At 43.7% G+C, this 71,727-nt stretch overlaps 4 protein-coding genes across 4 annotated transcripts; 2 read left to right on the top strand and 2 right to left on the bottom strand.

Moving 5' to 3' along the window:
• Positions 1 to 3,090: 3,090 nt before the first annotated feature.
• Positions 3,091 to 7,190, top strand: b3gnt7l (UDP-GlcNAc:betaGal beta-1,3-N-acetylglucosaminyltransferase 7, like). The gene has a single exon (XM_056274302.1). The coding sequence runs from the start codon at positions 3,328 to 3,330 to the stop codon at positions 4,573 to 4,575; it is 1,248 nt and encodes a 415-aa protein (XP_056130277.1). The 5' UTR covers positions 3,091 to 3,327; the 3' UTR covers positions 4,576 to 7,190.
• A 611-nt stretch (positions 7,191 to 7,801) lies between these two features.
• Positions 7,802 to 50,499, bottom strand: cep104 (centrosomal protein 104). The gene is made up of 22 exons (XM_056274303.1): positions 50,477 to 50,499; positions 49,338 to 49,464; positions 47,035 to 47,208; positions 46,586 to 46,724; positions 45,477 to 45,539; positions 42,856 to 42,932; positions 41,492 to 41,660; positions 39,554 to 39,709; positions 38,911 to 39,150; positions 34,998 to 35,213; positions 34,153 to 34,320; positions 33,056 to 33,229; positions 28,803 to 28,979; positions 24,134 to 24,334; positions 23,387 to 23,491; positions 22,873 to 22,957; positions 22,056 to 22,167; positions 20,755 to 20,863; positions 19,256 to 19,394; positions 18,237 to 18,304; positions 9,008 to 9,095; positions 7,802 to 8,479 (listed from the first exon to the last, which is right to left on the bottom strand). The coding sequence occupies exons 2-22, from the start codon at positions 49,448 to 49,450 to the stop codon at positions 8,334 to 8,336; spliced, it is 2,919 nt and encodes a 972-aa protein (XP_056130278.1). The 5' UTR covers positions 49,451 to 49,464; positions 50,477 to 50,499; the 3' UTR covers positions 7,802 to 8,333.
• A 5,780-nt stretch (positions 50,500 to 56,279) lies between these two features.
• Positions 56,280 to 65,222, top strand: lrrc47 (leucine rich repeat containing 47). Its single transcript, XM_056274375.1, has 7 exons — positions 56,280 to 56,910; positions 57,887 to 58,342; positions 58,449 to 58,565; positions 59,489 to 59,604; positions 60,405 to 60,507; positions 61,201 to 61,290; positions 64,691 to 65,222. Exons 1-7 carry the CDS (start codon positions 56,341 to 56,343, stop codon positions 64,910 to 64,912), a joined length of 1,674 nt encoding a protein of 557 aa, XP_056130350.1. The 5' UTR covers positions 56,280 to 56,340; the 3' UTR covers positions 64,913 to 65,222.
• Positions 65,223 to 66,792: 1,570 nt separating this feature from the next.
• Positions 66,793 to 69,123, bottom strand: smim1 (small integral membrane protein 1). The gene is made up of 3 exons (XM_056275213.1): positions 69,028 to 69,123; positions 68,586 to 68,752; positions 66,793 to 67,364 (listed from the first exon to the last, which is right to left on the bottom strand). The coding sequence occupies exons 2-3, from the start codon at positions 68,678 to 68,680 to the stop codon at positions 67,241 to 67,243; spliced, it is 219 nt and encodes a 72-aa protein (XP_056131188.1). The 5' UTR covers positions 68,681 to 68,752; positions 69,028 to 69,123; the 3' UTR covers positions 66,793 to 67,240.
• Positions 69,124 to 71,727: the final 2,604 nt, after the last annotated feature.

The raw sequence follows: 71,727 nt of genomic DNA on the forward strand, positions 1-71,727 counted from the left end.
GCTAAAATAACAAAACCAACGTCAATAAAAAAGTGTGTTCACCTATCAAACTTCCATCTTCAAATGATGACCCAGGGTGATGGCTAGGCCTACCACTGACTGACTTTGGCAAGGTGTGGAGTAAGCACACCGACTGCTGTAAGCACACATACTGCGGTGACACTGGTGCGCAATGACGCACGATGGATGCACTGGCACTGCTAGAGCACTACGCGAATGGAAGGATAAGGAGAGAACGTGTGTTCAGGGACCACTAAGATTTCCTGGCCCATGATGAGGACCGGCTAATAAGCCGATTTAGATTCCCTAGAGCCGTGCGCTTGGCTCCATGTACTCAACTGGGTCCAGCATTAGACAGACCAACCCGACGGAACCGCGCCATCCTGGTACACATGCCACTCTGGGGTTTCTGGCAACCGGCTGTCAGTAATTGGAACTAGCCGACAGATGTGTTTGACAAGTAGGCTATGAACAGGGGGCAAGGATCCGTGAGGACGTAATGCGGCGTTTGTAAAAGGACAGATTAAGGTTCAGTTTTGGACAAGACCTTTTAATGTAGAGGCCATTTCACACATCACAGCTATGATTCGTTTCAGCTCGTCTGCTATGACATTAAGTGCACTGATGGTGTCTCGTTGCGTAGGACAGCATCAGCCAGAATCCGGCCACTTCCAGACGCGCACAGGTGCTGCGGACAGCCGGACGCCCTGCGGCTACAGCCCCTTTGCCGGGACCCTCCTCGCCACCGACTGCCCCCGCCTCTGGAAGAACCAAAGGACACAACGCATCAACCCACTGTGCTTTTTCACGTCTCTAAATTGGTTACACAGCCATGTGATAAAAAATAAAACGGTGCTTTACCGGGGTCGTCTGTGGCTTCAACCATGTCCGTGTCTCCCTCCTTCTCCGACACTATGCCACACACACGTGCTTCCCGGAAAACTAAGACTATTTGGTGAGGCGTGAGACCAGGCGCAAACATGCTCCCACGGGGAGAATGCAAGTCTTTCTTTTGCCTCCTCCTTCCGGGCAACCAGGGGGAATATATACTGTTGGGGAGGCAATCAGGGAAATTGGGCGCAAGTAAGCAGGAACAGGCACGCCAATCGGGGACTGGGGAACAGCTGAGTAAAGCAGGGGCAGCAACAGAAATGGCAAACCAAATAAGGGAATGGGGCTCACGAGAGCAACGCAGGTGCAGGAACAGACATGGCAAGCCAATCAGGGAAGTGTGAGTGTGTGTGTGTGTGTTTACAGGTCGTTGAGATAACCAGCCACACAGAGCACCCACTGGGGGAATATGAGAGCAGGGTTCAGGTTCAGCTGGTGGCCACACTGCTCAGAGGCTGTGGATAGTTTACCTGTATCAAGCAAGTGTCAAGTCTCTGCAAGTTGTCGTGACACATGCTCAATAATCCAGGTAAGGAAATCAAAGAAGGTTGAATCAGTTCATCTGGACACAACGTTTACTGACAGATACGTTTCAGCACCCATCTAGGTGACCTCTTCAGTCACCCTGGCGGTTTTCACTCCAACCCCAATTAAACACACCTGATCCTACTGATTACCTACTTACCAAGACCTTGATTAATAGAATCAGATGTGTTGAATTAGGGTTGGCGTGAAAACCAGCAGGACCGTAGCTCTCCTGGGGCGGGGTTGATGACCACCTGCAGGTATCCCCTCTCTTATACACAACACAGCTGCATAATGACCGAAACCAACGACCAGTTTCATATGCAAATATGGGTGTGACCATTAACTAGAGTTACAATGGCCACGTATACTACTCAGAGGATTTGGGAATGTTTGCAATCATAGCATTGTAAGATGGCGACAGACGTACTCTTAGGCCCCAAGAGCAGTCTACACCCATCTACAGGCCAGTGGTCACTCTTTCAAGGATGAGAATGTGCACATCCTTGATAGGGACGAACGCTGGTTTGAACGGGGAGTCAGAGGGAACGACCATCCCTGAACCTGGGGGGGGGGATACCTGCAGTCAGCTGAAGAGGTCACTTAGATGAGTGATGAAACGTTTCTCTCAATAAACGTTGTATCCAGATGACCTGATTCAACCTTCTCTGACCTCTGCAAGTTGATTTTCATACCGTAATGAAATGAACGGAAACGCATGACGCCACCTGGAAGGGAGGGACCTGGCTCTCAGGAGATCTGCAACGCTCTGCTGTGCTTTGGAAAGTCGGTCGGGACTACTGTATACGCAATCTATTGAAGAAAATATTTGTAAAAACGTGCAAAAACACCAGTAAAGTCTTGCATGCATGGATAAAGGGTAAGATTGTGTGTGTGGGGGGGGGGGGTAGTGACCGACAAGAGTAGGCGTTTTGGAGTATGTACTACAGTAAATCAACACACGAGGGCGCTAGAACCGTGGTAACGTTCCGTCTGATCTAAAATGCTCTTGTTCTCCAGATTGCTCTAGGTGGGTGTTGGGGGGGGGGCTTATTATATAGCAGAGGTGGGAGACCCGGATCTAGCAAGTCAAAGTCCTAACCGTGTATTTGCCCTACACGTGCACTTAACCAGCTGATTTTTACTGACTGGTTTCTTTTACCTCCCTAAAGAAAGAGTGGCGTTGACTCCAATCAGCTGGCTTAGTACATGGGTGGAGCAAATACACTGTTAGGACCTGGACTTGCTGGTCCTGGTTCTCCTAACTCTTGTCATAAAGAGTATGATGAATAAGTATGGAAAGAAAGAAAAAATCGCGTTCTTAGCCACACGGTAAATAAGTGCTGGGAATTCGGTGTTACAGGGGGGGGGGACCCAAAACAGAACAAAACACCACAATCGAAACCCACTCCGGTTGTGTAGCCCACGGTTTTTCAGGGCTTTCCACAAATACTCTAATAATAGCCTTCGTCCCGGTCTCCTTTCAGCTCTGTTTGACACCGCCGCCACCTGCGATGTGTGCTGGAAACGAGAAACCTGCTGGTCACAGATAGGTGTAGAAGGGAGGGGGGCCGGGTATGTGTTGGGGGGGGGGGAGGGAGACCCAGCCACTCACAGGTCGGTGTACTATAAGAGGGGAGGGAAAAAAGATGTACAATGGCATAATGGGCTTAATTCAGGAGATATGTTGATTTTCTTGCTTTTCACCGACGGAGGTGCGTCCCCGCGTGCACAATGGAGACGGCGGTGAGGGCCAGGTGGCCCGGGGCCAGTTCACCATCCGCGCTTCCCCGCTGTCATCCCGAGGAGGACATCGGCGGCGTTTCGAATCGGACGGCGGACCCGTGAGACACCATGAGGACAGTGCTATTCGAGGATCGCTCCGCGACGTCGCCTTGCGCTCAGTGAGTAATGGATCACTTTTTCAGGAGAAAGAGGGCCGGTTTGCTGAAAACTCTCCTGAGCTTGTCCCTCGTTTTGGCGTCCTTTCTCATGATCCTCAAGCTGAGACCCGCGGACAAGGACGGCGTCAAGTTGAAAAAAGTGAGAGACACCGGCTGGTGCGCGCCGGACTGCGTTGCGCTCAAGGGGAAGGGGTCCACGAAGACGTCCCCGGTCCGCCTCCCGCCGGTCGCGCTCGGCGACGATGACTCGGACGGACGGCGGCCGACCGTCTCCAACTCCACGCTGACCTCCTGGGACGTCCGCGTCATGAACTGCAGCGAGGCCGCGTCCGTGAGAGACAAAGACTGGTTCAAACGCCTGGACCCGAGATTTCACCAGTTCGTGCTCCACAGACACTGCAGATACTTTCCCATGTTGCTCAACCACCCGGACAAATGCAGCGACGGGGACGTGCACTTGCTCATGGTGGTCAAATCCGTCATAGAGCAGCACGACCGGCGGGAGGCGGTGCGCAAGACGTGGGGCAAAGAGGTCACCGTTCACGGGAAGAAACTCAAAACTTTATTCCTCCTGGGGAGCCCGACGAGCGGCAAAGACGTCAAAAACCTCCAGAAACTCATCGAGTATGAGGACGCCATCCACGGGGACATCCTGCAGTGGGACTTCATGGACACGTTCTTCAACCTCACTTTGAAAGAGGTGAATTTCCTCAAGTGGTTTGACATTTATTGCCCCGGGGTCAAGTTCATCTTCAAGGGGGACGACGACGTCTTCGTGAACACCGACAATCTGCTGGATCTCATCGACTTCAAGGCCGAGGCGCGCAAGGAGCTCAGCTTGTTCCTCGGCGACACCATTTCCAAAGCCATCCCCATCAGAAACCGCCAGAGTAAATACTACATCCCCAAAGAGCTCTACGATAAGCCATATCCACCCTACGTCGGGGGAGGGGGGTTTCTGATGTCTGCTCACATGGCCAGGCGGCTCTTCGTCGTCTCGGAAGACTTGGAGTTGTACCCCATCGACGACGTGTTTCTGGGCATGTGCCTGCAGAGGTTGCATCTCGCCCCGGAGATGCACCCTGGCTTCAGGACCTTTGGGATCACCAGACGGCGGCTGAGCCCGATGAACAGCGAGCCGTGCTTTTACAAAAACCTCATCGTGGTGCATAAACTGAGCGCGCACGAGCTGCTCAAAATGTGGAGCGTGGTGCACAACGAGGACCTCGTTTGCGCCAAGAGGACCTCGGTTTGATTGTTGCATGTGACCAACGGGGCTGGGCGATAATTCAATATTACCGTGTATCGTCTTTCAACGGTGTCGTATCACGATGCACGACGACGACAAGAATCTATTATCTAAAAATGTCTCACAAAATTATTTCTTTAATATATTACGGATTATTATGCGAAAACTAGTTTTGGTTTGATGCTATACTTCCCATTGCCAGACACTTCAATGTGATTGACCTCAGCCGGGCTCTTAAAGTTGGTATTTTTGCATATGTAAGCACAAATGGTGACACATGTAAAATTCCCAGTGATTATCGTGATGATGATGTTTGTCATGTTGGATGAAGCTTGTAAGAGGAGGTCACCTGACAGAACATGTTAAGACTTACCAATTTTTTTTGGGATTCGGGTGATCGTTTATTTCATTATAAAAAAGAACTTATGAAACCGTTTGCCTATTTTTGATGGGTTGTGGTTCACTTTCGGTAGTGTAAGCGATTCTCTGATACTACAGCAGGTATTTGCTACTCGTGACAGAAGAGTTTTATCTTTTCCCAACATGGTGCCAAGGGGAGGAAATGTAAAATGATGACAAAAAAGGGACGATGTGTGCAAGGGAAAGTTTCTGGGAACAGAGGGACATCCTCTTGTCTGAATTTACAGAGGCGTTTCTTGTTATGGTGTAAATGATCAACAGATACCCTTCCAAAAAAAACAGCCTTCCACACACGCACCAGTATGTAAATCCTGGCAAAATAATGCAGTCTTAGTCTGCTGGATTCCAGTTTTGGGAGTGAGTTGTTCATTGTACATGTTGACTGTTTTGCATTGCAAAAATCTCACATTTTATTTTCCCCCCTTCAGCTGATAGCTGATATTGTCTCCCTCTTATCATGCCACAGTTACTCCAGATCACTGGAAAATGACCAGGCCATAAGTAGGCAAAACAACAATTTCTTTTTTTCAAGGCCTGAAAAATTCATTTGGGGGGACCTATGGCTTTTGAAGGGAAATGACAGTACTTTGATTTCCTTCTTATTGGTAAATTTAAAAAGCTGCGTGTGACGGTCCTGTGGAACTACAGGATGACAAACTCCAAACACCTGTGGAGTTCAACAGCAACTTAATACAATGAGAAACAACAAGGCCTGCTGTTGATTCTTATTTGAATAATAAATGTTTCATAGGGTATTAAAAATCACCAAAACCCATTACTTTTCTTGTTTGTTTTTGTTTTTGTAAGTTTCCATATCATTTCATTCCAAATTTTTGATTTTTATTTAATTTTCCATGTACATGAGTGATATGTATAGAAGCACGCTAAAGAGGGAAGCTTAACAACTGTACCACTGCAGACGTGTGTATGAAAGTTCATAAAACCGACCCGCTATCGTCAACTTCACATTCATGTCGTGATGGCCAAGTGCTTGAAAACCTCACACAGTCACGGGAAAATGATGGAAATCAGATCATTACACTTGTGTGTAGTCAAACAGAAATGGTTAACTTGTTCAGTGACTGTCACAGATTTTTAATAAATTTGTCTTTGTATGGTATAATAGTTTGACCGAGGTGCTAAATATTTTGTACAGGTGCAGCCCTGAGGTAATCTTCATACCTGATGGATGGTAAGATTTATAATTTCGTCGTGTAAAATCACAGGCAAAGCCACATCCAGTTTAATTTAAATTTATTTTACCAAATATAGATACTTTTGCAGAATAAAATAGCTTTTGAGCCCAAAAATAATGTACAGAAAATACTGATTAAAAAAACACTCAATAAGCATTGATAAAAATGCTTATTATTTTACTATTTCAACATTTCCATTTCCATATACTCTTTTAACACAAGCAAACTAATCACATTAATGGGAAAATAAAGCTAACCTGACCAAATTCAAGTGTCGTCTTTTTGATAAAATCCAAATTATTTCCTCATTGCAAAATACAACAGAACTGCAGTACTGTGTGCTACGAAATTGAGACAATTCTACAAAAACAGCCAAATGTTAACGTCACAGAGCACGATCACACCCGCATTGCATCTTAATAACACCTACAAGATCCACTGTGCATGAAGGTTTATGCAAGAATCTGACCGTTCTTGGAGACTCTGATCCACTTAGCGTAAGATAATTTGCACAATTCTTTGGATCAAAACCACTACTAAGCTGCAATGTATAGGATTATGCTTATTAAGGTGGTTGGATCATAACTGATAAAATGACCCACTTTATATTGTTCTTTAGACTATTGTATATTGCGGTAACACAACAGCAAATATTTTCAAAAACTGGGTGTGCTCAAGGAAATGTAAGTGCTTTGTTAAGTGTGTACTTCACTCTCCAATAAAGTCGGTTCCCATTTGATTATACTGTTTAGCAAAGGGTTCCCTTTCCCTGAAGATATTAGAAACTGCACTAGCTCCTGTTGTCCAACGTGCAGACTAAAGTATAAGATATTGGTGAGTCCCACTATGTGCTGAACAGTTTAGCAGTGAAGTATGATCCCTTTGGCAAAGTGCAAATGTACTGTTGCTTTCTGACTTGCAGAACACAACAGCATCACCATCAAAAAAAATTTAGATAAAAAAGGGATTAGTAAACGGGTACAAAAGCATCAAGCTGACAGTAAAGCTGCAGGCTGCCGTTTAGTTTACCCGCCTACTGTTTTTATACATTCAGGAAGTCCTGCCTGTTTTAACAGCCCCCAGGGTAGTTAAGTTTCTGACAGCTGCTGCTGCTACTTCTCTCGTCAATACTGCTTCGAATGATTATACACCGATCAGCCAAAACATTAAAACCAGCTGAGGCCACTGCCATCAGGAAGTACTGGTGCCATTAATGTGTGGAATTGATCTGCAGCAATGTTTAGGTGGGTGTTATGTGTCAGAGTAACATCCATATGAATACCAGCACCCAAGGTTTCCCAGCAGAACATTGCCCAAAGCATCACACTGCCTCCGCCGGCTTGCCTTCTTCCCATAGTGCATCCTGGTGTCATCTCTTCCCCGGGTAAACGACACACACATACCCGGCCGTCCACGTGATGTAAAAGAAAACGTGATTCATCAAACCAGGCCACCTTCTTCCATTGCTCCATGGTCCAGTTTTGATGCTCACATACCCATTGTAGGCACTTTCAGTGGTGGACAGGGGTCATCATGGACACTCTGACCGGTCTGTGGCGACGCAACCCCATACACAGCAAGCTGTGATGCACTGTGTGTTCTGAAACCTGTCTATCATAGCCAGCATGAACTTTTTCTGCGATTTGAGCTACAGTAGCTCTTCTGTTGGATCGGGTCAGACAGACTAGGCCCCCCCCCATGCACATCAATGAGCCTTGGGCGCCCATGACCCTGTTGCCGGTTCACCAATTGTCCTTCCCTGAGCCACTTTTGGTAGTTATGAGGTACCGGGAACACCCCATAAGACCTGCTGTTTTGGAGATGCTCTGATCCACTCGTATTGCCATCACATTGTCCATTTTTCCTGCTTCCAACACATCAACTTCAAGAACTGACTGTTCACTTGCTGCCTAATATATTCCACCCCTGGACAGGTGCCACTGTAACAAGCTAATCAATGCTATCACATACCTGCCAGTGGTTTTAATATTTTGGCTGAATGGTGTAGGTATCAACAACACCCTTTAGACATGTAAGATAATTTGAAAGCAGTGCCTACAGGTTGGCCATGGAATTAAGAGGTTGGGGTTTCTACAGGGAAGTCAACTGTATGTTGCTCTCAGGGCCAGGGTGCGGAGACAGGCGGTCTCACCGTTTGCCTGGTATGTGTCTGCTGGCCAGGGTTTGGCTGGCTCTTGGTGCCAGGGCTGGGATACGACTACCTCTGCCCATGGGTCTACCTCTTGCCCCAAATGACCAGGCCTGCTTCAATCTGGCTCCACCAACAGGCTTGCCTAAAATATATAGACAAAGACACACACACACACACACACACACACACAAATGACCTTCCCTTGCCATGGGTTGTGTACAGTGCAAGGACATTTGTACTGCTGTGAGGACACTGTGTTTGTGAACGATAATCAACTGAACAAAGCAGGCAGCATTGTTGGTGATATGTGTTAACAGATAGGATGTGACAAGTTTCATGATAAAAGTTGCATGTTCCTCAATACTAAAAGGTGTCGTTTGACGAGAAAACCATAATAAGGCCCCATGGCCTTATGGTTTGCTCATGAACAATCGTCATCTAACCACTCTAACACAACTCACAATAAGTGCACACACATACACACAAGGCCAAACTCCAAACGGAACTCTGTTACTATGCTACAATATGTGTAGCACTTGCATTGAGGTAGGAGACCGTAGCTGGAAAGCTGCAGACCCGGATTTTACAAACAAGCACGGGCACTTTCTGTGGCTTTCACATGGGGCTTTTTGAGAAGTGGGGGTAAGGAGAGGGCGAATGAATGCTTTACCTTGTATTGGCTGGGTTCTCTGGGACACCACAGTCCCCCTTGAGTTTTGTTTACAGCCCTCTCTGCCCATGAGGTGAGCCTTCCATGCCTGGGAGGGGGACAAAGTAGCTCAGTAAGTTGGTTCCTCTCATAGTATCTCTGCATTTGGATAACTAGGAGTAACTGTCAGCACAGCCAGGGCCCTAAAGCCTGCCCTCCACACTTCTAACACTGGGTCCTTTCATCTGACGTATGTGTGAACTTCTATGAGTTTTCTTCAGCTAAATGTGTGACGTGTGTGTGAGAAAGAGAGAGAGAGAGAGAGAGCGAGAGAGAGAGAGAGAGAGGGCCGTGTCCTTGTGAAATGTGTTCACCAACCCTTTTAATGAGGAATCCAAAGTTAAGATTTCATTTTAAGAGTAAAACACCATGTCTGTCTGGGGTCTGGGTCTTTATCGTAACAGGTAATACTTGTTTCTAATATTGCCATTATAAAAGTATGAAACCTTTAAATCAAACACGATGACCGAAACTAATCCTGTCAAAGAGTTCAAACCCTATTTGGGTTCTTGCTTCGTGGTGTTTGCCTTCCACATTTAGGCCAGCCGGGCCATCCCATAACTAAATTAGTGACAGTGGCTGTGAGACAGGCTAGGTAACGGTCGGCCCGAACAGAACAGGAAGTTGTGGTCGGCTGAAAGGCGTGCTGTGTGACTAATTATAGTCAAGCAACAAAACCTGAAGAAGAGGAAACCGAAAAGGGACATCACTGTCACAACTCTCAAAAGGGGCAAACAATCACATCAATCACGGATTCATTTTGACCTTTTCCACTCCCTAAAGTAGGAAGTACAATGTTAGGATAATGTAGGTTGCAGTAGCTCAGATGTCTAGATGTGCAAAGGCTGCAGATATCTCATATAGCCCCATTCACTTTGCATCTTATGCTCTCTGTCAAGGGAGGGTGAATAAGACCACAGCTTATAGTCACACATCATGGTCTTTCATGCTCTTTGGTCTATCAATTTGACCATACTTTATGGACACATTTAATTTCCATATCAAGGATGTAATGAAAGCTTAATAGACTTCACATAACCATTTCCTGCTCTAGATCAATTATTAATCCATCCATCCAGAGTTTCCCCGACCACAAGACAAGAAAATTGTTATGGCTGTAGGTGAGAAAGAAAACAAGTAATTTACTTCACTTTAATATGAAAACAGACAAATACTGCCAAGTGTTTACAATGGTATTGGTGTCAAAAGTTTCTGCTAAATTTAGACTTGAGCAAAACTGGAATCAAGTCATAGCTTACGTTATCCCTCCCATCCCTACCTCAAAATAATTTAGATTCACTGTCATTTGTTATCTACATTACTATATGTCTTGATGCATGCTCAATAATCCAGGAAAGAAACTCAAAGAAGGTTGAATCAGTTCATCTGGATACAACGTTTATTGACAGATACGTTTCATCACTCAACTAAGTGACCTCTTGGCGTCCGGGTAGCGTAGCAGTCTATTCTGTTGCCTATCAACACGGGGATCGTCAGTTCGAATGCCCGTGCTACCTCCAGCTTGGTCAGGTGTCTCTACAGACAAAATTGGGTGGGAGGCCGAATGTGGGTATGTGTCCTAGTCGCTGCACTAGTGCCTCCTCTGGTCAGTTAGGGTGCCTGTTCGGGGGGGTAGGGGGAACTGGGGGGAATAGCGCGATCCTCCCACGTGCTACATCCCCCTGGTGAAACTCCTCACTGTCAGGTGAAAAAAGTGGCTGGCGACTCCACGTGTATCGGAGCAGACGTGTTAGTCTGCAGCCCTCCCTGGAGCGGCAGAGGGGGTGGAGCAAGGACCAGGAGAGCTCAGAAGAGTAGGATAATTGGACTGATACAATTGGGGAGAAAAAATGGGGGGGGGGAATCCTCCCCAAAAAAAACTAAGTGACCTCGTCAGTCTTAATTGACTGCAGGTATCCCGATCCTTATAAACATTAACTAGACCATTAAACCATTAACTAGAGTTTCAATAGCCATGTGTACAATTCACAGAGGATTTCGGAATGTTTGCAATCACTGCATTGTAAGATGGCGACAGATGTGAGATGGCCTAAGAGGGGCCTAATAGTACATGTGTCGCCTTACTGTGTTTATGCAACTGTATTGTTTATAAGGTTGGGGATACCTGCAGTCAGTTGAGACTGAAGAAGTCACTTAGATGATTGATATAATGTTTCTCCCAATAAACGTTGTGTCCAGATAAACGGATTCAACTTTCTGGGATTTCTTTACTTGGATTATTGAATCAAGATCTGCAGTAGCATCACAGGTACCCAACAGAAAAGTTTATATAACAAACAGATGTTAAGGAAAGCAGAATCCATCCTATCTGACAGCACCCACCCCTTCAAAACTAATATATACAAACACTCCTTCATTCCTTCAGCCATTTCACTGCTAAACTCCAATAGTAAGCAGTAATACCAGCTCCACCTTGATAAGCATTGTTAACACTGTTTACTGTTGCACTGGGTTTTGTTGGCTTTCTTCTCCTCACTACATGTTGTATTTATTTGTATTTATTTGCCTTATGTGTTCTGTGGAGTGTTTGTGTGTTTGACTGTTGCCGCTGCTACACAACAATTCCCCCTCTGGGGACGAGTAAAAACCCACTTGAGTTGACTTGACTTGACTTACTGAACATGCGTAAAGACAGTTGACAAAGTGCTTTACAAAGAGATTTAAATTATTATAATTGAACAAAAACACAGGAATACAGGAATGACCAAATATAAACACAAGAATAATCAAATAAAAATTGACATAAAAGGATTTAAGCGAAAAAAGCATAGCATCCTTGTAAAATCATAGCACAAGCAGCATTGCACAAGCAACAAATAAAATACAAATAAAACCCAGAGAGTAGTCAGGCATGTCATGATGCCAATTAAGAGGCTAAAGAAAAGAGATGGGTTTTTAGATGGGTTTTAAAAATATCAATGGAGGGGGTGGATCTAGTGGCAAATTATTCCCCAATTTAGGGCCGACCACTGGAAATACTCGATCACCTTTGTTTTTTAACTGGGTGTGTAGAATGAAGAGCAGTGATTGTTCAGCATATCTAAGCGGTTTGAGGGTGGAATGGGGAATGAGCAGTTCAGAGATGTAACTTGGTGCCAGTCCATGCACTGCTTTAAAAACAAATAAAAGATCTTAAAATCAATTCTGAATTTCACTGGTAATCAGTGAAGGGAGGCCAGCACAGGGGGAATGTGGTCTCTCTTCTTGGTATCAGTGAAGAGTCTTGCTGCTGCATTTTGAACCAGCTGTAGCCAAGATAGGGCTAACTGACTGATTCCTATATAGAGGGAATTACAGTAGCCGAGGTGAGAAGAAATCTACTACTACTACTACTTTTGACTGCTCCCATCAGGGGTCGCCACAGTGGATCATCCGTTTCCATCTCTTCCTGTATCTCTTCCATTTCTTCTCGAGGCGAGAAGAAATAAAAGTGTGACCAAATCTTTAACGGACAGGAATGAGTTTAATTTTGCGATTGATCTAAGATGAAAGAAGCCAGTGCTGACAACTGATTGTTTATCTAATTTTAAACCAGAATCAAAGATAACACTGAGATTTCTTGCATGGAAATTTACATTCAATGACAGAGGACCGGGGGCATTGATTGTGGTTGCAGAGTTGTCTGCAGGGCTGAAGATTAAGACCTCCATTTTATCCTGGTTTAGCTGAAGGAAGCTTTTTTACACCCTCAACACAACTTAGAAGGGAGTTAACACTGCATGGATGACAAGATTTCAGCAGGAGGTACAGCTGAGGGTAATCGGCATAACAACGATAGACGATATGTTCTCTGAAAATAGACCCAAAATGAAGCATATATAGGGAAAATAAAATAGGGCCTAAAACTGAGCCTTGTGGTACTCCACAGGAGATGGATGCAGAGGAAGATGACACATTATCAGTTCTAACAGAGGCTGATCAGTCTTGGGGGTAGGAGGCAAACAATTGAAGGGCCTGACCCTGAATGCCAACAACATGCTTAAGGCGGTCCAAGAGGATGGACTGATCGACAGTGTTGAAGGCAGCTGAGAGATCTAAAAGAATTAAAATAATGTAATTTTCAGAATCTAAAGGCAATAGCAAATCATTTGTCACCCTCAGGACAGCAGACGCTGTGCTATAGTGCATCCTAAACCTGACTGAAATTTATCCAGTATGCTGAATTTGTCCAAGAAGGAGACGAGTTGAGAGAAAACGACTTTTTCAAGAATTTTGGATAAAAATTAGAGCTTTGAGATTGGTTGGTCTAGGAACAGATGGATCCAAGTTAGGTTTTTTGATCAGAGGGTGAATGACAGCAAGTTTAAAGCAAGACGGGACATGGCCATTTACCAGGGAGCTATAAAATACTAGGCCAAACAGTGTCCATCTCTTCCTCAGGTAGGCATGAGGGAATAATGTCTAAGGGATATGTACTAGGGTTCATATCTGAGATAATGTGTCAAAGAGGAGAGAGAAATTGGTTCAAAGTTAATGAGAACTGAGGGGCATGAGCTTAACTCTGACGAATTGTAGGAGGGCAGTGAAATCTGATATTGTATTGTGTTAATTTTGCTAATAAAGAATCTTAGGAAATATTCACAGGTATCCCATGTTGCTTCATGACAATTTGTGACTCTGGGGTTGAGCACTGTATTTATTGTATTAAATAAAACTTTGGGTCTATGGGCGTGTTTGAAGATGATATCAGAAAAATATTTGGTTCTTTCTGCTTTGACACACTGTAGGTATTTAGCCAGACAGTATCTCAGATGCTGGTAAGACACTTGGAGTTTATCTTTTTTCCCATTTACACTCTGCTCTCCTGCATTCCTGCCTAGCCACCCAAGTTATGGAGTTAAACCAGGGCTGAGCTTTGAGTTTAGCTTTTCTAACTTTGTAAGGGACAACTGAGACCAGTTCTTGTGTGCCAAGACCAGCAGGGGGAGCTTTAACGAGAGCAGAGGAGAAGGCATCTGAGAAGTGCCTGGCAGTGAGACGGGTAATAGACCTGGGATAGTTTCCTGGCAGACAGGGTTTAGGAATCTGGGAGGGAAGTAAGGAGGAAAACAAAATGGGCCAATGATCAGATAAACTGATGACATTTATCTGGACATTAGGGACCTGAATGCCAAAATTAAAATAAGGTCAAGAGTATGACCATGTACGTGTGGGATCCATAACTAACTGGGTAAGATTAAATGTAGAAAATCCCAAGAAAGTAGGTTTGATGGAGCGCAAATATGAATGTTAAAATCACCTAAAATTAAAAAGTTATCAGATTTTGTAACCATAAAAGACAAAAGTCCGAGAAACCTTGGTGAATTTAGGGGGTCTGTATATAAGTGCATAATGTACATCTTACACAACAGTAATTCAAAAGTTGCATATTCATCAGTCGACATAGGTAGGAAAAGATCATTAAAAAAAAATAACCAGGCCCCCATCACAGCCAGTAAGGCATGGTGAGTTACGAAATTTGTATTTTTGAGGACAACTCTGAAAAAGAGCTAATTTCACAAAGTCTTTGCCATGTTTCACTGAGAAATAAGAAATCTAATTGATGGGTTAAAATAAGATCATTTAAAATAAAGGACTTGCTGGAGAGTGATCTGACATTTAAAAGTGCCATTTTTGCGAGAGGTGCTGCTTGGGGAGTATCCAGAATGGTTCCCTTGTAATTGGATGAAATATGGGTGCGATTACACTCATTGGAAGCAGTAGTGTGGCCATACTGGTGGGAATATAATCTGGGTATTCCTAGTAGTTATTCGTACTGGTATACAGGCATATGTAGGGGGAGTGGGGTTTGTAGAAGATAGCCCAAACCCTTTGGAGAATTTACTGTGAGAAGTGGAACCAACGCTATGAGTTAAAGGGCTTGGGCTAAACAGACATCATTGAGAGGCGCACACATCTGTATTTTTCTGGCAATTTCGGCTATAAAACCAATTTCTGTGAGCATATGTGACCCTAAAAAATTGAGGTGGAGACCATCTCTCTCTTCTTTTCTTTTCTTTTCCCATTTTCTCCCCAACTGTACTTGGCCAATTACCCTATTTTCCGAGCAGTCCCGGTCACTGCTCCACCCCCTCTGCCGATCCGGGGAGGGCTGCCGACTTTCATATGCCTCCTCCAATACATGTGGCCAGACAAGTCGCTAGCCGCTTCATTTCACCTGACAGTGAGGAGATTTGCCAGGGAGATGTAGCACATGGGAGGATCAAGCTATTCCCCCCAGTTCCTCCTCCCCCTTGAACAGGCATCCCGACTGACCAGAGGAGGCGCTAGTGCAGTGACCAGGACACACACCCACATCCGGCTTCCCACCCACAGACACGGCCAACTGTGTCTGTAGGGATGCCCGACAAAGCTGGAGGTAACACGGGGATTCGAACCAGCGATCCCTGTGTTGGTAGGCAACGGAATAGACCGCTATGCTACCCAGATGCCCGAGACCATCTCTTTTAAAAAAATTCTTAGTGAGTCCAGAATAGATTAAAATTGTCCAAAATGTTCAGCTAATGGCTTTGACATGTTGTTGTTAACCAGGTGTTTAAACTCAGCAATCCAGAAAATCGTCCCATGCCTCAGTTGACTGTGGGGAGAGGACCAGAGATTAGAACACATCTATTTGACTGTTTAACAGCATTAAACAAATTACAGAAGTCCTGCTTCAATAGCTCCAACTACTCAGAAGGAAAATGAAACAACAGGTTATTGCCGATTTCTTCAATCGTAGGAGTCACCTACGATCAAGGTAGAATAGGAAGGCAGGTGCGAAGCCAATAGCATGTTTTCTGGAGCTCTTTCAGGTGAGCGTCTGGAGCGGGGGACATGATGTACTGGATTACCAGACTGGCTGCTTGGCAAGCTTCACAGCAATGTCCCTGGTGGATGTTCAGGAGAGAGCTCCAGAGGTGAGGAGATGGAGCTGCTAAGTTCATCCAGGACAGTAAACCTGCAGCTCTGAGGCTGGTGGATCGGAAGAGCGCCTGTTTTGATTTCTGTTCCAAACCAGGATCCAGTGGTCAGCAGCCAAGGGAGTTGAACAGTGTAATATCTCATGCTCTGCCACCGCCTGAACCAAGGAGCGGTTCACCAAGCCTGCTGCAAGATGGGGAGCACAGGCTGCAGAAGTTGAGGGAAGCCAGGGAACTGTTGCTTCCAGAGACACCGGATCAGAGAGTGCCCCGGCTGGAGCCAGGTCACCACACACCATTGTACGGGACTGGTTCGAGTGTTGCTAGAACATTATTTCCACGGATAGTGGAGGAGTTTAGGCCGGCAATTTGTTTAGCCTGTGAAACAGCAATGTCAGTAAAACTGTTATGAAATTCAGTTTTTTGCTTAAGCTCCGATGACAGCTTGTGCACATCCTCCTTTAAACAAGAGACGATCTTATTTGCCTTTTCATTCAAGAGGCATTTTCCACACATATATCCATCATGTCTTCATAGAGCTGGATCTCATCTTCAGTTACACCCACCCTAAACATTTTGCAGGGTAAACATAGCAGCCATAGCACCTATTAGGGGTAGCATGGCTCAGGAGGTAGAGCGGGTCATCTAGTAATTGGAAGGTCGCTGGTTCGATCCCCAGCTCCTACAGAGAGCGTGTCGAAGTGTCCTTGAGCAAGACACTGACCCCGTAACTGCTCCTGATGAGCAGGTTGGCACCTTGCATGGCAGCCTCAACCATCAGTGTATGATTGTGTGTGTGAATGGGTGAATGTGAGGCATACACTGTAAAGTGCTTTGAGTGGTCAGTAGACTAGATAAGCGCTGTATAAATGCAGTCCATTTACCATTTATTCCAAGTCTGTTCCGGGTATAGTAGGAGCAGGGTACATTCTGCATGAATGGTTCACTGATTTTACTGAACCGATCGCTTAATGCTGTAATCGATGCATTACGATATGTCTACTGGTGGCTGGGTGATCCAACAAAAACAAAAATATACAGAAGATGAGTAAAACAACTTAGAAAACTCACTGGCACTAGTTCCTTAAGTGATTCTTACGTTCTCCACACCGAATACAAAAAAAGGTTTAAAATTTCATCAACTAAAATGTGCGTCATAGCCTATGTCTACAGCTGGGCGCCTTTCCCTCTAAATTTTGCCGAACCTCAGTAGCGGTGGCTAGTCTTGAGTCTCCCCACCTCAAGCATGAACTACATAATCCAAATATTGCTCCTGCCTCATAGATGGGAGCCTGCAGTACTGCCCTGATATTGAGAAGATCTGCAGTGATGTTCAGAAACAGAAATCACATTAAACTGGTGAGAACGCTATCCTTTAATAGGCTACTATTTTGTAACAAGTATCTGTTTTAGCAAGTTGTGGTTTTGACGAATGAATTGAATGACCCATATGCTCAGGCCCGAGGGTTGATTGCTGTACATGGCTGAGGAAAAAAGAAGAGGATTACCTCACACTGAACTGGATTTTTTTTTTCAGTTTTGTGTTTGGTGGTAATAGCATCCCCCCCAATAAAAATAACAAAAAATATAAACAGTTTTCTTTATTGTAGTTCTATAAGTCCATAAATGCAACAAAACATGGCATTATTGTAATGGAAATGCAAAGTTAAAGTATCAACTGATCATAAATACCTGCTGCAGAGTAGCCACATGGGGTAAAACTTAATGAATGCTCATTTAGACCTATTAGTAATGTTGATTGGCTAATTTAGACTTGATAAGCTCTGTTACCTTCATAATACGGCTCAAATATGTTTTATGGCTCCAGATAGATTGTCTTTTCTTTTTTCTTTTTTGGCCAAAAATGGCTCTTTTGATAGTAAAGGTTGCCGATCCCTGCTTTAGCCTAAGATAAGCTTCTTTTTGAGTGCTTTCACTTCTGTTTTGTTCCAAGGACTGCAGCAAACAGCCCTGGCAATCTGTTTTACTTTACTATATTTTATAATCTTGACTTCTTCTTGCCCCCTCATTACATGTCAAACTCTTATAGTGGGAATAAACAAAATGTTAAACCAATAACAAAATACAAAGCCATTACCTGGGGAAACTCATCTCTCGGGCTTTTCATATTCAAAAGGAAAAGGCCTATTCAAAAAGAAAGGGCATTCTTTTTTTCCTGTTTTGAGACGCGATGCTTCCGAGATCAATACTCATTTGTGCTACTATGTTATGAATTCATTCTATCGTTTACTCGTGTAGAATCCTACCTCCTCTCCGGGCATGAAGTTGTTGTGGCACAAAGGACAGTGGCTGCAAGCTTTACCCGAGACAGGAGCTGAAACAGAGAAGAAACACGACACTTTGCCAGCACGGGTCCCTGAAATGCTCCCCAGTAACAAATGACAAAAGAAAATCCCTGGAAAAGCATAATTTTTAATCTTGACTCATACTATTTATCAATTTGTTTATCTGTTAACTCATCTAAATTCTTATTAAAAATTTTAGGATAAAGACAAAAAAGACATAAAAGTATCACAAAGTACTATTACCATATTACAAAACTGCTACCATTACATTTGCAGTACAATAGTACAGTACTATATGGAAATTTATTCATTATCCAAGCCGCTTATCATACTCAGGGTTGCGGGGATGCTGGAGCCTATCCCAGCAGTCATTGCGAGGCAGGCGGGGAGACACCCTGGACAGGCTGCCAGTCGATCACAGGGACGCTTTTACATTTACAGCACAATAGTACAGTACTATATGGAAATGCAATAGACAAATTGGTCTTAAGCATTCAAACTTGCAAATTATTGTAAGAGTTTAGCATCTCATTATGCCAACATTTATTGAAAGTGGCTCCCTTTTGGATTGCAGCAATGTCTTTTATGTCAACTGTTGCAGAAGAGAAGGGGCTATGTTGACAGACTAAGTAAAGTAAATTGCTTTACTTATACACGTATGTGTGCCATAAAGCAATCCCTATATTTCCCATGAGGTTTTGCGCCTGGTTGTAGACAAAATGCATAGCAAAAACAGGGTTTCTTGGGGAACTGATCCCAACAGCCATCACATTATGCGACCAAAATGAATTTATTGACGGCATGCTAAAGAAAAAGAAAAGTTACCTCGTGCCTTTTTAAATAGTTAATATTGAAAGCTGTCAGTTTTATTTAGCATCAACATAGCTGCTATTTACCTAATTATTGTTTTTCTCATAGGTATCAATAGGTTTAGTATCTTGCATCAGATAACTGGCAGCAGTAGTGAGCTAAAAACTCACGGTTGCACGCTGGTCCCTCAGTGTGGTGAGCCAGCTCATTGGTGGGCACGGCCTCTGAACAGCATGGACACGGGCTGAACCGAGCCCTGCTCTCACATTCTCCCAACAGGTGCTCTGTGAGGCTGGCTATCTCAACAACCTGTGCACACACACGCACTTACTTCACGGTTCACCATATTCAATAGAGCATATATGAGTGTGTAACCATAAATATAAATACATATAACCATTTATTCAGAAAGTCAGTACAATATAGTGTTTCATCTGTCCATCTCTCAACCCTTTTAGTGCGGATGACATCATTTATCTTTAGCTTCTGTGCAGTTTCCCAATTTTGTTCTTTAACTAAAAGGGCTACTACTCGTAGAGAATTCATCAACTACTTTCTGAAGATTCCATATGCAACATCTAATCAGAGATTTGAGACTCGATTAAATTAGAATGGTGCTTACAATGCCTGGGCCACTTTTGCTTAAAAAAAACTCCTACATGCTTTAAAAAAAACTCCTATGTGCACAGTAATATCCCTGATAAATAATTTGCTTTATTTTCTGGCAATGGCACATATTGGATGTTTAACTGACTGAGAAAAGCAACTGCGGGGCAGAAACAGAAAATGATGTTCAGTCTTTTCATGGTCAAGAGGACTGAAAATGTGTTAGCCATGTTTAAGTATAACTTGGTTATTTAAAACCTGGGACTGGGCATCCAGGTAACGTAGCGGTCTATTCCGTTGCCTACCAACACGGGGATCGCCGGTTTGAACCCGTGTTACCTTGGTCGGGCGTCCCTACAGACACAATTGGCCGTTTCTGTAGGTGGGAAGCTGGATGTGGTTATGTGTCCTAGTCACTGCACTAGCGCCTCCTCTGGTCGGTCGAAGCACCTGTTCGGGGGGGAGGGGGAACTGGGATGAACAGCGTGATCCTCCCATGCGCTACGTCCCCCTGGCGAAACTCCTCACTGTCAGGTGAAAAGAAGTGGCTGGCGACTCCACATGTATCGGAGGAGGCATGTGGTAGTCTGCAGCCCTCCCTGGGATTGGCAGAGGGGGTGGAGCAGCGACCATGACGGCTCGGAAGAGTGGGGTAATTGGCCAAGTACAATTGGGGAAATGAAAAGGGAATTTTTTTTTTTTAAAAACAAAAACAAAAAACTGGGACTTATAGTCATAGTCTTTGCCATTATGCATATTGTTTATTATAACATTTTACTCACTAGCTACATTTTGGAGATTCTGGACACAAGCTGGACATAGCTGTACAATGGTATTGGGGCAATGGGGCAACTGAACATGAGCATCAGACATGTTTCAGAAAGTCCAATTTAATCCAATTATCTAAACCATGTATATCAGCAATGGTCCATCACATTGCTGAGCTACAAAGCCTGTGGGTAAAATTATATCATAACCTATACGCACGGTGGCAAAAACAAAGAAAATGAGACCCAGGTTGTAAAAAGTCGGACTCGTCCTTTAGGACAGTGTCGTGAGGTACCTGTCTACATTCATCACAACGCCGTAGCATAGGACAATGCTTCCAGTAGTGAAGGTCTAATCCATCCTCTGTAAATGTCTCATCCTTTTTGCCACAGAATATGCACAGGCTGAAACGGGGGTGAGAAGAAACAGTGAATATGCAAATATATTCTACTGGTGCCTTACTGATACTTATTCTACTGATGCCTTACTGATACTTGAATATATTCTACTGGTGCCTTACTGATACTTATTCTACTGATGCCTTACTGATACTTGAATATATTCTACTGGTGTCTTACTGATACTTAACTAAAACTAAGTCTAAAAACTAGCTTAAAGAATAAACATTGTAGTTAACTGAAATTAAAAATGTATTTTGAGTAAACCAAAACCAAGCAGAGGCTGACATGTTGTTTTCTCTACAGATAATGAAACCTGTAATAAATAAATACATTTTGTTCTAGTTTTACCTCCCCCCATCATCGCCATAATGTAAATTAACTCAGACATATATTTTGTTGAAAGGAACAAACCAAAAACCAATCACTGATTACAGCAAAGCCCGTAGGATTATCAAAGACCCCAGCCACCCCGACTGTGGACTGTTCCAGCTGCTACCGTCAGGCAAGCGGTACCGCGGCCTCAAAGCCCGGCCCAGTAGGCTCCAGAACAGCTTTTTCCACCCAGCAACCAGGCTTTTGAACAAAGAACATTAAAGACACTAAGCCTGGTGCTGGACTGACTGGTACTGATCTATGGTCTTCAGCGGATCATCACTTTACACACACACACACACACACACACACACACACACACACACACACACAGCACCTTCCATACACTGCACACTATTTATTATTATTATGGGTTTGTTTGTTCTGTTTTGTTATTTTATTACTATTGTTGCTGCAGTGTTGAGGAGCCAAAACACAAGAATTGTACTCTCTTGTACTTGTACAATGAGACGTAACAAATAAAGAATCTTGAGAATATATGAACTATGTCCTTTTCAAAAACACTATGTAATAGTCTTACATTCAAAACTAAAATTTAGGCATGAATCTACGTTTTGAAATCTGCAACTACTGTAAAATAATTAAAACTGAGATGACACTGAAAATGAACTAACTTTCATTACAAAATGGCAAAAAAATATAAATCCTTAAACATGAAGATGCACACGGGACATACTATATGGAGACTATTTCCAAACCTATTCTTTCTCTGAACTCAGCTGGCTGACACAAATATCTCCCAAAGATCTCTAATCATTGCGAGGATGTTCAAGGGCTCCTTATGAAGGCACGAGTCACTTACTTGTCTAGATAGCCGACAACTGATGGGTGGTCCTCTGATGGGTGGTCCTCGACAACTGATGGTTGGTCCTCTGCTGTAGCAGGTGACTGGTTTTGGGGTTCATTTTTGACAACTAGAAATAAAAAGGGAAGTATGTCATTTGTCACCACTGTACACGTCAAAGGCATTGCATGGCAACCACAAAGCGTACTTTTGGAGTGCGACACAAGCGCTACTGCGCTGGACAGGTTTGACATGAAATGGGCCTGGAAAAAGTCAAAGTCCCCATGACAGTGCATTCATTTCAAAGGTAAAGTTTGAAATAGTAAACGTAAATGTAAAGTTTATGTTTACTATTTCCAAAACGTAAAAGTAAAGTAAATGTAAAGTAAAACATAAAGTTTGAAATTTGCATTTTAAAAATGCAACCTTAGTTGTACATGTCAATCCTGTGATTTTGTCATTTGTGTCCAGCATCATTTCCATATGCCGACCTGAAGATTAACATGTTAAAAAAGCTCCTTCTGAATGGCTTATTTACACTGAATTAATCAAAACTTCCCACGTTTCAGCCTCACACCTCCATTAGGGGTGAAAATTAACACACCAAATCTTGACAACAACACATAACAGAGGTGGTGTGCTGGATTTCAATCTTTAGCGAAGGGACAATGTAAAAAAATATTGGAGGATTTTCAGATTTTAAGGATTCTGTGAAAATGAACCATGCGACAAAATTCTTGGACCGGTACTTGGAGGACCTAAGAGTTGTTTGGTTCCTTTTTTCTGTCTGAAACCCATTTCATTCATATTTCTGCCACAAAATATCCACATGTACCTGTTTTTCCAAACCTGGGGCTGTCCTTGTCAAGGCTGGGAGCCTCTTTTTCCATTAGTTCTATGGCGTTTCCCTCAACCTTCTCCTTTTCAAGATAACAGAAAGGCAAAACTTCATGTCAGAAAGCACAAGTTTGAAACAAGACGCTACTACACCTCTAAGAAAGCCCTAATAATATATGTGACTTTTGACATGCAATATCATGAAGCATCTATGACTGTCATGTTGTGAAATAAGGTTTGTGAAGAAAGGAAACATAAAAATGTTAGAATTGTCATGTTTATGTGAGCAAGCTAATTTATCAAGAACTCCAGAGTAGAAACCCCACTGAGTTCATGTGGACACATGTTGAGATGGGACTGAGAAAACACGTCTGACACAATTCAATTCAATTCAACTTACTGTCATTAAAAACAATGTGCAGACACATGTTAAAAACGAAACAAGGGAAATAAGTACCAGAGAGTGCCGTAATGAGGAGTGATGTAATCATGTGCACAACAGCAGCACCTACACTGATTGCTTTCAAGGCAGCCAGCTGCTCCTGAAGAGAGCGGATCTCCTCCTTTTCCTTCTCTCCACCCCGTGGGCCGCCTCCCTGCTTCACAGTCTGGACAATCTGATGTAAAGTGACATACCATTGGCAAAGCAGTCATTTTTCAGCAGCCGGGAAAAAAAACGATCTTTTTTTTTCCGACTGCTGACTGCGGCCTTTCCGACTGCTGACTGCTGCCTTTTCTCACTCTTTCTTGCAACACTCTTTCCTTATTAGCTACAATTTCAGAAACGAGTCTGTCTCCAACCACTTTCTTTTTTTTACCTCTGTCTGTCTCTCTCTGTAGTTCTCTCTCCTCTTATTTGAAGGCTGTGAGTTTATAGGGTTGGCAGACTCAAGAGGCTGTGGTAATTTGGTGTGGTGTCGGTGTCCTTAGCTCACCCAGCTGAGATCATGACAAGCCCTTACAGGCGTGAAGCAAGACTTAATACCACGGTCATTACCTAATGGGATGGCCATGTCTTTAATGGGGACAGTACGTTAATGCCAATGATGGATGGCTTTGAGAGACTCTGAGAACCACACTGCGTCATCAGCCAGCTTTTGGCATAACTTTGTGACATTACAACATCAGCTTCTGGCTGGACTGAAAACAGGGAATATTGACATGAAAGGGTGAATTGCCAGATTTGAACAACAACTATTTGTCAGCAAGAACTAACCATCCTAAATACCTCTCCATACATCCACTTCTCTGCTTTTTACCTGGGTCTCGTTCAGCCTGCCATCGATTCGGACAAAGCCATCAAAGAGGTTTTTGTAGAGGACGTTCTTCCGTGTGGACACACCATTGGCTGGGAGATAACTGAGGACAGCGCTCCTGTGCAGCCGGTACATGGTTAAGACGATGCGCACCGCGAGCTCTCTCACCTCCGACGTGCTGTGCTCCAGTGCCCCTGTACAGAACTGTCATTTGGACACAGTGTTACCATTAGCTCTGTGGAGGGACCAGACCAACTACAGTAGACTGATTAAATAAAGGCTCGGTTAAAAACATGGTCTTTTAAGATGTCGGGCCACCACATAGAAACTTTTTTAAACTGTATTGACATTTCATCTTAATAATCATATAGACAAATTTTTTGCAATAGCTGAAAATTGATCTTTATGTCAGGTTGACCACAACAAGTATGCAAATCACTTTGTCACCACACTGTCTGGTATACAAAGTTACTGTATTATTAAGTTGTACATTTTTTTTTTTTGTCAGCAGGGTAGTTTCCACTTTTCATCAGCTTTATTTCATCACCTTGCATCTATGAAACAGTTCTGTGCGGTATCAGCTATTAATTCAGTCAGGCTTCCTCACCCAACAGTATCATGAAAATCCCCCCCCCCCCCCATTTTTCTCCCCAAATTGTACTTGGCCAATTACCCCACTCTTCCGAGCCATCCCGGTCTCTGCTCCACCCCCTCAGCTGATCCGGGGAGGGCTGCAGACTACCACATGCCTCCTCCTATACAGGTGGAGTCGCCAGCCGCTTCTTTTCACCTGACAGTGAGGAGTTTCGCCAGGGGGACGTAGCATGTGGGAGGATCACGCTATTCCCCCCAGTCCCCCCCCCCCGAACAGGCGCCCTGACCAACCAGAGGAGGCGCTAGCCCAGCGACCAGAACACCTACCCATGGCCAATTGTGTCTGGAGGGATGCCCGAGCAAGCCAGAGGTAACAGGGGGATTCGAACCGGCGATCCCTGTGTTGGTAGGCAATGGAATAGACCGCCACGCTACCCGGACACCCTAGTATCATGAAGATTTACATGAAACTGGGGGCCAAGCAGCAAAGCTGGCAAAGGTGTTTCTACCTTTTCTTATTATTCTCCCTCATCTTCTTCTGGCTATGGTGTCTGTGGTGGCCCCTAGAACCGTATGGTAACAAGTTGTGAAATTTGGCACACTTACTGGGCACACTTACTGGGCACAGTCCCACGATTCTTTTCCACAAGTTACATGTCTGTGCCTCAAGCACTCTAGCACCACCAATGCGTCAAAGTGGGAGGTACCTTTATCCATGTAACTTTTGAACCGCATGCTATTTCAAAAAAGAGGTACCATTGCATTCTTGGATGAAGCAGAGTTCAACGTCAATATCTACCATATTTGATTTTCCGCCACATTGGATTTTATGAAAAATTTCACATGCTACACATTTTGTTCAATTTTCACCAAATTTGCTACAGGTGATCTTCAGACCAAGCCTCACAAAAGTTATCATATGGATTTTTTTATTTTCGAAACTGACCATCTAAAGCCGCCTAACATGATGTAAGGTCATATCTTAGCAACTGTTTGATGTATTGACACCAAACTTGGTATATTGACTTGGGACCCAATCCTGAGGTTCTGCAAAAAAATTTTGCATCATTTGACCACTGGGGGAGTGCTGTAAGAAGCACAAACCCATTTTTCCTTTTAACTTCTGATGGATTTGTCTCAAAAAAGTAATTCTTGTGTCAAATTGAGTGGCCCGGTCCCACTCGGGTTGCTTCTTGTGACGCCGGTGATGTAAAAATCTAAGCTGTACAATGTTTAGTCTTTGAGATACCAGCATTTGCTCAGAGGGTACGTGCCCATAGAAAATGCATTGACTAGGCTGTATCATCCCTACATGGTGTTACCGACACCACAGTGACAGCTCAATCCACAAGGACAAGTCCTTTCCAGTGGATGACCTGGATTCAACTCCTGTATGAACATGTTCTTATTGTTCTTGCAGAGTAATGTAATACACAAGTATGATTAATCGTTATTAATTAAATACTTTTAAAAATTACAATAAAATGAAAATTAATTTAAAATGCTATTTAAAGTTTAATGTTGAATATGGAGCTGCCAGAGGAGAGGAAAAGAGCAAAGCCAAAGAGGGTTATGGATGTGGTGAGAAAGGACATGCACAGTTGATGATTGCTTATGGCATGAAACAGGCTTGTAGTGTCCATTAAAGAATGTACTCGAATCACTGGATTATTTTGCTCCTTATTTGTTGAGCACTTTCCCTACTGTTGAGTGTTTCATTTAACGAAGTTTTATATATATATATATAACTCAAAGGCCACAAAGTTTGCCCACTTTTCCCCAAACTTGGCACAGATGATCTTCAGACCAAGCCCCACAAAAGTTATCAGATGGACTTTGATTTTTGAAACTGTTCATCCATCACTGCTTATCAAAATTGGCAGCAAACAGGCAATAGGGGCATTATCTCAGCAACGCTTCCGATGTATTGACACCAAACTTGGTATATGCACTCAGGACGCCTTCCTGAGTGTGTGCAACAAATTTTGTGTCATTGTCTGGTCACTTGGAGGTGCTGCAATTAGCAAAAATAACTTTTTTTTGGTATCAATGCTTACAGCCACGCTTTAAACATGAGCAGATCAAGTTGCCATGGCGACTCTGCCCGGCTGGACTGCTTGGCCCTCTCATCGCTGCTTGCAGCTAATTTTTTTTTTTTGTATTTGATACCTTCTGTTGGTTGCACACTTAACAATATAAGTAGGACCCCACTTATATTATCTATAGTCAGAAAAAATAATTAATTAAATCAAATTAATTAAAAATACGGTCATGGTAATTCTTCTTGCTGAACAAACCATCGTTTTATAATTGAGAATGTCCTTCAGTAGTCATGCACTTCATGACATAGGAAGAGACCATTATCCAACATAATCTCAGTGAAGAGAGGAACAACACAATGGTTCACCCGGCCACAGAGAGCACTGACGTCCCGAGGTAAACTCTGGACAAAAGGCAACCCATCCCTACTCGCATGGCGAGAGAATAGGCTGCTATTATTCTCCGTTGTTTCTGCTGGCCGCTCCTCATTTTAATTACAGGAAATTCAATCACCCCCTTTTTTTCCCCACCGGCTCCTGCATCACCCAGGTAACAAGGGAGGGAAAAGGGAAAAATGCTCAAACGACCACTAGGCTAACACTGAAGGCCTACCAAAAGAGCTAGCTAAATGACCTAAAGAGAAGAAGAAAAAAAAATATGAAAGTGGGGTATTTTCAAGGGGCCTAAACCACCACAGTTTTTACTGAGTTTGGGAAACAGATTCTGTAATTAACTTTGCAGATGTCACTTTTTTGATTTACTGTGAGAGGTATTGCTTACTACCATGTAAACACATGTACGTAATACTGTTTAAAGAGGTCTAGTGTACGTTCTAAAGTGGTAAATAACAAACTGTCTATCATACTTGCAGCATGAAGGTGAGTCACTCTTTTTCAGGATCAGGTAAGTCCAACCACATCCTATAGCTAGCCTAGTCTTAGTTCCTATACCAACCACAGGAGTAAAAAATCGTGTGCATTATATTGCACTGCAAGAACTTCTGTAGATGGTCTGGGCCTCTAGCATTACACCTATATAACATTTGTGAAGGTGTGTGATGCAAGCCTGAGGGTCTGTGAGAAGCCCAGGGTTCAATAGCAATATCTTTAACTTTAAGTTGATAGACAAGTAGGATCTATCTGGCATAGCCTATGAATCCCTAAAACCAGTACACTTCCCTGTCTCCACCCACAAAGACGGTATTATCTATATTAAATACAAGGTGATGTAACAGAAGCTGTTTCAGTAGCCATTATCCATTTGAATTGTCCAAGAGTTGTCTTGTTTTTAATTGAGCTGTTTAACTGAACTAATGTGACGGTAAGGAGAGGAGGCATGGATACGAAGCAAAGCATTGACCTGCTGTCACATCTCAATTCAGGCACACAAAGCTTCCAAGCAAACATGAGAGGCAGCTGACACAAAGGGGCCCGGCGCTGAGCTCAGAAAAGCATGCACAAACATGCAAACACAGACCACTGAATGCCAACTGTGTAGCCCCTGAGTCGAGGGGAAACCTGAAGAAACCAATAAATTTCCCCCTTGCTCATAAAGGCCTTGAGGAAGGCTTAATAGAGGGATGGGTGAAGGGACAGTCATAAACTAAAGAGTGGGAATAGTAAAGCTCATTGGCCGGCCCTGCCCAGTCAACAGTTGGATAGTTTGCACCTAGATACTAAGTCAGGATTGGAAGCAGAGGTGGGGTGAGGGAGAGGGAGGGAATGAGGTTAGACTGAATTGTTAAAGCTAGAAAGGCACGCCTTCCTGCCACTTTTACAGGCAAGACGCTATTACACTGATGGATGTGGAACTTAAAAAAAAATCACCCTTCCTTTTATATGTACACTAACCAGCTGGAGGTTGTAGGGATGGTGGTGAGTTCCTGACTGGGGGCAGTATAACTGAAGAGAGGGAGTTGGATGATGGTGGTGGTCATCATTTCATGTAATGTATTTAAAGCTCACCTTCTTAATCCACAAGCCAATAGTGTCACCAAAAAGGACGGATGGACACAGTACGCATATCTTCACGTCCTTACCTTCATGATATTGCTCAGGGTAAAGCCGGAGTTGTCTGTGCCCAGTTTTAAAAGCAACTTCTCCACCAGCCCAGTCCGGCTCTGGGCCAGCCGTGAAGGAAAGTTGGACTTGAAGGGCTTTACCAGCTCACTGGGGATTACCTGCAGGGCTCGCACATCTTTCAAAAGAGCCATTTCCTAGATTGGGGCCAAAAATGCACTGCCTTCAGCATTACTTCACAATGACAAGGTCACACCTATGGTGGATGGAAATATGTAAGACTCACTATATGCACATTTTCTTTGTTATTCAAAATATATAAGCTGTTGCTTTACAATACAAAAAAATTACATGCCGTCTGCTATTGACAAACCAGATCTGTGTGATGCTACATGTAGTGAGCCAATATTCAGTACAAATATTTCATAGATAGACAAGTCTTGACATGCTGCCATAAGTGAACAATTAAAGGAAGACAGGAAAGTTCTTGGGAAAAGGTCTCTCCATCTGTTATTCTAGTCACTTCAGGTGACTGGAATGTGAGTGGAGGATATAGTCATGACACAGCATTTTAGTGAAACATTTATTCTTTATCTATATACTAGCTTAATTGATTGAAAGGTCTCTCTAGTTTTTGATTGGCTCTGTGTACTTTTTGAGACGAGGAATGTTTACATGTATAATATCAAGGCGGTTTGGTCTTGATGAACAATGAGCCATTCATGGCCTAGGACGTTCCATCAGCATTCCCAACAGTTCCAGAGGGGATGGGCAACAATTTATTTGGGCTGAATAACATGGCAAGTGCTGAGGGTTCTGGCCTGACTCTGTCATTGAACTCCCACCCTCCTTCTCTTACTTACCTAAACACATAAACTCAGACATCCACGCACAATACATGAAGAAAGCAAAATATAAGCCTGTCAAAACCATGATAGAACACCATAATAGCAACCTTTCCATGTAATCTTATATATTCTTCCCCACTCCAGCCAGCAGCACACGGCTTCACTTGTATATCCGGTCATGTTAATAATCACGGTCAGGTACAGTGCACAGAGTGGCACACATTCCCTCTCTTGTAGCACACACATCAGTGGCACTGTTCCAAGTGTAGGCTTAGAGGAGGCTGTCTAAACAGCCTGGGGTGACTACAACATGGGTATTTGTTGGAGAGCTGGGGCAGAGTGTGACAACATCTCGGGCAGCTCTACTGAAGGTCTCCCTCCATATAGCTAACTACAGAATGACTCACTCACTGAGTCATTTGTCATATTCCATGCCTTGGTTTACCTGTCACGTGGTTTGCAGGAAGGTCATATTCTGATTTTGGTAAAGCATTGCATCCTAAGTAATTCTATGCACCTGAATCAAATTGAAAGAATTTTAGTTTATATAGGCTCACAGTACAAAAGATGAAGCCGCAGACATTTTTAATAACCCAACGTCTAACAGTAGGCCTACATCCTCTTTTATGAATGGAAACAATATGAAGATTGTGGTGAGGGCTCAGTGTTGTAAAAAACTGGACAGGCTTTAGTCACATTTGAATGGACACAATACAAAGATTGTGGTCAGGGCTCAGTGTTGTAAAAAAACTGGACAGGCTTTAGTCATATGACCAGTGGCTCTCAATAAGGTCCTGAAGTACCACCACTATACTTGATTTTTCATTCTACCAGGTGGTTAATTACTTTCACCTGGTGTTTCAGGGTATACAACACTCTCTGATTGGAGGCTGGGCGGGCAGCCTCCAATCAGGGATTTTTTCTCCCCATGTTTGCGTGGGTTTCTTCCCATAGTCGAAAGACATGCAGGTCAGGTGAATTGGCCACACTAAATTGTCCCTAGAGTGTGTGTGTGTGGGCGCACCCTGGGATGGCCTGGCGGCCTGTCCAGGGTGTCTCCCGGCCTGCCGCCCAATGACTGCTGGGATAGGCTCCAGCATCCCTGCGACCCTGAGAGCAGGATAAGCGGTTTGGATAATGGATGGATAGCTAAGGTTTAAAAAGAAAAAAAACCTTCCTCTTAAGTCAAGAAAAAGCCAAACAGAAGTACTTCACTAATGATAATGAAGCATCTAACAACATCAAGATAAGTTCCTTAGTCAGATGAGGTCTTGTTCACTTCTTGTCTTCCTACTTGCTGATGTATGCAGACTGACTCTTATATAGTCACCTGGTATGACTGATAGTAAGCAAGCACTTTAATAATGTGCACTCATCCCTCTCTGTGAGGATTAGAAAGGCTGATTTTTCTCCCTTACCATTATATGAATGGGAACTGAAGTTTGATTAAACTTGGTGAGGATATAAAAAAAAAAAAACATACAAAAAAAAATTACTGATAGAGTTGCAGTCATGTCACAATGGCGTTCATCTCCAGTAACCCTCTAGTGGTGATCAGAGCCTGTATACTAACTGGTCTTGTGAGTGTAAGCTTGCTGGTGCAAATACTCATACCAGCTTGGAAATTGTGCAAGTAAATGTTTAACTAACTACAGATTTCCTCTCGCTTCACACCTATTGTCTGTGTCCTTGAGCATGGCACCTGACTGAACACCACTTCAGTGGAAGTACTTCGTAGGCAACAACAGAAAACTACCTCAGGTCCCTCGATCAAGATCGAATGGAAGAGTTTAGACAAAGGAGACAGTCCTCCATGCTGACAATCTCTTTCAGAATCAGAACCAGATTTATTGCCAAGTACAAGAACACACAAGGACTCTGTCTTGCTATGTTGGTGCAAGAGGGATGAATTAACAATAAATATTAAAGATCCATCTATCCATTATCCAAACCACGTATCCTGCTCTCTCAGGGTTGCGCGGATGCTGGAGCCTATCCCAGTCATTTGGCGGCAGGCGGGGAGACACTCTGGACAGGCCACCTGGCCATCACAGGGGTAAAAGTTAAAAAGAATAAATGGAATATATCCAAATTAAAGTAAAATAAAAATGAAAGTAAGAGGGCGTCCGGGTGGCGTGGCGGTGTATTTCTTTGCCTACCAACATGGGGATCAGCGGTTTGAATCCCCGTGTTACCTGCAGCTTGGTTGGGCGTCCCTACACACACAATTGGTCGTGTCTGCGGGTGGGAAGTTGGATGTGAGTATGTGTCTTGGTCGCTGCACTAGCGCCTCCTCTGGTTAGTCGGGGCACCTGTTCGGGGGGGGGAATCAGGGGAATAGGGTGATCCTCCCCCATGCTACGTCCCCCTGGTGAAACTCCTCACTGTCAGTTGAAAAGAAGCGGCTGATGACTCCACATGTATCGGAGGAGGTATGTGTAGTCTGCAGCCCTCCCCGGATCGGCAGAGGGGGTGGAGCAGCGACCATGACGGCTCGGAAGAGTGGGGTAATTGGCTAATTTCAATTGGGGAGAAAAAAATCAGAAAAAGGTGAAATATGGTACAACCAACGCCAGAATAGAGTTGAACACGAGACCACGGGGCAGCCCCCAATGCCCAGCGCTGGGTAGCAGGAGCTGTATTTGCAAAAAATTAAATGGGAATTTTAGAAGTGATTTACAGAATAAGAGTTATTTACAGGATAGTGCAGGTTTTATGCAGGGTGCTCATATACAGAGAGCACAGCAGGGAAGTTAAAAGGGTGTGGGGGTTGGCTGAGCAGCAATGTCAGGATCTGTGGGTTTTTACCAAAGACATGAGCCCCCTTCACCTCTGACTCTCCAGTCCATTGTGTTTGAGGACGTAAGTCAGTTGACGTATATAGTCTATAAAATGTTGGAGACTGGACACATTCTTAAGGACATCAAATTTGTTAACCTCTTCAAGTTTGACAACACGAGAAGCTATAATTTATCTTGTTTCTGTCATTCCATATTTCTTATACAATCTGTAAAACTATGTGTACAACATTCTGAGGCATATAAATACTTATCTCGACTCAGTAAGATCAACAGTATGATTTTAAGAAAAAACTTTTGCAGATATGACTGTCCCTGAAACTAGTCGATAAAACCTTTGTGGCTCAATATAATAACTTAGGCCTAGATCATGCTCTTGAAATATAACTCATGAAATTTACTAAGTATAACATGTCAAAGGTTTTTGCTTTATTAATCATTACATTTTACTGCATCTTAAATGAGGTCTGGATTGGGCTCATACAACATTCACTACATAGAGTAGACAAGCTAACGCTATGTAATAAGCTTTTACAGTTTGTTGTCATAAAGTAGTTTTTTCCGAGTGCACAATTGCTCCTGGTATTAAAAGACTTTTTTTTTTTAATATATAATTTGGATCAGTACCTCTATGAATGCGGTAGTCATTGCCCGCACACGAGCGGCTGAGTCACCGGTCCTGGCCAGCAGGTTTGGCCAGGTTTGCTCCATACAATGGCTCACCTCACCACGGCCCAGACCCAGCCCCGGGATCAGCTGGCTAAGCAGCAGGCACATCAGCTTCAGAGAGGCCTGGAAAACCTGAGCGGAGGGCACACACAAGCTTGGCAGGTCACTCTTGGGACTTTCCCAGAAAACATAGCACAAGAGTGAGGTCAATTAGCGAGGAGGTTAGAATTGGCTGCATTTTTGGTTGGAGTGCTGCTGAGTTGGGCAGCAAATTCAGATGGAGCGTGTGTGTGTGTGTGGTTTTTTTTTATTTTTTATTCTGTGCTAGCTTACAAGCGAAACAGTCACCAAGGACAAGTTTGCTTGATAACAATATTTATGAATTTAGACACACAGGAAAAAAAGAAGCTACTGTTATTAATTGGTTTTAAAGAGGTCAATCAATCAGAAGGGCATACATGAAATCAATTTAGAGCCAATTAACCAGCTAACAACTTAGTGAATTATAACAGTCTAGCTAGAAAAATAAATCATTGAAACTACTCTCCAACTAGGCCTACCTCTTTTCGTTAACCATATAAGCCAAGGAAGGCTGCTAGAGAGGGGTGACAAGGCCATCCTTGTCAATAATGTTTGTTTAAGAGAACCAACTCTGAGAGAAAAAGCAGGAACTGCATGTGAGACAGAGGGAACATTGTAAAAGGGAGCACTGCGTGTCTTTACGTGTGTGTGTGTGTTTGCGTGTGTGTGTGTGTGTGTGTTACCAACATGAGTGTTATTTATGCTGGTAACAGGAATCCAGGAAATGTGATTTAACACAGAATTCAACAGAAAAATAGGTGAAAATATCCAACAGGTTTTGACGTGAGTGCAAAACTGATAGCATTCTCTTTTCAGCTGAACGTGACCATTTAAGCATATATATATATATATATATATATATATATATATATATATATATATATATATATATATATATATATATATATATAAAATCACACTGCTATATCACAAAAACACTCAGGACGCAATCTCTTTTAGTGAAAATCACTCACAGATGACACTTTATCGAGGAGGGCCTTCTTGAGCAGGAAGACGGCAGCTCGAATCATGTTTCTCAGCTCTTCCTTGGGGGCACTGGGTGGTGCATCCAGGAGTTTCTTGTAAACAGTCAGTAGAGCGCCCTCTCTGTAGGACCAGGTTTTGGAATAGGCCCCAGCCACCTAGACATGAACAGGGTACCAAAGGGTCACAAACAGGAGCACATTATGATGTCATGTACATCAGTTTGAGATGTCACGGCTCGGTGGATGGGAGTTACAGGTGTGGTAGTTGAAAAAATGTATTATGTTGACCAGCCACCATTGGAGAAATAGCAGTTGTAAGTCTCTCCGATACTGTGAATTCTATCTTATGTTTTATTAAAGCAAAAATGCCCGAGAGGGCATGCCGATTGGGATTATGGATAATGATGCAATAAGTACAAGGCACTGTTGAGAACCGTCACTAGCACAGAGCACTGCAGTAATCACAGATTACTGAATATCCAAAAAAAAAAAAAAAATCACTTACAAGCTCCCTAGTTATAACACAGGTTAGAATAGTATAGCAAAATATCAATCTTAGCCATATGTTGTGGCAATTATAAGTATGACATATGAAATAAAATTCCTGGCAAAAAAAGGAATTAGAGGACAAGAGGACCTCACAGGGTACCAATGAAAACTGTAAAATCCGCTGTGGCGACCCCTGAGAAACAGGGAATAAGCCGAAAGAAGAAGAAGAAGAGGAAGTAGAGGATTTATGTTTCACTAGCTGAACCTCAGTTAGAAAAACATGATCAAGAAACAAAGGTCCTGAATTCATTCATTTAATGCCGCAATTTTCTGTCATAGCTTACCAAGTGCTCTCCGAAGACATCTATGGCAAGGCTAGCTTCTCTCTGGGCCTTCTCATTCAGGGGTTCTGGTCCCTCAGGTATCCCTGGGCTGTGCTGAGTATTCTGGGTTTCAGGGGAATGAGGGTACTCTTCAGACGGGCTCTGGGAAACCAGCCCTGATCTGTCTTTCCTCTGGAGGGCTGGCAGGGGCCTTTGATCATAAGACACCTTAATGACCTGAGGACAATGGACATCAACAAAACATGTCAAATACAGTGTTTTCAAATAAGTTTTCTACTTTTTGTTAACATATCTCCTAAAATACTGTAAACACAAAAAAAAGCAAATTGCAGTTGTGCATATTTCAGCATACAACACTGAACATTTTTAAAAACACGGACTCCACTCAACTCAGAGACTAAACAGTAACCGTTTTTCTCCCTAAGGTTTCTTCCTGTTTTTTCTCCCTGTTCTTCTTCTTTCGGCTTGTTCCCTGTTTCTCAGGGGTCACCACAGTGAATTTTATAGTTTCCATCAGTACCCTATGAGGGCACAGCACCAATGGTGGCCATTGTTAACCTGGCCCTTGACTGGTCCGGTATGGTCTTGTCAATCCGCGTACCGATTTGGCAAAATTTTACATCGGATGCTCTTCCTGACTTTCTTCCACTATCCCTATGGATAGGGGCACAGGTAAAGCTACTGTTAAAGGTTTTTTTTTTTAGGGAGTTGTTCCTAAACTGATGCGAGGGTCTAAGGACAGGATGTTGTACTGCTGTTAAACCTACTGAGGCAAATTTGTAATTTGTGATAAAGGGCTATACAAACACAATTGACTTGAAACTGACTTGAAGTGTGTTTGCAAGCTTGAAAGGGTTACAGCCATCCGTTTGAGAAGCATGTAAACTCTACCCAGGGTTTCTTTTAACCATCACTGGTATGCTATCATTCAATGTCACTGGAACAATGAACATTAAAGTGCCAATATGAAAACCCCGTCCCCAGACACAAGGCTTGACTCCCATATCCCTGAGCCAACTAGCACCCTGCTGCCTTGTACAAGGCTCAAAGCCCTGCCTTCAGGCCAGGTTGGCAGTCGCTGGAGTCAGCAGACTGTTGCAAACTTTTAATTAAATAGTGAAACTCTAACCTGTAGTAGAGCTGTTCTCATCGGTGCTGACTAAAGCATAAAAGCCCCTGCTGTTCATAATCTTACTGTGCTTTCCATGTTCAACACCAGAGAGGCTTACGTTAGCAGACGTGTTTGAACTGATGCAGTTGTTGGGATTCGTCTCCAGAATCAGAATCCATTCTTTCTGATGTTTAACTTTTCACATATCAGAAAACATGTTACTGAAGTTGTGGTTATATACAGCTTTCATTTGTGAAAACACAAGTTTGGGATTTCCCCGTATATTAGCAGACTTACATATTCATAAAAAATGTGAAAATATTAAAAATGTCAGTAAAGTCTTTGTAAACAGGAGGTACACCAGTTTAAAATATCAAATAGCTGCAAGAAAGTGCCTAACTCAAATGAAGTATTCACACTATACCGTATTTACATATCCAGATGTAAAGTAATCTGTCTGCAGTGGTGTTTTTTTTGCTGTGGGAAAAAGAGGAGTTGATGTAAGATGAAGAATACTGGGGCGTCTGGGTAGAGTAGCGGTCTATTCCGTTGCCTACCAACACGGGGATCAGCGGTTCGAATCCCCATGTTACCTCCGGCTTGGTCGGGCGTCCCTACAGACATAATTGGCTGTGTCTGAAGGTGGGAAGCCAGATATGGGTATGTGTCTATTCGCTGCACTAGCGCCTCCTCTGGTCGGTCGAGGCGCCTGTTCGAGGGGGAACTGGGGAGAATAGTGTGATCTTGTGTAGAATATCCATCCATCCATCCATTATATTAACCGCTTATCTTGCTCTCAGGGTTGCGGGGATGCCGGAGCCTATTCCAGCAGTCATTGGGCGGCAGGCGGGGAGACATTCTGGACAGGCCGCCAGGCCATCACAGGGCCCATGGGCCCCCACAAACACACACACACACACACACACACACACACACACTCATTCCTAGGGACAATTTAGTACGGCCGATTCACCTGACCTACATGTCTTTGGACTGTGGGAGGAAACCGGAGCCGCTGGAGGAAACCAACACAGACACTGGTCTTCGTTAATGTCCAAGTATTACTTATGTCCCTTCCTTTGTCCCCGATCCACAGCAGGAGAAAACTGCATTTTTCCTTCTCTGTTTTTCTTTTGAGCGGGCCCGTAAACACGAGTTTGGCATTTGTTTGAATCGCCACCACACATCAGGTAGGTTGGATGATTCCCAGTCCATGCTTCCATCTCCTTTGTTTTTTTGTTTTTTTTTCAAGTGAGTCCATAGCTTAATTACTTATTCTATACATAGATCTACTTACTACTTATTATAGACATAGATCACACTATTCTACTTGTGTAGAATAATGTGATCTATGTCCCTCTGGTGAAACTCCTCACTGTCAGGTGAAAAGAAGCGGCTGGCGACTCCACATGTATCGGAGGAGGAATGTGGTAGTCTGCAGCTCTCCCCGGATCCGCAGAGGGGGTGGAGCAGGGACTGGAACAGCTCGGAAGAGTGGGGTAATTGACCAAGTACAATTGGGAGGAAAAGGGGGGGGGGGGGATAAAATCCAAAAAAAATATTTTTTTTTAAAGGTAGCGCTCAAAAATTTATCCAAATTTGTGGACTGCTCTCAGAAAAAAAAGATATTAAAAGGGAGAATGGGCGGCATGGTGACGCAGTGGTTAGCGCGGTCACCTCACAGCAAGAAGGTCCTGGGTTCAAGCTCCGGAGTAGTCCAACCTTGGAGGTCGTCCTCTGTGTGGAGTTTGCATGTTCTCCCCATGTCTGCGTGGGTTTCCTCCGAGGCTCCGGTTTCCTCCCACAGTCCAAAGACATGTAGGTCAGGTGAATCAGCCGTACTAAAATTGTCCCTAAGTATGAATGTGTGTGTGTGTGTGGGCCCTGTGATGGCCTAGCGGCCTGTCCAGGGTGTCTGCCCGCCTGCCCCCCAATGACTGCTGTAATAGGCTCCAGCATCCCCGTGACCCTGACAGCAGGATACGCAGTTCAGATAATGGATGTATGGATGTATGGATAAAAGAGAGAATGGAAGTTCTCTGTGTGTATGTGTTTGTTCGTTTGTTTGCTTGCTTGTTTGCATATATGCGTGTGCCTGTTGAGGGGCAGGATGTTAAGCTAATAGAGGGTCACTCACCACTTGGGGTAAAAGGATGTTTTTCCCCTGGTTGTTCTAATTTTTATTGTCTGACCTTGCCACCCATAGGAAAAGTTTGGGGTAGGTTGCAACTGGGATAGGAGAGGCCTGTTATGATCTCGCCCACGTTGCCTGCTAGAACTGGAGTCACTGAGGATTTGGAGGGTCTCTCTCCGTCTCATCATGTGGCTGACCAAAACTAGACAGTCATGGACGTATTGAGTATGAACTCTATGAAAGTGTGAGACAGAATTGTTGTTTTATGTGACAGCCTGAATGTCCTGAGTTGCTGCGGGGAAGTACATCCTCTGCTGGGCCATTTGAACAACAGGGTTGATGTTGAGTACTGAGCTTCACCTTGTTGTCTCTTCACCAAAGGCCAGCTGCTTTATCTCCCATACATTTCCATTATGCTATGCCCTTATGACTGCCACCATCATTGGACTCTTTCTGTCTTGAAATAAGGACGTAAAACAAATCCTCCTCCTTGCTCCTTTTCAAAACATACATTTGATTTTGGCCCAGTGACCAACAACAAAGCCAACACACTCCAAGTATGTTTCTCTCTATTAGCATTTCTGCCCCGTTCCATAACACAGATATAAGAACAGACACACGTTTACTGCTGAAAATGCACCATAAACACTTGACAGCAGGTCACTTACATCTCCCCTTGGTAAAACAGGGAGGGCGCAGCTCATGGCAGGCTGGCTCTGCGAGGGGCTGGCAGGTCTGGGTGCAGTGGTGACCTGCTCAGACTCTTGATCCTGAGGTGGGTGAGATTTCCTCCCCTTTCTAAAGGTGTCTGTGGAAACATGGGCCTTGGTGGGGTCTGGCTGATGACTAGGGGATCTAAATAGTGAGGGAGGTTCCTGTACTGGGGATGATTCTGCAACCTTGGTGATCTAAGGATGGGGAAGATATAGAGAGGAAGTGAGAAAGAGGAGGGTAAGGGACTATTACCATCTACATACTCATACTCATAGTAACATGTCATAACAGCTGATGCATATCAGTCACTATCACTCATTTGTAAGTTGGAGCAACTTTGTCCAGAGGTAATCAAAGTACAATCTACACTTAACTGTCCAGCCTGCTCCAAAGGGTTGATTTTTTTTTTTAAATGAATGAAATAACTTCCAATTTGTATATTTTTGCCCTTACACTCTCAGCTGTTGGCATAGCTGTTAACAACTGCCTTGGAAGAAAAAAATATTTTCCCTTGAAATAGTTTAAAACAATGTACTTCATCCAGGTCAGCTGCACGCTATTCTTATTGATAATTTCTACCTGGGGCTACTGACTGACCATGGCCATGTCCAGCAGGTTGTGGACCTCCAGCTGCTGGTACACAGTTCTCCTGTACTCCTCCATTTGTTCCTTCTTCCTTTTGGCCAGGTCATAGTCTTCAATCTCTATGGCACACCGTTTCTCCACCTCATAGCGACCCAAACGCTCGCCCACCTGAAAGACAACGGGTACAGTGAGCTACAAAGACGGTTGGTGTCGGTGAGACCTTGACTTGTCTCTGAATGGTGTGTCTAAAGTGTGTGACTACAGATAATAATCCTGTAAGGGAAACGGTTTTTTTTTTCTTTAGATCATTCAACCGCTCTGCTATCCGTGAACAGCGAAGCACGAAACGGAGGGAGAAAAAAGAATCAAAAAGGGTAGCCCCCACACAACAGGGTAATGACACACCAAAATGAATCACGAACATTTGGAGGGTGGAAAATTTGACAATAACATCCGATAGGTCAGGTAGGTTATTGCTTTGTGAGAAAATCCCATTAAGATGAATTAAATTTTCAAGCGTGTGCCAAGCAACACCGTCTAAAACTCCTAATGCGGCCAAGTGATTTCAGGTCTCGTGATGCCTTCTAATTCCATTTTCTTTATTGGGGGGAAAAACAATGTGGCGCAATCCGCACAGCAGCTGATGCTCAAACACATGAAGGGATCTCTGGGGGATCAACCCCCGACTGTGGCGCTTTGTGATCTGTGATCCCCTCTCAGTAAGCCTCTCTACTTTTGCCAAATCTAAATAAGGTGAAAGAAGTACAAAAGGCCCGTAGACTGTCTCCTCGAGTCTTTTTATCCATTATTTCCAGATGTAACTTAACTCTGTAAATAATACTTTGACACATTACGAATGTGTAATTCCATCGGATTTTCACCATGTATGTTTTGCAGTGCTAAGTTGCTTGTGTGTGTGTGTGTGTGTGTGTGTGTGTGTGTGTGTGTGTGTGTGTGTGTGTGTGTGTGTGTGTGTGTGTGTGTGTGTGTGTATTGATTACAAGGACATTCATCGTGGAGGAAACAAAAGAGAGAGGAACCACTCTAGGACCATTGCTGCAGCTGTTGAGGTTATGAAGAATTCATGGTCAGCATGGCAACGGCGAATACAAAAGTAGTCGGTAACAGGAATCTGAACAATGTTTAACAACTACAGTTACAAATACTGGTGAGATTACACCGGATATCAATAAAATACTCTAAGCTACACAAAGGAACGATTTCTAAGAGATGTCGCTACGAGGAACTGAAGACAACAGAATTTCCCTCCTAAAGAAAAAGTTCCTTTACCTCCAAAAAACATTTTCAACTGATTTTATGCTCCATAAATAGATTTGTAACATGGGTATATATCTCAACAACATATTGATTAATCAATAAACTCATAAAATACAGTCCAATCTACGCGTTTACTAGCCTTTGTGAGCTTCATGTCTAAGTACTCAAAGTCAACGCGGAGAAATACAAGGAGCTTGTAATTAACTCAGCTCATATAAACCTGACAGTTAAAGGGGAGGAATGGGGGGGGGGGCTTGAGGAGGCACTTAGTATGGAAGCAAAGACTCCTTTTGAAATCCAGGCCTTGTGTTCAATCTTCCCCCCTTACATTCAGACAACAGCAGTGATTCCCCAGTGCTCATGCGGCTAGAGATAAGGGGAAATAACATTAATTAAATAACATTATCATGTATAGGATCACGAATTAAGAAGATCAAGAGGAAGATGAAAAAGATAAAGATCAAAATATGTTATAGTTAAATTCCCAGAATAAGAGACACTGTAGACATGAAAACAGAACCAAACCAAGAACCCAACTTCATCCATTTCCTTTCTGCAGCTACAAAATCTTCTGGGAGATTCTGCAATTTGTTGTACATGCTGTGTGCTCATGCACACATCCATATGATACATGTGTACATTAACCACACAATAAGCCTCCCAGCTAGCTACCTTCTGCAGGTCAGCAATGGCCTGTTTGAGAGTCTTGGCCAGCTCGTATCTCTCCTGGCGAACGATGTCCTTTTTCTTCTGGTCCAGCAGGCGGATGATGTTGGCCACTTCAGGGTCCTGGTACATGTCAAAGGCCAGATCGTCCAGTGGAGACATGGATTCAGACTTACTAGGAGACAGACAGGGGGCCACAAGTTTACTGCGCATCAGTGGCGGCTAGCCAGTACAGGGCGCTGGGGCGCCGCCCCCTTCAACTATCGAGAGACGAAAATCTACTTAAACATGTTAAATATAATTTAGTTGTATAATGCATATAATTATGAAATACAAGTGTTTTTCAGTCTGTGAGCACCTGTCAGCAGCCATTAAATATTGGTTCCAAATGGTATTTGGTTGATTTCTGTCTGAATACATATACTTCCTGGGTGAGGGACGCCGGCCAAACCATACTTATGTAAGCCCTCAAACTTTTGGCGAGCAGGTGACCTGAGGCTGCTGTCTACTTTGTTTCTTCAGATTTTCCATGGGGCACAGTTCTGTGCACCCCAGACACTCCCACTTTTATTGGCAGCGAATTGGTGTTGTTTTAATGTTTTTTGATCTAATGTGATTGGACAATTCTCGTGGCCATCAATCATTTTCACAACCACCACCACGCCTCGTCTCGACCGTCAATCATCCACCGTCTACGAACTCTGATAAAATCTATAGGCTACATTGTCTTTCTTAATAACTCTGTGACTGTGTGGACATTAAAGCAGCTGTCAGGTGTGCTGTGCCAAGGTAAATTGCCCCCTCCCCCAAAATTTTGAGCACCAGCCGCCACTGCTGCACATTCAATTACAGTTTTCCACTGAAGTCTTTCAACCTGTTTTTTTTCTTTCTTTTTTTTTTTGCAAACACCTGAAAAACACCCGATATGGGAAATATTCTGAATTGTTTCCACATGAGGATGATATATTAGGTTTGTGAGTCTTCCTTTCTAAAATATAGAACAGCTGACCTACTGCCTAACTCCCATTACACTAAGTGACCATCGCTAATATGCTAATAGAAATGTATGCCTCATTTTCAGTTAAATGACTAAAGATTCAAGCTATTGTGTAATTCCAGATTTGTGAGGGGAATACTGAACAACCCTGGGAGTGAAACCCTGAGGTGAAATGTCCCTCTGATTAAAATAAATAACAACTATTTCGAAATGTGTTTTGTTCTTTGCAAGGGGTCTTTTGGTTGCCACCTGCATTGTCCTAAATGAAAGTGACCTTGAGCGGCTTACTGGTTGGCTTTCCGACTAAAAGGCTTAGCTGAACAATATTATTGTCACAAGACAAAGAAACTGGGGTTCAATGGCCTTGCCTCACCCCATGTAGGTCCCATCCAAGGCTGTCTCCAGCTGCGTACTGTTGAGGTAGTGCTCGATCAGCTGCTCTCTGCTAGGCTGGGGGTAAACAGATTGAGAAATAACACACATGCTTAGACTTGCATTGCTGTCCTCATGAGGACCTTCCTATTTTTTTTTTTTACCCCCCCCCCCCATTTTTCTCCCCAATTGTACTTGGCCAATTACCCCACTCTTCCGAGCTGTCTCGGTCATTGCTCCACCCCCTCTGCTGATCCGGGGAGGGCTGCAGACTACCACATGCCTCCTCCATCACATGTGGAGTCGCCAGCCGCTTCTTTTTACCTGACAGTGAGGAATTTCACCATGCGGACGTAGTGCATGGGAGGATCACGCTATTCTCCCCAGTTCCCCCTCCCTCCTGAACAGGCGCCCCGACCGACCAGAGGAGGCGCTAGTGCAGCGACCAGAACGCGTACCCACGTCCAGCTTCCCACCCGCAAACACGGCTAATTGTGTCTGTAGAGACGCCTGACCAAGCCAGAGGTAACACGGGGATTCGAACTGCCGATCCCCATGTTGGTAGTCAACGGAATAGACCGCTACACCACCCGGACACCCTAGGACCTTCTTCTTGACTAAATTCGTGCCTTAAACCCTTACCCTAACCTCGACTGAACTCTAAACCTAAGACACCCAACATCTTCCTCCCTCTAGCAAGTCTAGATGTTCGTCTCTTGTCCAGAACTCAAATTAGTCCTCAAAAGTATAGCAAGGTAGGTCCACAGTCACATCTACAATCTCCCTCACACACACAGTCTTTTCCATCAATCAACACCAATGGCTAATGACAGGCTAGTCTAACAGAGAATGTGCAGCCACAGCCAAGTGATCTGTCATCTGTTGTATAAAACACAATCACCACAACCGTCAAGCGGTATCTCATTACTAGAGTAGGAACGATACACACTTATGTCATTCAAGCGTTACAGAATGAGTGCTGAACAAAAACACAAGTTTGACATGATAAATGAAAAACATTACAAATTTGAATGTTGACTGTGTGTGTGTGTGTGTGTGTGTGTGTGTGTGTGTGTGTGTGTGTGTGTGTGTGTGTATGTGTGTGTGTGTGTGTGCCTGTGTGCGCATGTGTGCGTGTGTGTGTGTGCATGAGAAAGTGACAGAGAGAGTGACAGAGAGAGAGAAAGCTTTTAATGTAAGTGCATCAGCATGTCGTCATTCAGGACATCTCACCGACTCAAACAGGCCTGTCTCCACATCCATATCGTATTTTATCCAATCCAGTCCTTCTAAGCTGCACTATATCTCCCCGTAAGACTCGCTGTGTTGATGAACACAAGTTCTATCCATAGAACAGATAGAGGAGAACAAGATATAGTCTACCCACCCAGCAGTATCACTGCTGCAGTCAAGGTGCTTAAGAGACGGATTACTGGCGCAACAATGCATAGCCTGTTCAACAGAATCTGTTTGTGTGTGTGTGAGTGTGTGTGTGCATGAAACTGTGCACGTCTTCTACATTTGTGTGTGTCACTGTGTCTGTGCAGTACTACTCGTCTGTTCTGTGCATGTGTGTGTGTGTATGAAACTGTGCATGTCTTCTACATTTGTGCGTCACTGTGTCTGTGCAGTACTACGTGTGTTTTGTGCATACGTGTGTGCGTGTGTGTATGTTTTTTAAGGTGTTCTCTCTACTCCAGAGACTGTCCTTCTGCAAGTCTATCTGATTACACTAGCTAACTAAAGACCTCCTGTGTGATTACACACTGCCCTCTCTCTGTCTCATTACTAAATTCCTCACACTTACGCGCACACACACACACACACACACACACACACACACAATCAAGGTAAACACACGTGCGTGCACACACTCTCTTATTTCATTTGTACACATATTGCATCTTTGGTAGTATTCTTAATACTACGAATAGTATTCTTATAGATGCAGAACTATGCAGCTTTGTAAACTCTTCCAAATCCCCTGGAAAGCTAAAAAGTGTACATATTTAATACTGATTAAATACTGCCCCCCCCAAAAAAATATGATTCCCACAATACTGTTTGAAACCAAACAGTAGCTGCATAGTGGTAATATACTCACCCTCCCTCCACATTTGAAATACAAAGAACCAAACCAACCTGAGAACCAAAGATGATTTATTTTACTTCAGAATGTTATCTTTATATTTTTGGCAAGTGTACAAATATCTCTTTATTAATTTAAAACATCATAACATTGATATATAGCCTATTATATATCTTTTTACCCTCACAGACTTCGTATGTTTATGTCTGCACAACACGTTTGATGGAAGTCATGTCTTTGGGTTGTATGGGCGCCGATTCACTGAAATGCATTATGGAAAAATTATGATTCGGTAGAGGTCTTCAAAGCTGAAACCGTCATAGAGGGCTCAAATGCAGTGGATGGGCAGCAAAGCAAACACGGCATGTCACATTTATCAAGTCATAGGCAACAGGAAGGCATCACGACCCTACAGCGCCACCTGCTGTCGTTATGATGACAGCTCACCACGGGGTGACGGTACAGTAATGACAAGTGGAGAAATGAAACAAAGAAACATTCATATAGGTAAACGCTTGAGAGGAGTCACTTACGGTTGTGTTAAAAGCACTGCCATCCAAAGAATCCCCTAGAACATTAAAGGCAACCAAAGCAACCTGAAATCACAACAAATGTTGCAGTGAGGTGGAAGAATTACGTAGAATTGTAAAAGACAAATCATTAAATGAGTCAAGAAAAGATGACTACTAATACTATGTTATACTGTGTTAGGGAGAAGGGATGGACTTTTCACAACATTGAATTATCAGACCATAATCCATCTACCAAATCATCTGAAAAATGAAAAATCTTGAGCACTTTTATTTCTAACATAGTGGCAAACTTAAGCTGTAGGCACCTCTAAAAGAGACATGTCAAAATGATAAAAACACATTAGGAGTAAAACTATGAAAATAAAAATATATTGTAACAACTTAGAGAAACTCGTTTCAGAAACGGATTGACTTTTGCCTGAGTAACTCACTGTACAACTGCACATAGTTTTCTCCCTCCAATATCCTTTAACTCTTCCTACTGTATCCCATATTTCTTGTTTTTGATGCACCCGCTCCCATGCATTAGCCAAAGACAAAATAAACAAAATGCGATCATCATCTTCGCCGCTCGACTACAATATCTAATGTAATTTACATGATTTTTGACTATGACGTTGTGAGGTTAATAACAGTTCATTTTCGAATAAGTTGATACACTGTTATGCTTTAATCACTGGTATGAGTGTGATGTGTGAAAAGCAGAATAGTCTATGCACCCTCCCTCTTAACCATCCTATTTGTAAACTCAGTGGCATAACCTTTAATGCAGGAGAAGGGATGATAAGGTTCCCTTTTCTGTTCTTCTCTCAGTATTAACGGTGGAAAATGACTTAACTTGTCAATGCAAACATGGGGCAGTGCTGATTTTGACTTTCTGAAGTAATACACAATTATATTGGTTCATATGCTTTGGCAATTTTCAATCCAACTTGCAAAAGAAGCAAGCATCATCTTGAAGCCCCTAATAAACATCTGCACCACATGGACCAGGGCGCCAAGACTGCATTGCTCAGTAAAAGCAATGGTTTTGGTACTCTGTTCTGCACAAAAAATGGCTGAGGTCTGACAATTGTTATCTGTAGAGACCAGGGGTAGTGGGTGAGTACCTGATTATAGGGGTTGTAGTGGTTGACATAGTTTCTGTGGAATGTTATTCTCAAGTATGTTCCAATGGCATCTACATGGATGGATTTCAGCTCCCTGGCTTTAAAGCCTGTCTTTTCATTGTCTGACAGAGACACATACCTGGGGGTAAGAGTATATTGTCGCTTTATTTATTTAATCCGTTTGGCTCCTTGAACATGACAGTACAGTGAGGCAAATGACCCATTTACAGAAAGTTCATCGTAACATTTTCAGTCAAATGCTACTATTTTTAAAACAGGAAAAGAGCTGAGTGATTCTCCAGCCTCTTATTTTTTCCCCCAAGTCAAAAATGTTTAAGGCAGGCGAGTGGAATTTGTTCTGTTTGTGCCATTTATTTAATAAGAATGCAAAGGATGAATATAAGCCATGGTGAAAACCAAAACTGTCCCTGAATAAATTCCAGACTCACCCCAGTCTATGGAGGTGTCCATGGGCTCCAGGCAAGTGGGCCTCTGGGAGTGTGTCCCCAATGTGAAACTCCACCTTTGCTGGGATCAGGTACTGATGGGCCAGCAGCTGGAGCTTTCTCACCCAACTTCGCTCCACCAGCTGGAGAGTGATTTGCTGGGGGTAGGAGCAGAGCCTGGGGGAGGAACACAAACATTAAAGTACAGAATACATACATTTTAATGACTTTGCAGAGACCATTCACATGATAAAAACCAAAAGTCAGATATATTTTGAGTTATTTACAGTGGAGAACAACCAAGTGCACGGAATGGCAAATATAAAAGTGAATATGAAATAAATTTGCATATTTCCTGCAGGGATGGATGCTTTTTTCATAAATTATCTTTCACTTTATTCTAACGTGACTAATCTTAAAATTAAGTAAATATTTTTTGGAATTTAGCTTGTGGTGTTATCAATCACAAAATTCAAATTACTTAAACCCAGAAAATGCAGAACAAACAGAATCCTTTAAAGGTCCACTCTAGTCAATGGCCGTTCAAAATCCTGTTCTCAGAAACATCACTCAGGAGAAGGTGCGTGTTCAAATATCTGGCACAATAGCAGGTCATGCATTATAACTGCACTGTCAACAGCCTGAAATTCCCCCACATGGATTTATTTTAACATAGAGCTATATTTGATGGATAAAATGATAGAAAACAACTGTCACACATTATTGTCTGGGCAAAGTATAGATTATTCTCTTTAAAACATGCAGGCCCAAATCCATGCTACCATTAAGGTACACATACACATTTTTGATAATTTGGCTGACACACAGGGAATGGACTTGTTGTGTGCTGATGTACATTTTCAAGGGTTTTGAGACACGCTATGCAGTTTCAAGGTATGCCTATCCGTATTAAAAATTGTAAAAAGGTGATGCTATTGCTTCGCTGAACAGGCAGTGTTGTATTAGTGGGCGGCTATTCGAGTCAGGTGGGTGGATCACCTGACCACCTATCTGGCACAATAGCAGGTCATGCGTGATAACCATGCTGTCAACAGCCTGAAATTCCCCTGCATGGATATATTTTGACACAAAGCCACATTTGATGGATTTTTTTTTTTTAAATGTCACACATTATTGTCTGGGAAAAGTTTAGATTATTCTCTTTAAAACATGTAGGCTCAATTCTATGCTACCATTAAGGTGCAACTATACATTTTTGTTAACTTGGCTGACACACAGCTCTGTGTGAACACAGCAAAAGGGACAGGACCCGTTGTGTGTTGATGTACATTTTCAAGGGTTTTAAGAACAGTGGCTGGACATGCTATACAGTTTCAAGGTATGCCCAGATGTAGTGAAAATTGTAAAAAAAAAGGTGGTGCAATTGCTTCGCTAAACAGGAAGAGTTGTATTAGTGGGTGGCTACTCAAGTCGAGCTAATGGCTACAGCTGAGGAAACACTGCATCAAATTCTGTATATTGCTAAATAGGTATGGGACACATTGTGACAGTGAGAGAAACAACTAGAAAGAGATAATGGATTGCATTTTTTTATTTAGCTCTTTTCTAGCTGCAACAGCAACTCAAAGCGCTTTACGATTAATTAATGCCTCACATTCACCCACGCACTCATACACATATGGTTGTGTCAACCATACAAGGTAACAACCAGCTCATCAAGAGCAGTTGGGGGTTAGGTGTCTTGCTCAGGCACACCCCGACATTTTCTCCAGGAGGAGCCGAGGTTCCCATCGGCATCCCTCCAGTTATCATATGACCTGCTCCACCTCCTGAGCCACTGCCGCCCTGACATTGTGTGTATTTTTACAAGTTTGTACATGCAAATTTACTTCCATCCATCCATTATCCAAGCCGCTTATCTGAATTCGGGTCACAGGATGCTGGAGCCTATCCCAACAGTCATTGGGAGGCAGGCGGGGAGGAACCCTGGACAGGCTGCAAGTCCATCACAGGGCAGATACACTCACACCTAGAGACAATTTAGTAAGGCTGATTCACCTGACCTACATGTCTTTGGACTGTGGGAGGAAACCGGAGCACCCGGAGGAAACCCACACAGACGCAGGGAGAACATGCAAACTCCACACAGAGGATGACCCAGGATGACCCCTAAGGTTAGACAACCCCGGGGTTCGAACCCAGGCCCTTCTTGCTGTGAGTCAACCGCGCTAACCACTGCGCCACCGTGCCACCCCGCAAGTTGGTTTGCGTTTCTAAAATCATACATTTTAAATGTTTACTTAAATATAAATCAACATCTACATTGTCCCAAAGCAGTGGACTACCTTGTGGATCTCCAGCCATTGACAGTGGGTGCATGGACCATCAGCTCCTTGGCACTGAAGTTGTCCTCGTGACCAGAAGACCTGACCACAATAAATCTTATCTTTTTGGGCATTCCTCTGACGGATACTGGAAGAAAGCAGATAGGAAGTACAGCATGTGGTGAGAGCCCATGTTAAACTGAAAAGAGGCGATGCTTTTACATCCACAATAAATGTAATGGACAATTTAAACTATAATTTCACAAGTTCAAATTAAATGTTTCTCTTGGGAAACTAGACAACCCAGGCCATATTTGCGAGCATGAACAGCTCGGCCAAAAAGTTAGAACCCAATTCCTGTTGTAATACCAATGTCAGTCACGGTACCCTACCTGAGTAACTACACTAATAAAGATGGTTTATCTGACCTTTAATCTTCAAATGACCACTGTTCTATGACAACTGTTATCGGCACCAAATCATCTTGGGCATCTTTTTTGTTAGTGTTGTCTTTAGTAGTACGGTTACGTGTAAAGTGACAGCACCCATCCAGCATGACAGCGCCAATATCAAATGTCCACTAACAGTCTGAGCAGTTAAATGACAGTTAAAGGATAAGGCACACTTCAGAATTAACTTTCAGATGCAGTCCCCTTCCAGGAAATGTAGGTATGCTAAATCCTGTTGCGGGGTCTTACTGGGTTTACAGTCTTAACACAAATTTCTAGTTTAATTGACGACTATAATTTCCAGCATTGTCACTTGAGTCAGCAACGCTCAGGCGGACTGTCCACTGAAAATGCTTATTTCACAAAAGCCTGGCAAACGCTTCCCCTTAAAAGTACTGAAGTCAGTCAGCTTACTTTAAAATGCTTCTTTTTTTAAGTAAATAACTGTTAGCAAATCATTTAGGCGTAAACCCCGAGTAGTTTCTATTTTAAGTAGGTAAGATACTGGCACCGACGTGGGAATGTACAGCAAAAGCCAATCGCATTAGCTACCTGGCCCTCTAGCTAGCTCAACGGTTGTTCTTTTCATACAAGTTTTTCAAGATATAGCCAAAAATTGTAGTGAAAACTGGCATGCATAATGTACATAAGTATTTATTAACGTTGTCTTTAAAATTGAGGTTTTGTGCGTCTATTTTGAATATTTCTTACCACGAACATCACCGCTCCTCCATTTCTCATCTTATCTCCATAACCACCGTTGACAACAACGATCCGAGCATGCGCTGTACCGACGAAAACTTCAGACGCGAAGGATTATGGTCTATGGAGTTTCCTTTAAAGGCACCCGTACGGTTTTGAACATCAAATTTGCAAAGCTATTGCGAATTAAACGCCAACGCTGGGTGTCTAAACCGAATGCGTATATCTTGAGCAATTCAATCTTATCGATGAGTTTTCATTCATTTGTTTTCTCTTTTTTTCTTCTTCTTCTTCCTGGTCAACACGTGGATAGACTAGGCTCCAGCATCCCCGCGACCCCAAGGGGGATAAGCGGTTTGGATAACGGATGGATGGATTATGTATAGGCGCTATTACGTCAGCCCCCATTAACGCAGTACTAACAGAAGCAGGAGAGACGCCGCTGAAGTTAAGAGAGAAACGTGCACTTGCGTAATGGTTCAGGTTAAAAGGACGTGGGGAAGAAAACCCTAGAAGGAGAAGGGTCCCGCTGCACCCTGCAGTACTAGTACAAGACACTGCCATCAGTTGCCCATGGGGGGGGCGTTTCTTGTACTGACAAGTGGTTGTTTGTTGATCTGTCGTGGTCACCTCTTGCATTGACATGGGCGTGTTTGTACTAGCTGCAGGCTGCAGATACTAGATATACTTGCAAAGAAGATGCTACAGGACTGCTGGGAATATTCCAAGTTCCAGGGGAATGGGTTTGGGTGGATACGGGAAGAAAAAGTGAGGACATACGGAATGGAGGCCTTACAGTTCACCAGGTCCACCCCACTTAGTAGCGTACCCCCTTGGCTTTTCCCCAGAATTACGTGGGAGTTAAAACAAGTATGTACTTGAGGAATAGTTATCACATTTATCTCAAAATCTGCACGGAAGGTTCTCAGAACAAGCAGGAGTATGTGAGAATTGGTGTGTATGTTCCTGAGTTTAAAATATCTATAAAAGACAGTCTGACCAGTTATCAGTCTATACAGCAGAAATAGTGGCAGCCATTATTGGGTTACAGTGGGTTGAAGAGGTCAGACCTGATGGGGTGGTGGTATACACTGACTCAATAGCCATCTTGGAAAGCATACAGTCAACAAAACTGTCAGAGAAGATTTACTCATTGAACTTTACCATACCATTGTTTGCCAAGACTTCATAGAGGTGGTATAAAGTATAGTCCTGTTGGGTATCACCACATGAGAGGCTGAAAAGGAATGAGGATGCTGATAAACTAGCAAAAACAGCATTGCCTTTACCAGTTCCACTTGGTAAAGGAAAAGGAAAAGCAGTGATTAAGAAGAAAGGGGTGGAGATATGGCAGAACAAGTGGGAGGAAGACCAGAAAGGAAGACGGTATCACAAAATACAAAAGTCGGTCATAACAAAGAACTATACAAAGAAAGGAGCGGAGGGAAGATCTCATCATAACAACAAGACTCGGGTTGGATCACACAGGATTAAATGGCACTCGATTTGTACTGGGGAAAAGGAACAGTGACAAGTGTGGGAACTGTGGAAAAGGTTACATGATAAAGTGAGAGGTGGGGCAGGAGTGGGATTTGATGGGGATACTGGGAAAAGCAGGAGAGGGAAAGAAGAGTCACCTCTACTTTCTAAAGTGACACAATGTTGGTAGGTAGAATTTAAATAGGATAAAATTACATGGTGTTACACACTTGGGAGGAAATAAGGGAGTTGGAAAATGGAGAAAAAGAAAGGGAAATAGAAGTTGAGAATTTTTAATGTGGAAGCAGGAGAGTCTCAGAGAGGAGAAAGAAAAGGAAGGAGTCATTGAGTCATAGTGAGAGTGAACATGAAAAAGAAGCCTACATGGAGGGAATGAAGATTCAGGGTTTGAAAGAAGGTGCTGGATGTGGAGCTTTGTCAGAAACGCACACTGTGGCCGGATGGATGAAGGATGAAGCGGGCAAAGTTATATTGATCGATATAAAGAAATCCGGCTTGATAGTCACCAAATGGATGTCAAAGTGACAGATGGAAAAAGCCTTGAAAGTCATTGTGTTGGGTGCTGGATGGGAAATAAACCCAGTGTCATGTTTTCCGCTCAGCAAGAAAGCTCTAATAAAAGGTGTCATTGATGGCGTTTCATGCAGAGTGGATGCAAGGAGATTTAAAGAGTGTAAGGGGGTGGCTGACAGCTATAGAATGAATAGGTTTGACGTAGTTAATGAAAAGTCCATCCATCCATTATCTGAACCGTTTATCCTGCTGTCAGGGTCGTGGGGATGCGGGAGTCTAATTCCAGCAGTCATTGGGCAGCAGGTGGGGAGACACCCTGGACAGGCCGACAGGCCATCACAGGGCTGACACACACACACACACACACACACACACACACACACACACACACACACACACACACACACACACACACACACACACACACACACACACACACACACACACACACATTCATACCTAAGGACAATTTAGTATGGCCAATTCACCTGACCTACATGTCTTTGGACTGTGGGAGGAAACTGGAGCCCCCAGAGGAAACCCACACAGACACGGAGAGAACATGCAATCTCCACACAGAGGATGGCCCAGGACGACCCCCAAGGTTGGACTACCCCGGGGCTTGAACCCAGGACCTTCTTGCTGTGAGGCGACCGCGCTAACCACTGTGCCACTGTGCCGCCTAGTTAATGAAAAGTTCGAGATTAAATCTTTTATGATACACTTTGATTTGGAGTACTTCCCTAATAGAGTGTTCTTGGACCATGTGTCATACCCAGTAAGACAGTATGTCCCCAAACCTTTGCAGTGTGAAAATTGTTGGAAGTTTGGTCATAGTTTATTTGTATGTAGGAGTGATTTTACCACTTGTGGTAAATGTGGGGAGAACGAGTGTGAAGAAAACTGAAAAAGATCCAGAGTGTCTTCTTTGCAAAGGGTATCATGCAGCATGGCAGGCTAAATGTCCAAAGAGAGTAAGGAGGGCAGACGTAATCAGGGTTAGAGCTAAGAAAATAACTAAACGTGAGGAAGTAGGGAATAAATATGATGTGAGACAAGATGCTATGGCGGACAAGTCAGTGAAGGCATTTTCAAGGACCCACATGAGGTCGGAAAGTTTGTAGGGGGAAAACTTGGAGATGTACAATCAATCAGGGTAATTAGAAGTGGGATGGTTATCATTGATTGTATATCAAAGCTTCAGAGAGATAGAGCTGTTAAGAGCAAGTTAAGGTACACTATATGTACAAAAGTATTGGGACACGCCTCTTAATCACTGAATTCAGGTGTTTCATTCAGACCCATTGCCACAGGTGTATGAAATACAGCAGCTAGCCATGCAGTCTGCATTAACAAACATTTGTGAAGGAATGGGTCGTTCTGAAGAGCTCAGTGAATTCAAGCGTGGTACTGTCATAGGATGCCACCTTTGCAATAAGTCAGTTTGTGAAATTTCTTCCCTGCTAGATATTCCACGGTCAACTGTAAGTGGTATTATTGAAAAGTGAAGGCGTTTAGGAACAACAGCAACTCAGCCACGAAGTGGCAGACCACATAAAGTCACACAGCGGGGTCAACGAGTGCTGAGGCGCATAGTGAGTAAAAGTCGCCAACGCTCTGTTGACTCAATAACTGCAGAGTTCCAAACTGCCTCTGGCATTAACATCAGCACAAAAACTGTGTGCCGGGAGCTTCATGCAATGGGTTTCCGTGGCCAAGCAGCTGCATGCAAGCCTTACATCACCAAGCACAATACCAAGCGTCGGATGGAGTGGTGTAAAGCACGCTGCTACTGGACTCTGGAGCAGTGGAAACGTGTTCTGTGGAGTGACGAATCACGCTTCTCTGGCTGACAGTCTGGTGGACGAGTCTGGGTTCGGCGGATGCCAGGAGAACGTTACCTGCCTGACTGCATTGTGCCAACTGTAAAGTTTGGTGGAGGAGGGATAATGGTATGGGGTAGTTTTTCAAGGGTTGAGCTAGGCCCCTTGGTTCCAGTGAAGGGAAATCTTAATGCTTCAGCATACTAAGACATTTTGGACAATTTTATGCTCCCAACTTTGTGGGAGCAGTTTGGGGAGGGCCCTTTTCTGTTCCAGCATGACTGTACTCTAGTGCACAAAGCAAGGTCCATTAAGACATGGTTGATGAGTTTGGTGTGGAAGAACATGACTGGCCCGCACAAAGCCCTGACCTCAACCCCATCGAACACCTTTGGGATGAACTAGACCGGAGAGTGCGAACCAGGTCTTCTCGTTCAACATCAGTGCCTGACCTCACAAATGCTCTTCTGGATGAATGGGCAAAATTTCCCACAGAACATTCCAAAATCTTGTGGAAAGCCTTCCCAGAAGAGTGGAGGCTGATATAGCTGCAAGTGGGGGGTACTCCATATTAATGCCTACTTTTGTACATATAGTGTATCTCTGTGTGACTTGCTTCCCACTCGAATTAAAAGCAAAGAAATAAAGAGTGATAAGTGGCGTACCACTGTCAGTAGAGGCGATCATTTTAGGATGTTGCAGGTGTGTGTGTGGAGGGGGAGCAAGAAGAATAACTAGATCCCGCGAAGGGGAGGAGGACAGTAAGTCTGTGTTTGACTTTTGAAGGGGAATTGCCGGAAAGAGTGTACCTTGATTATGTGAGTTACAGGGTAAGGCCATATAAGAGAGCTCTTTTCACATGTTTTTGCTGTCAAGACTATAGACATGTTGCAGCAGTATGTAATGGAGTCAGAAGGTGTGGGAGATGTGGGAAGGACAACTGCGATGTGGAAAATTGTAAAGCTGAGAAAGCACAAGCAAAGTTCCTGAACTGTGAGGGAAATCGTGTTACAGGGCCAGCGCAGTGTCAAAAAAAGAAAAAAAGAATTAAGGAAGAGCAAGTGAATAAGATTGTCATATGCCGAAGCAGCTAAAAGACTGGAGAGAAACAACGAGAGCGATATGAGACAAGAACTTGCCGAGGACAAGTCAGCCAGGAAGCAAGCTGGGTTTTGCTTCTGTAAGGCCCAGATCAGTGTTTCTCAACCGGGGGGGTCCGCGGACCCCTAGTGGTCCGTGGTGTAATTGCAAGGGGTCCGTGAAAATAAAATATCTTTAAAAAAAGATCCTATGACATTTATAGAAATAGGATTATTTTACTCAAATGTGACTGAGACCTTTATCTACCTAAACTATAAAGGGTAACAGGACTTTTTTCTCTAATTACATCTGTTTCACAAGTGTAATTTATTGTATTTTAATAAGAGATCTCGCTCCCGTTTGCATTGTTAAAAGTTACTGCATAAAAATTCCGTTTTGTTAACTATATCTAAGTTACAACTGAAAGCTCTTATTTTTGCCCCAAAGAGTGAATAAATGCTATAATGCAATTTAAAATGCAGTTTCTACTGTTTCTATCAAATTGCAACCCCCCTCCCCCAAGATCAGGTGGAGGGGTCCTCAGGGTAGATCAAAAATACGCAGGGGGTCCAGGACCCCAAAAAGGTTGAGAACCACTGGCCCAGATGGTGTTTTTGGCAATGGTAAGCGACCGTACTGCTGTAGTGGAAAGAAAACCGGAGAGAATTGACATAATTATAGATACAGCAAGGACATTCTGGGTGTTTTAGGAATTTCTGGAGAAGGTGTATAGCAGCTGAAACCTGAGAAATAACTAGTTTAATTGAGAAGACGGGGGGGGGTTGTTTGCCCCCCCTCCCCCAGTAAACAGACATTCTGGTCCACGCGTCATTCCAGTTGGTGGCGGTAATGCGCCGAATCGTTGCTTGCCAACCGCCGATAAACCCAGAAAGAAGAGGAAGAAGAGGAAGAAGAAGAAGAAGAAGAAGAAGAAGAAGAAGAAGAAGAAGAGGCAGCATGGGCGATTTTGATAACTGGCCCGAGATAGAGAGAGCCGCGAAAGAGAAAAGACGTGAGCTCGTCTTGCACGGCGCAGGGGTCGACGAGAGGATATCCTCCGATGGCGGGCTGAGTCCGTCCATTTATTCCCTAACGCTGCTCAATTATCTCGAGATTTGCCAGTGTCCGCACTTGACCGAAATCCACGCGGAAATCAAAAACCTAAACAACCTCCAGAGCCTGATTCTCTGCCGGAACAGGCTAGCGTCCGTCCCTACAGTTATCGGGAGTCTGAAGTCCCTGAAGGTCCTGGACCTGTCTGTCAACGACCTGAGCACGCTGCCGGAGGAAATCACGCAGCTGGGGGAGCTCAACACGCTGAACGTCAGCTGTAACAACCTCCAGTCACTGCCGGAGGGACTGAGTCGGTGTACCAAGCTCTTCGCCATCAACATCTCCAAGAACGGCATCAAAAGGTTCCCCCCCGACTTCTTCTCGGACCGCCTGGATCTCCTCAGCACCGTCATTGCCTCGGACAACTCCGTCGAGGAGCTGAGTGGCGACGTCCACAAGCTTGCCGCACTTAAGGTAAGCGGGCGTGCCCCGTTATACTTTGTCTTAATAGAATGTGGCGCGCAATGGATACACCCATGCATGCACAGACAGAGGTTGCAAAAAAAAAAAGACAACAGAATTTTTAAAAATGGGTTTTGATCCAATACTCAGTCCTCCGTCAAATTCGGGTCTTTTTTCAGACATAGTTGTAGTTAGATTTCAGACAGAAGGGTACCAGGAAGAGATAAAGGGAAGGTTTACAAGATGGTTGTGAGACCAGCTATGTGCTATGGTTTGGAGACAGTGGCACTGATGAAAAGACAGGAGGTGGAGCTGGAGGTGGAGGTGGCAGAGTTGAAGATGCAAAGATTTTCATTGGGAGTGATGAAGAAGGTCAGGATTAGGAAGGAGTATATTAGAGGGACAGCTCAGGTTGGACGGTTTGGAGACAAAGCAAGAGAGGCAAGATTGAGATGGCTTGGACATGTGTGGAGGAGAGATGCTGGTTTTAGTGGGAGAAGGATGCTGAATATGGAGCTGCCAGGGAAGAGGAGAAGAGGAAGGCCAAAGAGGAGGTTACTGGATGTGGTGAGGGAGGACATGCAGGTGGCTGGTGTGACAGAGGAAGATGCAGAGGACAGGAAGAGATGGAAACTGATGATCCGCTGTGGCGACCCCTAACAGGAGCAGCTAGCTGAAAGTAGTAGTAGTAATCGTAGTTAGATTTCAAAGAGTGAAGAAACTCAGTGAGTGAATCAAATGTACTTAGATAAATTCTGAAACACGGCTTTGATTTTCCAACTCAGTCTTTGTGTCTGTGTCATATGCTTTTATCTCTCCTCGGTGGTGTCAATGTCTAGCTTTGCGGATAGTATTTGTGGAATATCGTGTATCACTTAGATGAGTGTTGAAACGTATCTGTCAATCAACTTTGCATCCATATGAACTGATTCAACCTTCTTTGAATATTGTGTATTGTGTTTTGTCCCCTGGCTGCCTGTCTTCCCAGATTTTGGATCTCTCCAACAACAAGCTGAGTGAGATTCCCTCAGATCTGAGCGACTGTTCCAAGCTAAGAGAGATCAACTTCAAAGGCAACAAGTTAAAAGACAGGCGTCTGGAAAAGATGGTCAACAGCTGCCAGGCCAAGTCAATTCTGGACTACCTTCGAGCTGGCAGCAGAGGGAAAGGGAAAGGAAAACAAGAAGATGGAGGTAGCGTGGAAGGCGGCGGAGTCGCAGACAAGAAGAAAAGACAGCAGAGGAAGAAGAAGGTGGTGGAGGACGAGGTAGAGGAATTGGCCAAGATGACAGTAAAAGTTCTTCATTTTTCTGACAGCCCCAGGGACATCACCGTCAAAGTAGCAGCTGAATTGAAGGATGTGCGTCCATACTTGGTCTGCTGTGTGGTCCGTGGAATGAACCTGAGGCCTGGCAATGCCCTCAAGAGGTTCCTAATGGTGCAGGTAATGTCAGAGCTCTTACAAGGCAGCATATGTTGGATAGTTGTGATGACTCATAGTATAACCACACATGCCTTGTGATCATCAAAACATTTCCCTGATGTTTTAGACCAAGCTTCATGACGACTTGTGTGGTAGAAGGACCACAGCAACCATCGCAACCCATGACATGGAGCTTCTCAAAGGTCCCTTGGTGTATGACGCTAGGCCACCTAGTCAGTTGAAGGTATCTACAACCTGTCCTGGCTCCTGGCACCATTTGCCCAATACAGTTATTTCACTACACGCTTTTGCAAAGGCAGTTGGGTCGCTTTATATATCCTTTTTAAGCCTTTTTATATTTGTTTTCTAATATTTCAGGAAGTTTTGTATTTTGGGGGTCATTAAAAGTGGTGAATGTGCTAGGCTTCAGTTAAAATTTGGTGTCAATCTCGACCAGTATTTTAACTATTAATAATGGTTAGATTTCAAGTCAATTTTCAGTTAATACGATTAATTTGATTTGTACTATTTATAATCAGAAAAAAAAGCTATTAAAACCGTCTGCCTTGGGGGCGTCCGGGTGGCATGGCGGTCTATTGCGTTGCCTACCAACACAGGGATCGGCGGTTTGAATCTCCGTGTTATCTCCGGCTTGGTCAGGTGTCCCTACAGACACAATTGGCCATGTCTGCAGGTGTGAAGCCGGATGTGGGTATGTGTCCTGGTCGCTGCACTAGCACCTGCTCTGGTCGGTCGGGGTGCCTGTTCAGGGGGGAGGGGGAACTGGGGGAACAGCGTGATCCTCCCACATGCTACGTCCCCCTGGCGAAACGCCTCACTGTCAGGTGAAAAGAAGCGGCTGGCGACTCCACGTGTGACGGAGGAGGCATGTGGTAGTCTGCAGCCCTCCCCAGATCGGAAGAGGGGGGGTGGAGCAGTGACCGGGATGGCTCGGAAGAGTGGGGTAATTGGCCGGATACAATTTGGGAGAAAAAGGGGGAGAAACCCCCCCCCCAAAAAAAAAATGTTTGCCTTGCTACGTTAAGGTGTGCTGCAATTCAGGGTTCTACTGACATTTGCAAGCAGGACATTGGGCCACATGTCACCAGTTAGTGGTTTACCGTTCTGTAGACACAAGCTGATGGTGTGAGTTTGTGTGTTTGTCAGATAGTGCCACTAGGTCGTAAGGAGATGACCGCCATTGAGCTGATGAGGCAGTTACAACTGGAGGCAGAGGAACAGAGGAAGCAGAAGAAGAGGCAAAACGTCTCAGGACTCCACAAGTCAGTTTAATTCCTGGCCGCCTCTGTCGCCACTATGTTGGGCACTGTTGTTTGTGCGTCAAGATTTTTTAAATGGAAAAGTTTTTGTGAAATTTCTTAATGTTGATAACATTGTTGCTGAGCAAAATCAAAATTGGATATTTCTGTGGTGAGTGACGCTGTTTTGGTTTAGAAATTTTACTTAATTTTTTCTGGAGCAATAGAACTGTTACAGGTTATATTTTTTATTCAAATATTTTATTTGTTGGGGAGGTGGTATGGTGTTTTCATCATAGCCTGGTGGGGAATGATTTACTTCAACACATGAGGGCAGTATTAAGACTTGGAAAAGGAACATATCAACCGGTTTTACTGCAGCTTTTGTTTTTGTTGGCACTTGAAATGATTTCATTTTTCAGGCAGTTCTGATGTTCAACTCCTCAACTTTTTTTCTCTCAATTTATAAACATTTTAGTCTATGTATGTTGGATAAGCTAGACTGATAACTTGCCAGACTTTTGCTATGCAGTAATTTAGAATATGTTGCAACAGTCATATCAAAGAAATTAGTCAAGTTGTCGCCAATCTTGGCAGCAAGTGGTAATTTCCGGATCTTTTCTGATGAATGTAATGACACAGGGAAGAAGGGAGATGACTAAGAATTGCATTATAGATAGAAATCCTTCTTTCCGTATAGCAATTCTTTTAATTCACTGTTCTATTTTTTATGACTTTTGTAAAATGACTTGGTCACGTTGCCTTTTAGATGCATAGGCAATACGAACGAGGAGTATTATTGTTTTCCACACTTGGTTCTCCAGATACCTGCAGCTTCTGGATGGGAAGGCGCTCTACCCCTGTCTGGTGGATGCAGATGGTCATGTGGTCTCCTTTCCACCAATCACCAACAGTGAGAAAACCAAGGTGTGTGCCATTGTGCCTGTGATTGATGTTAATCGCCTCACAGACACACGTGTCTCTGACATGTCACTGACCCAGTCATGCTCAGCTGTCAAACAGCCAGTCCTGGATTACATCAAGCATTACATAACATCAACCAAGTTCTTAATCACCACATTGCTTTGTTAAAAGTGTGTTTAAAAAAAAAGTTTTGTTTTTAGATATGCTGATAAGGAAAATATGTCCTGTTTTTATAATGGACTCTGAACATTGACTGTGTAGATAGCTACATTAGAGATAGAAATCTTGTTTAATTGCCACAGTAATTATACTTCCTTCCTGTTCGCATTGAATCCTCAACCTGGAGATATGAAAAAATGCTGTCATTGACATAAGGGTGTGATACCATTAAGCTGATTGCCATTTTTTGTATCCTGTTTGTGTACAGAACAGATGTAGTGCAGTCCAAAGCATTTAAATATGCACAAAATCGAGATTCATTGAATACATTCCTTTTAAAAGCATGTAAATATGCACAAAATCATGATTAATGGCCCTGTGATGGCCTGGCGGCCTGTCCAGGGTGTCTCTCCGCCTGCTGCCCATTGACTGCTGGGATACACTCCAGCATCCCTGCGACCCTGAGTGCAGGATAAGTGGTTTGGATAATGAATGGATGGATCATGATTAATTTCATTGAATATGTTTTTTTTAAAGATCCGGAAGACGACCAAGGAGTTGTTCCTTGAGGTGACGAGCTCAACCAGTCTGCAAACCTGCAAAGATGTGATGGATGCGCTCATCGTAGTAAGTCCCACGTTCTGTTTTCTCATTCGTCTGTGTATGAACGAAACTCTTTTCAGTGCAAAGCTGTAGTGGTTTACCTTTTTAGAAGATAACCGCTGTTGATTTCAGTGTTACTCCTAAGTCAGTCAGATTTACAAGACCCCTACCTGGGATCCAAAAAGGATTATTATGTAAAATTAGCAGGACTTTGTGACACTCAATCAAGCCACACTCCCAGGCTATGTGTACATACAGAAACCTCGCTCCATGGGTCGTGGTGTGTGTGTGTGTGAGAGAGAGAGAGAGAGAGAGAGAGAGAGAGAGAGAGAGAGAGAGAGAGAGAGAGAGAGAGAGAGAGAGAGAGAGAGAGAGAGAGAGAGAGAGAGAGAGAGAGAGAGAGAGAGAGAGAGAGAGAGAGAGAGAGAGAGAGAGAGAGAGAGAGAGAGAGAGAGAGAGAGAGAGAGAGAGAGAGAGAGAGAGAGAGAGAGAGAGAGAGAGCGCAAGAGCAAGAGCTTAACCTCGAGACGAGGCTGCAGCATGAGCTGCCTGCAGCAGTGCACTCGTAACACCAAACCCTGGTAGAGACTGTCTGCATAGTTTTTTTTTGTATTGTATGACTATTTTGGTATAAACATTTACCTGCCATGTGGCGGATAGCCTTCTGACATTTACTCGCAAAACGAAAAATCTACCCGCACTTGGCAAGTGTTAATATCAGACCCTGCCTTCCAGCTTCAAAATGGCCGCAGTCACCCCTATCCTCAAAAAGCCAGGTCAGGACCCGAATGACCTCACCAACTACTGGCCAATCTCCAAACTTCCTTTTCTCAGTAAAATCCTGGAAATAGTAGTTGCTGCCCAATTCCGTCAGCACATGTCCAGCTGTGAGCTATTTGAACCCCTTAAATCTGGCTTCAGAGCACACTACAGTACGGAGACTGCCCTTATCAAAATCACCAATGACCTCCTCATTGCTGCAGATTCCAGCCACATCAGTTTTCTTATCCTCCTGGACCTCTCTGCAGCCTTCAAGTCAACTATATTTGTATAGCCCATCATCACATATTACAAATTTGCCTCAGTGGGCGTTATAGCAATACAACATCTTGTCCTTAGACCCTCACATCGGATATGGATCAACACCCTAAAAACACTTTCCCACATTATCCTCCTCAACTGATTATCTGAATACCAAGGCCTCACCAGTGCAGCTCTGTCCTGTTTCCAGTCATGTCTCTCCAATAAGAAACATTTTTTCACCATCAGAGCCTCCAGTTCCACCCTGGCCCCAGTCAACCATGGCGTGTCCCAAGCCTCCATGTTTGACCCCTCCTTTTTACCATCTACATGCTCCCCCTTGGTCAGTTCATCCGCCACCACTGTTTAAGCTTCCACTGCTATGCTGATGACATGCAGCTGTGTCTCAGCACTAAACCATCCACTCAGCTCCCTTCACAATCCCTTGTCAACTGCTTGCACCAAATAAAAATCTGGATGTCATCAAATCTACTCAAGCTAAATAGCAATCAGTCAGAGCTCATGGTTGTGACTCCCAAGGTGCTGCTCCAGAAGGTTGGAGATCTTTTCCTCAACGTGGACGGCTGCTCCATCTGCCCATCCCTAGAAGTTCACAATCTGGGTGTCATTCTGGACTTTACCCTCTCATTTGAGTCACACATCAAACTCATTACTAAATCTGCTTTCTTTCACCTCAAAAACATCTCCAGACTCTGGCCATCACTCTCAGACTCTGTGGCAGAGACCCTCATTCATGCCTTCATTACCTCCCATCTTGACTGTTGCAATGGAGTCCTGTCCGGGGTACCCAGCAAAGCCCTGGATAGGCTTCAGTATGTGCAGAACTCAATGTCCAGGGTTCTCACCTGCACTAAACCCTGGCAGCATATCACCCCCACCCTCATCCACCTTCACTGGCTCCCGGTCAAGTCCCACATTTCCTACAAAATCCTGCTCATCTACAAATCCCTCCATGCCCTTGCCCCCCAGACCTCCTCCACCCATTTAATTCAATCCCAGATTCTGTGGTTTGCAGACATGGGACTGCTTTCCATCCCCAACATCAGCTCGCGAACCTTTGGGGAGACAGCCTTCAGTGTGGGAGCCCCCACACTATGAACTCTATCCCAGCAGAGATCCGCTGCTTCTTTGGACACTTAAAAAAAGAAAACTTACCTGTTCACCAAGGCTTGTGGTCTCTAGTCACTTCTATCATGCCCAGCAATGTTTCCTATTTTTCATTCTGGCATTATTTGTTTTGTCTGCTTTAACTATGTGTATCGTGTCCTTGGGTCCCTTGAAAGGCGCTATTTAAATGTAAAGTTGTTGTTTTTACTGTAATCAAAATGGATGCGTTTATACCAGTGGGAGGTGCTTTTTTCTAATTGTCTTTGCGAGCCTTCACATCCAGACGCTGACGGAGGTGGTACGAGGGGCCATGTCACAGGGGTAATGAGCTCCTTTGATGTGTCAACCCCCTGCGTTCCTTTCCTGGTCACCCAAGGCTGTCGGTGGAAGAAGTGAGCTCATCATCGTAGCATGACTGGTCCCAGCGGTGTACAATGACAGCAAGTGGACACAGTTTACAATACCGCCGCTGCAACTCTAGCGTGCTTTAGCGTCATTGTACCCACTGAGTATGGCTGTTCAGTGACATCTTCTCTCCAACAAAAAACACTAAGGGACGTGAATATTATCAGGACTAAATTAAAAGTTTTGAATTGATCCTTTTAAGTGTAAAGTTGGTGAGGATGAGTGAAGGTCTATTTGAAGTTTTAGAAGATTGTTGCTCAAATCAGAGGAATTTTTAGTAATTGGGTAGTTTTTGAGTTGATTTGTGAAATGAAATTTGACTATCATGACAGCTGTACAATGGCCTTCCAAGATCACTCAGGAAGTGGTCAGTTAGGGTTGCCAGATCTCGCTTTCACATCTTTTCCCCAGCTGGTTATAGCCTTGATAGAACTTAGCAGGAAGTGAATTTAGATGGAGTCACCGAGGAGCTGCTAAATGATGAACGTGACTTGAAATTCAAACCCCGGGTTTCAGTTTGCGGAGTGGAGAGGTCATTTCCTGCTCCTAAGAACTTGTTCTATATTCCCACAATCACGGACGGATCAGATGCCACAGTGCTGAATATTTTAGCAACACTATAAATGTGAGGCTCATTTGGGCAAGGTGTTTAGGATAACATCAGCCAGGTCGGCCACAAATGAGTCACCGGCATAAACAGGAACTAGGGATTATTATTGTTGTTCAGCAGGTATATTTATCAGTTTGGTTCAAGTATGTAGGATGTCACAATGTGTCATATAATGTGGGATAATTCCTCTGATGTTAAGTGAAAGTATCAAGAAACAACCGAAGATATCTAACAGCCTTTTATTTTTCTGTTTTGTCACAGAAAATGGTGGAGTTGAACAAGCTTACGGTAGACCAAGGGGAGGAGGCCGGGTCAGATGAGGAAGGGGCCGCTCTTCCCGAGCCAGACGCCGGTGGCGTGACCTCAGGGGAACTGACCCTCCTGCAGGTTCGCACCGTCGACCAAGACGGTAACCTTAAGGTGGTCTACCCGTCGAAGACCGACCTGTCTGAAGACACGACCAAACTGACCGTCGTCTGGTAGCCGCGCCGCCAGCCTCCAGAGGAAAGATAGGGATGATTCATGTTAACAAATGGATGCAGCTAATTTATCTTCAGTTTGAAAGAAATGCAAATATCACTAAACAAAACATCTGGTAAAGCAGAAGGCAATGTTAATTTTTGAGAAAACAGCTAATAACTTTTTATTCATATGACATGCGGTTATTCATGCCTGCCAAGTAGAGTAAGTTGCTCAGTTATACGGATGACAACATTAATCTCTGTCCATTTTAATATTTTATGAGCAGGGACATTTTCCTAAATGACTCCTAAAAATAAACTTAATTCTAAAGGCAAGAGGTGCAGAAAGTTTTTATTAAGTACCTTTCATTTTATTCTATATTATTTATTGTAGAGACGGTGTCAGACTTGGGGTATGCATACATATAGAGATAAATGTGTACATACTGTGTGTATATATATATATATATATATGTATTTTGAAGACTACACCCAACATGACTTGGTTGTTCCAGGTTAAATCATGAATTCATGATGGCTTGTGCCAATACAAAAAACTTGGATTTTCGCATCATATAGCGGTTGCATGTCCAGGATGCTCGGTTCTGTTACAACTGAAAGAGCTTGAGTAGTCACAGGGAAACATTTGGATCCTGTTACATATCGAGTGACCTCTCAGGTTTGGGAGCATGTGTTATGTGGGAGGTGCCCGGAAGAGACAGGCGGTATAAAAGAAATAGTCACAGGACTGCGAGACAGCTGTGTCCATAAGCTTCAAAAGAAATAATTCTGTTCAACGTGAGATGCAGTTTTTACTTGTTAATTTAAAACAGCTGTTGGAGCTATGAAAAAGATCCATAGAGTGCTTCAGAGGAAGCAGGCTTGGTTGGATTCGGAAAGGAAACGGAGGTCCAGCAGGGGGGGGGACGTGAGAGGGAGGACGGGTCAGTGCTTGGAAATAAATGTCCAAAGGTTTGGCGGACCAAAAGTTGCGAACGTAGAGACTGCTCAGACATCAGCAAATTTTCGATCTGCTGCAAAGTCAAACAACCCTGTGCACCATCTGATTCTTTCAAGGTATTTCATGGTTCAAATGAAATTAAAAAATGTTGCCACTGCTGCAGTCAGCCGCAACAGTCTTTTACCACCTATTGTTGGCTTGGCAGTTACACCTGGCAAGGCGGTGTGCAGCGCTGTACCGTTTCACCCAGGAGATCCAGCCTTTCCGAATCATGCTGGAGAAAGCTCAGTGTTTGGTGTGTTAGCTGATGGACATGGGAAAAGCTTACGAGAAGGTGATACACTTGCAGCTTCAAAGGAAGAGCCAATGCAGGATGCAGATCCATGCTCCAGACTCATAAAGGGAACTTTTGACACCCAGCCAGCTGTGGCTTCTATTCCAGCACCACTGGACCTTACAGTTGGACAACAGAAGACTGACGTCAGTAACCCCAGGGCCAGTGACTGCAAGGTGATGACACCAGGAAAGCCTAAACTCGATGCCAGGCTTTGCAAAGCAAAGCGTCGGAGAGATTTCTGCTCTGATGATTCGGCTATTGAAACCGAATCTCGGTCCTCGCGGGACAAAGAGAGCCCAAAGCCGGGCAGAGCCCTGCTTTGCCTCGGTGAGGATGGGGATTACTATACAGAGCAGAGGATTGAAGAGTGGATCTCGAAAGTCAACTCTAGTCTTTTCTCCACATCAGATAATGAAACCAACAGCTCACATTTTGTTGAGGAGCAAGATGTTGCTACCATAAAGATTGTCTATGACAGAGATTGAATGGTGAAGTGATAATTGTTTTGATTCTAGACATGGATTTAGATCTTGTGAATGTAATGGAAATAGATTACACATTTGTTAAGCAGAGGTCCACTAGAATGGGCTGAAATGTCAAAGAACGCAATTTTTGAAACATTATTGCATTTAGCTTGGTTTTATTGTGGCAAAACAGATTAAACAACTTTTAAATATTTTCCAGTTTTCTTTAACATATTAAATGTATTGGGGAAAAAAATAAACAATGGCAACTCGAACCAAAAAGGCATACTTTACATTTGGTCTTCGGAATACACTTTACACATTTTGAGTCGACACTCTTAAGAATACAGCAACTTACTGTTCCATGTTAAGCATTATATTACGTGACTGAAATCTTATCACAGTTTCATTTGACTTCTTTTCAAAGTACATTTGTGACCGTTGTGTCCTAAAGAATGGCTCCGGTGAACTGGGTTGTGTGTTCACCTTCAGCATGGCACATTGTAGTCTCGGTCAATTTCATAATCAAACTTATTTAAACATTTCTCCATCCAAATGCCATCTCTCCTTCCTTGCCGGGCTCCCCGGTCAGCATCTATGGACGTAGTATCCAGTGGCGTATCCTATTACGTAAATTACCACCACTGCAACCACAGCGCCAGCCACCTTCATGATTTTGCCGGTGTTGCCGGTGCAGAATCTGTCGTAATACCTAAACAGGAGAGATAAAAAGGGAGCAATCAGGTCAAGTATCTTCAGTAAAGACCCGGGAATGTCCTTAGGAAAGACAGTTTTAACAATTTATATCTTATTTTCATAATGCAACAACTATCAGTGAGCTGTGAAATGATTATAGAGATATATCAAAACATGTCAATGTTACTTTTGTTGGTTCTAATGGAGGCGGACCTGGACTGAAACTGGATTCACATGAACTCTTTTTTTTTTTTTTTTTTGGCATTGGTAAACCTGCTGACTGTTTCTTGAAAATTGTTCATTTTGATAGCCCTTCTAATGACATTTAACCTATTTTCAAAGTGAACCACACCATGCACATGCTTCTTCAGCTTCTTCTTCTTTCTTTTTTTTTTTGATATACTTTATTGATCCCCGTAAGGGAAAATACTCTGCATTTAACCCATCCTAGCTGTGTAGCTAGGAGCAGTGGGCAACCACCGTGCAGCGCCCGGGGACCAACTCCAGTTATTTCTTCCTATTGCCTTGCTCAGGGGCACAGACAGGAGTACTAACCCTAACATGCATGTTTCTTTTGATGGTGGGGAAACCAGAGCACCCGGAGAAAACCCACCGCAGACACGGGGAGAACATGCAAACTCCACACAGAGGATGACCTGTGATGACCTCCCAAGGTTGGACAACCCTGGGGTTCGAACCCAGGACCTTGTTGCTGTGAGGCGACAGCGCTAAACACTGCGCCACCGTGCTGCCATGTCGAAAGCACTTTCCTCCTTTGATAAATTCATACATTAACAGATATTCGTACAACTTCCATTGGGACACAGATAACGGACTCCATTCTACGTGAAGGCAAAACCCAACTTCACTTTCATCCCCATTCCTGAAGTACAAATCAATAATGGACTCTTATAATGATGCCACCCAGTTTGTGTGTCTGTGTGCTGTGCTGTCATGTCAACACAACGTGATGTCTTGTCTGTATCAGTATCTTTGCAATGCTGCTCTCACTCTGTGTGTCTTGGTGCATGCTCAATAGTCCAGGTAAGGAAATCAAAGAGGGTTCAATCAGTTCATCTGGATACAACGTTTATTGACAGATTACTGTCAATAAACGTTGTATCCAAGTGAACTGATTGAACCCTCTATGATCTCACTCTGTGTGTTTTCAATGCATGTACGACGCTAATGATTGGATAGTACAATAAAGATTCATTCATTCATGTTCATTCCTTACCTCTCCATCCCAGACTGTGAGGCGGTCACGTGGAGGTTAATGTTGTCGTCGTCCCAGCGTTTGTATTCTGCAGCACCAGAGCTACTGGGCTCCATGTGAGGGATCCGTCCTTTCCTCAGGGATACGACGGCTGCAATCACCGTTCACCCACTCTTTCTCTATCAACCCTGGGTTGTTAAAATTGCACAACATCAGTGTGAGCATAAATATCGTCCAATGTCTTTTACTCTTAATTGTACTTCTGACACCCATAATGTAGTTTTCTTTGCTCTGCATAAATACACATTTTCAATACCATTGATTTATTTGTGTTAGTTGAACAACTCTACCAAAAACAAGACCATTTCTTTGAAAAATAATCATTACTCCTTGGACAGTGGAATGACTCATCAGATGTCCAGTTGCTGTTCATCACATTCAGATCAGCTGAAGTTTTGCTCACCTGGGTGGATCAGCAGGAGACCGCACTGGCCAGACGAGAACACCGTCGACCTTGTGGACTGACTGTGACTGGAATCGGTGTGCCTCTTGCTCTATAAGACTCCTCGACCATAGTTCAGGTGCTGAGAGGGGGCGAGGCCAAAGTGTCATAAACCTGTTGGTTCTATTCCGGTTCCTCTATCAAGCATCATTATATCTCTTGGCAGTGATAAGGGGTAATTCAAGCATTCAGCACTTCACCGGGGCTCTGGTTTATAGATCCTGTGCAGATCACCGAGTACACAATCCTGCACTAAGTGGAACCACACGTCTCTGAGGTCAAACAAGGCAAAACATAAAATGTTATCTTTGTCTTTACTTGGTTTTTGTAGTCATTAAAGACAATGTTTAAACCTTTGAGTTAATGAACGATTTCATGAACTACTTACTTAACCCAATGATACCTGATGCTAGGGTTTATTTTCTCCCTTAACCTTTAAACTTCGATCTGAATATAACTCTTTGATGTTTCTGAGTTAAATACTTGACACTAAATAATTGCTTTAAATTCAGTAAACAAAGCATTTGGAGTGCCCCGGTGGCTCACATGGTAGAGCGTGCACTGCAAAAGGCTGAGTCCTTACTGCAGCAGCCCGGGATCGAATGCAGCCCAGGCACATTACTGCAAGTCACCCCCCCTCCCATTGCTGTCAAATAAAGGGGGGAATCTTAAAAAAAAGTAAAACATTTTAGAGGATCTGAATCACTTCATGGTGGTGCAGCGGCTTGGCAGTTAGCACTATGTCTTACAGTCCCTGGTTGGATGCCATCTCTTTTGTGTAGGTAACCTATGTATCGTCAGTCGGTTGATGGAGATTCTACAGTGCCCACAGCATGGGTGTGAATGATTGTGTGCACAGGCCCTGTGATGAAGTGGTGACATTTTTACTCAGTGAGTGTAGGGATAGGCTCCAGCCCCCCATGACCCTACTACTACTACTTTTGGCTGCTCCTGTTAGGGGTCGCCACAGCGGATCGTCCATTTCCATTTCTTCCTGTCTTCCGCATCTTCCTCTGTCACACCAGCCACCTGCATGTCCTCCCTCACCACATCCATAAACCTCCTCTTTGGCCTTCCTCTTTTCCTCCTCCCTGGCAGCTCCATATTCAGCATCCTTCTCACAATATACCCAGCATCTCTCCTCCACACATGTCCAAGCCATTTCAATCTTGCCTGTCTTGCTTTGTCTCCAAACCGTCCAACCTGAGCGGTCCCTCTAATATACTCATTCCTAATCCTGTCCTCCTTCGTCCCTCCCAATGAAAATCTTAGCAGCTTCAACTCTGCCACCTCCAGCTCCACCTCCTGTCTTTTCATCAGTGCCACTGTCTCCAAACCATACAGCATAGCTGGTCCCACAACCATCTTGTAAACCTTCCCTTTAACTCTTGATGGCACCCTTCTGTCACAAATCACTCCTGACGCTCTTCTCCACCCACTCCACCCTGCCTGCACTCTCTTCTTGACTTCTCTTCTGCACTCCCTGTTATTTTGGACAGTATTTAAACTCATATGCCTTCATCATCTCCACTCCTTGCATCCTCGCCATTCCACTGTCCTCCCTCTCATTCACGCATAGGTATGCCATCTTGCTCCTACTGACTTTCATTCCTCTTCGCTCCAGTGCATACCTCCAACTCTCCAGGCTCTCCTCAACCTGCACCCTACTCTCACTACAGATCACAATGTCATCCGCAAATATCATAGTCCACGGAGACTCCTGCCTGATTTCGCCCATCGACCTGTCCATCACCATTGCAAACTAGAAAGGGCTCAGAGCCGATCCTTCATGTAATCCCACCTTTACTTTTGACCCTGACCCATGTAAGCCTCCCATGATCCTGAACTGAAAAATAAAATGAAATGGAAGCCACTTTATTTGACATTGTATTCTTACAACGAATTGGATTCTTACAACAAATTTGTTCTCAGCATTTAACCCATCCTATTGTATGAGCAGTGGGCAGCTGCAACGCCAGGGGACCAACTCCAGTTCTTCTTTCCATTGCCTTGCTCAGGGGCACAGACAGGAGTATTAACCCTACCTTGCATGTCTTTTTGATGGTGGGAGGAAAACGGAGCACCCTGAGGAAACCCACACAGACACGGGGAGAACATGCAAACTCCATACAGAAAGGACCTGGGACGGTCTGGGGTTCGAACCCAGGACCTTCTTGCCGTGAGGCAACAGCGCTAACCACTGGGCCACCCTGGTGAATGTATCATCACTCTTTTGTGTTTCAATATGATGCGCTTTGCTTCTTTTCTTCTAAATTCTGTATCGATTTGATTAGAGTTACATTTTTAAATCAACAAATGTCATTGCTGTAGTTATATAATTATCCTCTCTGCCACCACCCACTTTCCATTTCCCAGGTAAAAACAGAATCAAAATTTAATTTTGAGTGAAGAGAGTGGTGGCTATCAGAGAGAAATTACATGGATTTGGTTCAACGAGTCAGAAATCTACTCACTAACAAAAACAATGTAAAAAAAATGACATTGTTAAAAACCCAACAATGCATAAAGGACAGTCAGATAGCATGCAGAGACAAAATGTTTATCTATACTTCACATGTATCAGTGATGTCCTGTGATGGTCTGGCAGCCTGTCCAGGGTGTCTCCCCGCCTGCCACCCAATGACAGCTGGGATAGGCTCC

This window comes from Lampris incognitus, chromosome 2 (assembly GCF_029633865.1).
Source record: "Lampris incognitus isolate fLamInc1 chromosome 2, fLamInc1.hap2, whole genome shotgun sequence".
In the NCBI taxonomy this organism is placed as follows: Eukaryota; Metazoa; Chordata; class Actinopteri; order Lampriformes; family Lampridae; genus Lampris; species Lampris incognitus.

Coding starts and splice junctions, on each gene's coding strand:
- smim1 (XM_056275213.1), bottom strand. CDS start 68,680: ATGGAGCCCAGTAGCTCTGGTGCTGCAGAATACAAACGCTGGGACGAC. Junction 67,365..68,585: donor TCACAGTCTGGGATGGAGAG/GTAAGGAATGAA, acceptor TCTCCTGTTTAG/GTATTACGACAGATTCTGCA.
- b3gnt7l (XM_056274302.1), top strand. CDS start 3,328: ATGGATCACTTTTTCAGGAGAAAGAGGGCCGGTTTGCTGAAAACTCTC.
- lrrc47 (XM_056274375.1), top strand. CDS start 56,341: ATGGGCGATTTTGATAACTGGCCCGAGATAGAGAGAGCCGCGAAAGAG. Junction 59,605..60,404: donor AACGTCTCAGGACTCCACAA/GTCAGTTTAATT, acceptor TTGGTTCTCCAG/ATACCTGCAGCTTCTGGATG. Junction 61,291..64,690: donor TGATGGATGCGCTCATCGTA/GTAAGTCCCACG, acceptor GTTTTGTCACAG/AAAATGGTGGAGTTGAACAA.
- cep104 (XM_056274303.1), bottom strand. CDS start 49,450: ATGCCCAAAAAGATAAGATTTATTGTGGTCAGGTCTTCTGGTCACGAG. Junction 39,710..41,491: donor CCATTGCTGACCTGCAGAAG/GTAGCTAGCTGG, acceptor GTTGTCTTTCAG/GTGGGCGAGCGTTTGGGTCG. Junction 28,980..33,055: donor TGACTACCGCATTCATAGAG/GTACTGATCCAA, acceptor GCCCCAATCTAG/GAAATGGCTCTTTTGAAAGA.